The 72089-nt window shown below is 39.1% G+C and overlaps 1 protein-coding gene across 3 annotated transcripts; it reads left to right on the top strand.

Moving 5' to 3' along the window:
* The first annotated feature begins 13082 nt into the window (after positions 1 to 13082).
* TSC22D2 (TSC22 domain family member 2) lies at positions 13083 to 68028 on the top strand. 3 transcript variants are annotated; one of them, XM_036755857.1, is made up of 5 exons: positions 13083 to 15115; positions 22054 to 22085; positions 23150 to 23215; positions 27681 to 27752; positions 63099 to 63150. In XM_036755857.1, exons 1-4 carry the CDS (start codon positions 13374 to 13376, stop codon positions 27716 to 27718), a joined length of 1878 nt encoding a protein of 625 aa, XP_036611752.1. In that variant the 5' UTR covers positions 13083 to 13373; the 3' UTR covers positions 27719 to 27752; positions 63099 to 63150. The 3 variants fall into 3 exon arrangements, with proteins under 3 accessions (XP_036611752.1, XP_036611750.1, XP_036611751.1); XM_036755855.1 differs by lacking the exons at positions 22054 to 22085; positions 23150 to 23215 and adding an exon at positions 64535 to 68028 and having other exon boundaries at positions 13087 to 15115; XM_036755856.1 differs by lacking the exons at positions 22054 to 22085; positions 23150 to 23215; positions 27681 to 27752 and adding an exon at positions 64535 to 68028 and having other exon boundaries at positions 13087 to 15115.
* The last annotated feature ends 4061 nt before the right edge of the window (positions 68029 to 72089 follow it).

Raw genomic sequence — 72089 nt, 5'->3', positions numbered from 1 at the left:
ACAACTTGTTTAGCTATTCCCCAGTTGATGGGCATCCCTTTGATTTCCAATTCTTTGCTACCACAAAAAGAGCTGCTATAAATATTTTTGTACATACAAGTTCCTTTCCCCCTTGTGTGATCTCTTTGGGATACAGCCCTAGAAGTGGTATTTCTGGGTCAAAGGGTATGCACTTTTTATAGCCCTTTGGGCATAGTTCCAAATTGCTCTCCAGAATGACTGGGTCTGTTCACAACTCCACCAACAATGTAACAATGTTCTAATTTTCCCACATCCTCTCCAGCATTTATCATTTTCCTGTTTTGTCATGTTAGCCCATCTGACAGGAGAGATGTAGTACCTAAGAGTTGTTTTGATTTGCATTTCTTATAATCAATAGTGATTTAGAGCATTTTTTCACATGCCTATAGATATCTTCAATTTCTTCCTCTGAAAACTGCCTGTTCATATCCTTTGACCATTTCTCAATTGGGGAATGACTCGTATTCCTATATATTTGGCTCAATTCCCTGTATATTTTAGAGATGAAGCCTTTATCAGAGACACTGGTTGTAAAGATTTTCTCAGTTTTCTGCTTCCCTCCTAATCTTTGTTGCACTGGCTTTGTTTAAACAAAACTTTTCAATTTAACATAAGCAAAATTATCCATTTTGCATTTTGTAATGCTCTCTATCTCTTGTTGGGTCATGAATTCTTCCCTTTCCCATAAATCTGACAGGTAAACTATTCCTTGCTCTCCCAAATTGCTTATAGTATCACTTTCTGTAGCTTTTGACTAAGCTGACTTCCCCTCTCTTGATCCTCTCTCCTTTGTCTTCTGGGACACAGTTTTCCTGGCTCTTCTCCCAGTCTGGACACTGTTTCTACTTTGCTGGTTCATTTACCACCTCTTAAACAACCCTGCTCTCCACCTAAGGCTGTGACCTGGTCCCCTTTCTCTTCTCTCTATGCTCGGTGATTGTCTCAACTCCTATAGGTTCAGTTATCATCCTAGATGACTCGTAAGTCTATACATCCAACCTTAATTCCCCCAAAGAGAGGTGACATGGCATGGTAGAAAGTATGCCAGCTTCAGAGTCAGAAAGACGGGTTCAAATCTCACCTCCAACACATATTTAGTTGAGTGACTGTAAGCAAATTACCTGAGTCCTTAGATAAATCTATAAAACTATAAAATGCAAAATAGATGCTCTGCATTGATACAGGGCGTTTCCTCACTGGGGGTACCCTACACTTGTGAAATCACAGGTTGAGACCAAAACTATTTTTTTCAGTTTTAATCCATTTTTTTAATGGTAGAAATTTTTAGTACATTATGCCTCAGAATTTATGAGAGATGAGAGACAGAGTATTGTAGTGTAATGGATAGAATGCTGGGCTTGGAATGAAATGTGGCTTCAAATCCTGCCTCAGCAACTCTGGGAGAATCACTTAATTTCCCTCTGCCTTGGTTCTTAATCTCTAAAATGGGGATAATGATAGCGCCAGCTTCAAATGTTTGCCGTGAGGATCAAACAAAACAAAACAAAATGCATAAGATGTTTTGTAAACCTCAAAGGTCAAGTATGAATTCTTAATTTTTAAGATATATTTTTCTTGAGATAGGGATTCATGGAGTTTCATTGGTCTTAGGGTCTCTGTATCCCACAATGTTTGTCTTTCAGATAGGGTGGACAATTAACACCACGGTCTTCTCACAATAAAAAAGATACCCATGTAATTCTAGTTCAAGAATGGAAAAACCCAGAAAACCATAGTCATAAATCCATTTGTAGTTGTTTAGACAACTGATATTTATTTCTGTCAAATGCTTTCTGGCACCCTACAATTATTCTCCATTTTATCTTGTTATAACAATTCAGTGATACTCACACAGAAAATAAACAGCAGCTATTTAGGGACTGCCAGGAAAATGCACAGGCTGTGGCACAGACTGTCCAATGCCCGATTCAGCACTTCCTCCACATAGTGGGTGCTCCCAAGATGGTGAGGGCTGCCTGAAAGCATTAGCTCTTCAAATTTACTTTCCTGTAGGGATGAATTCCTCCAGCTCTTATTCTTTGAAACTGCTCAATCTTGAAAATATGCTTTCAAATTTTCTTTTTTCCCCCGATCATCCTGTCTTCCAATTAGTTTATCACCCTTATTTTAAAAATGCAAAAAAAAAAAATTTTTTTAAGTGTGTTTTTTTTTCTGTTGGTTTCTGCAGATCACATTCCAAGATCTCAGGAATGTGGAGCAATCTACCATCTGGTACCGATGCTGCTAGATAATAAAGTAACAGAATTTGGGGATAGAATGCCTCAGGATGATGAATGGATGATGATTCAATAGATTTTTCCATCACCGGGAATAATCCTGAGTTGCCACGGGCTCTTTTTTTTTTTTCCATCTCTCTACTTAAAGTCTCTATATTGGAAGTACTTAAATTACAGACGGTGAGGTTGATGCCAAGTCTTCAAAATGCAGGCCAGCTTGGGCTGTGGGAGTTGGAATCAGGCATTTCCACAATCTCTACCTATTGCTTCTGAGTAGAGGTAGGTTTGGGGCTGAGATCTCTCCTAAAGCTAGAGTAGGGTTAGAACTCTCGTGATCCGGTGCTCCTGGACCAACCAAGGAGCTCTCATGGGATATCCAGTGACTCAGGGGACACAACTGTACAGTACTATATCGCACAATGCCTGGTACGCAGTAAGTGCCTAATGAGTGCTTCCCGATTGATAATAATTCCATATCAACTCTGAGTACACAGAGTAAATAGATTTATATGTCCCCATTTGGTCTAGAATTTTTCATGGTACTGTTTTTTTAAGGGCAAATTTACACATGAAGCAAATACTTTTAAGTGATAGAAAACATAACTTTTGTGCAAACTACTTTTTTTTTAAGGCATATCTCCCCACTCTTCTCCCCTCCCCAAACCCCATAGCATTCCAATGGGAATATTACAGTTACTTTCATTTGATCTTTCCCCTTTCTAACATACTCTCTAAAACATCTTAAATCTGATCCTTAACAGAAACACGGTTTCTTTGGCCTAGAGAAGACTCAGGAGGAACATGATAGCCCTTTTCAAGCATAAGAAGGTCTGGCATATGGAAAAGAGATTTGATTTATTCTGTTTGGCCTCTAAGAACAGAGCTAGGAGCAGTGTGGGGAAGATGCAGAGAGACAAACTTTAGTTTCATGCCAGCAAGCATTTCCTAACAATTAGAACTCTCCAGCAGGGGACATTACCTCTGGAGGTAATAGGTGCCCCTTCTTCATACAGAAGGATGACTCCTCGTGGGGGATAATAGAGAAAGGACTATTTCTTTACAGGTAAGGGATGAATCAGATTGTCACTGAGGTCCCTTCCAACCCTGAATGTCTGTGATTCTATGATTCTTTTGGATCACTTCTAGGTCGCCTGTTTTTGGAATCATCTTCATCTTTACATCATGTAAAGTTCCTGTTTCTTTTAATGTGAAATCCAGTGTTGCTAACCAGAAGCCTTACTTTCTTTTACTTTTTCTTTTAGTGATATTTTTTTCCCATTAATATCATCATGTGATCACAATAACATTGAAGACTTTCCCGTTAACAGGCAACTGTATTTATTAAGCACAATGAACAAAACTGAATCCACAAGATAAACTCCACCCACAACATGCAACATCCGCCCTTAATGAGCCAGTCAGCCAATCCAAGATCAATGTAACAGCATACAAGGGATATAACTACAAAATTGAGTCAATTCTTACATTCGAGGAGAGTATCTTCTAATAGTGGGGTACATAACTTGTTTATAGGTAAGTAAATACAGGATGTGTACAAAATACAAATTGATTTTTTTTTGATGGGGAGATGCTAACAGCAGGAGGAATCAAGAAAGAGTGAAACAATTAAACCTTGAAGGGAGTTAGGGGATCCCAGAGGATGAGGTCAGGAAAGAGCATTTTAAAGATCAAGGATAACTTGGACAGAGACACACAGGCAAGAGATGGACTGTTGTGTGCGAGGAGTGGTGTGGACTGGAGGCCAGTTTGTCTGGAACAAATGGGAAAACTGAGAAGTCAGAAAACCTTCTCAAAGTTTACCTCAAACTATAGCTACATTAGCAGTATATTCTAGATTTAGCCAATTCATTTATTTTGTTTCCTCACCCTAATTTGATTTTTTGGAAGAGTGCACAGCATTCACCTTTGCCAATAAAAGTACAGCTAGGTGGTGAAGTGGATAGAGTGGAGGGCCTGGAGCCAGGAAGCCTCATCTTCCTGAGTTCAAATCTGACCTCAGGCACTTACTAGTTGAGTGACCCTGGACAAGTCACTTAAACCTGCTTGCCTCAGTTTCCTCATCTGTAAAATGAGCTGGAGAAGGAAATGGCAAATCACTGCAGTACCTTTACCATGAAAATGGAGCCACAAACTGGGATCACGAAGAGTCCAACACAACTGAAACAACCCAATGACAAAAGCAATTTACCAATAAAAACAGCTGACATTTTTATGGGACTTTAAAGTTTGTAAAAAGCTTGACATATATTATTATTATTATTTGGTCCTCAAAAACAACACTCTGAGGTGTTAGATCTCTATAGAAAAGGAGATTGATGTTTGGGGAGGTTTAAAGCCGTACCTGCAGTTACATGGCTAGGAAGTATCAGGGCTACAATTCAAATCCTGGTCTGATTACCATAAAGTTGTTAGGACAGGCTGAGATCAAGTTCACCACACATTTACTAAGAGCCTACAATATGCTAGGCACTGTACCATGCAGGAAGGACAGGGAAACAAAAACAAAAGGGTCCTTGCCCTCAAGGAGTTTATAATCTATGGAACAGTGGACTTGGTGGTAGCACACAGCTGAATGCAAAGGATGCACAAAGTAATGCCTGATAATTTGCAGAGGTAGATAATGAGAGGAGGGAGTGAATTCCAAATTTGTAACAAAATCTCAAGAACTTTCATAATGGCCAACTATTTGTTGAATTGGTAGAGATCTCAGAGACAATCGAGTCCAAATCCTGTAATGAAGTGACTTTCCAAAGGGCACTCAGCTAGTTAGTAGCCTACTTGCTCATTTTTATTCATATCTAATTCGGAACACTTTAGCAGATGACCAAATTTGAGTCAGATATAAAAAAAATACAGTCCATCGTGCCTTATACTTATGTAGAGTCAACTGACAGAGGAGCTGCAGTAAATGAAAGATGGATGACTGTCACCATCTGATAATTATTATTGATTCGGTCCCCTAGGAGAAGAAGGAAAGAAATAAGCATTTATTTTTAAGTGCCTACTATGTGGTAGGCACTGTGCTTGCTATTTGTTGCTGTTGAGCTGTTCCAGGGGTGTCTGACTCTTCATGAGCCAATATCATGACCCCATTTTCTTGGCAAAGATACTAGAGTGGTTTGTCATTTCCTTCCCTAGGTCATTTTTCAAATGAGGAAACTGAGGCAAATGGGGTTAACTGACTTGCCCAGGGTTATACAGCTGGTAAGTGTCTGAGGCTTGTTTGAACTCAGAAAGATGAGTCTTCCTGACTTCAGACCTAGGGCTCTATGCACTATGGTGCAGCCTAGCTCTCTACTTTACAAATATTATTCCTGAGTGCAATCCTGGATCATCTCCAGTCATCCTGATGAATATCTGGTTATTGGATGCAGATGGCTCTGGAGGAGAAAGTGAGGCTGGTGACCTTGCACAGCCTTCCCTAACTCAAATCAAAGTCAACTGCAAGTCATGTCACCAATTCCTTGATGCCATGGTCCTCTTCGAAAACAAGGACAAACACAACGACAATGATTATTCCTGGGACTAAGGCACTGTAGGAAACTACTGATATTTATGTGAGCAAATATGGATAATTAATTTAACTAATTTGAATTCTAACTAATTTGATCATTTGGGGAATTTCATTTTTTTTTCCCACGTAAAACACCTGTGACATAGTCTGGGACAAGAACAAACTACAGACTTGAAGAGACCCTGGAGAAAGTAGCTTCTTACATCTATGCCTCCGGGGGCCTCTGGTCTCCTGACTCAAGTCACAAGACCTCCAAGGTAATTAAAGACCAAGCTCTAGTCTCTGAAATTCCTCTTGGAACCAGTTTTAAGGAGATAATCTCACCAAGAGTTTTCATCACATGGTTTTTTAACTCAACCTATGAAACCATGGAATTTTAGACCTAGAAGGACCACTAGAAGGTAGGGGTCAGCTAATCTAAGTCATAGGGTCATAGATTTATGGCTTAAAGAGATCTTAGAGGTCCTCTAATCCAACACGTTTATTTTATAGATGAGAAAACTGAGATTTACAGAGATTAAATAGTCTGACCAAAGTCATACTGGGATTTAAGGCTGGGATTTAGATCTCTGGCACTGGATTTCACTGTACCTTGTTGAACCTGGCAAAAGGTTCATTCCTAGCCCTGCCAGCAACTCACTTACATTTCTAGTCTTTACAATGTCTAGTTTGTTTTTTTCACACTTCAAAAGACATGTTAATAGAAATTACCAATAGGTTAGAGAGGTACCTACAAGCCAGGGTGTGTCACTCCAGATACCTAATGCTCCTCCACGTTGATGATGGACAGGGTCATTTTCTATCATGATTATGATGCTGAGAAAAGCCTGGTTCAAACCAGCAGTCTTGAGGCGCCATACTATTGCCTCTTTTGTGTATCAATAACTGAGGAGCTCACAGTCTAATGGGGGAATTAGTGGTTGTATCTGTAGAATACAAAACTACTGAGTTTGGGGGCAAAGAAAAGGAAGTACTATGGAACTCAGTATGTGAGCTTACGGAATTCATAAGGTAACCCATGCTGTCAATTTAAGTAGGTTCAAAAAGATGACTGATTCATAATAGATTATTGAAAAGAGTTAGAGATGTGGCAGAACCTTTAAAGTTGACCTCAGGAACAGGTCACCAAGTATGGTCTCCCATGAGACATCAAATGACACAATAATGTATGTTGCATGTACCACTTTGAGATTAGATATTGAAGTGGACAGACCATCAGACTCACTCAATGCAGTGTTTCTTATGTTACTAATTAAGCCATAGCTTACTTCTTTTAAGTTCCAACTAAAATCTCATCTCCTACAGGAATTTTTTCTCAATCCCTCCTGATTCTAGTGCCTTCCCTCAGGAATTATTTCCTATTTATCCTGTATCTATTTGTTTGCATCTTGTCTCAACCATTAGATTGTTAGCTCCTTGAAGGCAGGGATTATCTTGTGTTTCCTTTTGCATGGCCTGTGTTTCCTAACAGTGCTTGCCACATGGTAGGCACTTAATTCTTTTAACGTTTCATCCAAATGTGGTCTTTGTGGCTGTTCTATTTCCACAACCCCCACCCTAATACACAACATTTGTTCAGATTACTCTACTTACCCTCCTTAATCAACCTTCTGCATCTTTTCCCTTCCAAGTCCTCCCTTACATCTGCTGGATCCTCTAAGCTTCCATATACACAAATCTAAAGACATCAATCCTTTGCTCAAAGCTCTTCAAGAGCTTCCCATTCATTTCATTGCCTTTAGAATCAATCAATCTGAGCTCTTTAGCCTGGCCTTTAGGGTCTACTTGGGCCCCTCTTCAATTTTCCAAACTTGCCTTTGGGGAAAAAAAAAAAAAAGCTTTTATTGATATACAACCTGCATTTCTGAAGTATTTCCCTACTAGAGAGCTATCTCTTATAACAAAAAAATAAGAAAGATTTCTTTTCAAAATCCACCAAAACTAATCAACGCACAGCCTAAATCTGCTGTTATATACACCCATAGGAAGGACGTCCATTCTCCTCTGTCTCCCTCAGGGCCAAGCCTGGTCACTATACTTACATGCATTAAGTTTCATCGTTTTTGTTCTTCACACTGACCCTGCGTTAGTCACAGGGAATACTGTTTTCCTGGTCCTACTTCACTTTGTATCAGCTCCTGCTTTCCCAGGCTTCTCTGTTCTCATCAAATTCTTTACTTCTTAAGCACGGCAATATTTAATCATCTTCATGTTTTCCAACCTTTATATTACTCCTTTTCACCCAAGCTGTGTTTTGGCCTAACTCATACCAATCAACACTTATTAAGTGCCTACCAAGACAGTTCCTGCCCTCAAGAAGCTTACGGTCTAATGGGGAGGGGGATAGGAGCCAACTCACAAGGAGAGGCTGAAAAGAGGGTGGGGGAAATGGCCAGGGGAAGGGAAACTGAGCACCCTCTTTAAGCGGAGGTTTTGTAGTTAAGTTCCTGGCTCTTCCCTATATTCAGGGGCTTAGAGGGTGGGGATGAGGTGGAGTCCAAGGCTGATGGGATCTGGCAGGATGATGAGGTTTTCCCAATAATGAGCCTCCTGGGGCAGGGCGGGCGAAGTCCCACAGCGCCAGGTGAGAAATGCAGAGCTCTCTCCTGAAATGGAGCTTTCCCTCCTGAGTGTTTTCCTGCTTCCACGGCAGTCCTGAATACTGTTTTCTCATGTGCAAGATAAGTATTTTACTTAGGATTCCCATCCCTCATGTCTACCTGTTGACTTTTTACCCATCCCTGAAGATTTTCTTGGGCATGGGTCTAATCATGTCACCCCCATGTCAAGAATCTTAAGAGGCTTCCAACTGCCTCTAGGAGATAATTCAAACTTCTTAGCTTGGCATTTTCAAAATCTGGCCACAGACTACTTTTCCACCCCTTGGTTCAATGACTTAGAGAAGGAAGGAATTTTTAATCCAACTCTTAATTTTTACAGATGAAGAAATTAAAGCTCAGAGAAGTTCCACGAATGCCTGAGATCATAAAGGTAGTAAATGTCAGGACTCATACTTAGGTGTCCTCTGTCTTTTTTGGGGGGAGGCACCTGCACAGGAGCCAATAGAATACCCCAGGCTTGTGTATAATTAATCCCCTTTCCTTTAGCTTTACACCCAGTGAAGAATAGGAGGGTAGGGGTCTTCATCACCACTACCTTCTTCCTAGACTCATGGGACACCTCTATGAAGCTCAATGTGAGAGATCTGGGGGCAGAAGACAGAAGGGCTGAGAGATGGAGCCAAAGGATGGTCTGAGCCTTGAGCTATAGTAGTTGAGACTTAGAAGTAAAGTGGCCTGCCTTGTCACATTTTTATAAGTATTTATTAGGCATCTACTATGTGCCAGGTGCTGTGCTATGGGAAGAAGGATCAGAGGAGATATTTAGGAGCTGTTTTCTGAGAATATAACTGCTTTGAAAGGATTGTTTGGGGAGGCATGGTCAGAAGACAATAGTAACTATTTTAGCATCACCCAAGGAAAGGGGACTCAGGTGGATTTGTGATCTCATTCATTTGGAAGTTCCCTGTGACAATGCAGATCACAACCTATCCATGCTGGCCTATCCTGTGTTGCTTTCAGCCAGGCCCTTTCCTAAGCTTGCCCATAAAACAAAGGAAAGGGTCCTAGGATTAAATGCCTTCCCCCATCCAGGCAGTGGGAAAATAGGAAGGAATTTTACTGAGTTTGCTTTCTTTAATAATCCACAGAGTGGGCTAGCACAGGGAATTCGCAGTTATTAAAGGCTCTCTCCCTTTGAGAATTACGGGGACTAGTGGTGTGATTCAGGAGAATTAGGGTGCAGGTTGACCCGCCCATGGGGAAATCTGCTGTCTTATTCAACACTATTGAATGGCCCCAAATCATCCACATGAATTAACACTAATGACCCTCTCTTCCTGCGGTAGATCTGCTTCTCCACTCCTCCCTTCTGATTAAAGTTAGAAGCAAGTCGAACTGGTTTATCCCAAGGAGGAGGATCCATCTCTGGTCTCTATTCCTTTGCATAGGCTGTGCCCCATGCCTGGAATGCCCTCCCTCCACACCTCCAACTAGCAGCGCTCCATAGCATCTTTCAAAACACGTTTCAAGATCCACCTCCTAAGGAGACCTTTTCCATTTCCTCCTCCTGTGCCTTGGTGACAGGGACCCCCCTGAAGGCCTCCCCCTTCTCCTCTGCCTCTTAGAATTCCAATCTCTGTTCACGTGCTATCCTTAACAGGAAGCCTTTCTGACTCCCTAGTTGTTTGGGACTGTGTCCTCAACCCATCCTGAATTGATCCATTTACCTGGATAGACCAGGAGAGTGTAAGCTCCTTGTATTAGCAAGGCAATAATAAATCTAAATTGTTATTGCACTCCTGCAGGGCAAGGTTTTTCTTTTTGTCTTTGTATCACTATACCTAATACACACACGCGCGCGCGCGCACACACACACACACACACACACACACACACACAGACAGTCTTACACATTCTGGCCTGCTTTAAAATGCTTATTAAATGGAATCTAATTGAATCGTCCCAGTTCTAAATTCCCTTTTTGCTAGGTGGTGGGGTGGATGGAAATTGGGCTTAGAGTCCACAAGATCTGAGTTCAAATTTGGCCTCAGTCACTTATTTACTGTGTGTTGCCTAATCTGTAAAATGAGGTTAATAATAGCACCTACACCTGCAGAATTGTTATGAGGATCGAATTAGGTAATAATTGTAAAGCATGCAGTACTGCACAGGGCACATCTGAGGCTACATAAAGGTTAGCTATTATTACTATACTATATAGCATATACTATATGTACTATATATTAACCATTACTATATAAATGCTAGCTATTAGCTATAATTGTGAGTTCCTTAAGGAAAGGGACTGTCTTTTGCTTCTTTTGTATCCCCAGCCTGGGACACTTAATAAATTTTGATAGATTGTTCCTTTGTTGCAAAGTTATTGTCTCCTAGAGATGGTATTCGTTATTAACCATCTTTGCTTCTCCCTCTTCCCAGATACCCCACCCTCAACAAATAACTCACAGTCATCACACCCCTACTCCTCCCCCCACCACACACACACACACACACACACACACACACACACACACACTCCCTTGAGGTGATTCACTGCTCTTAGAGAGTTGCCTGGGGCAGTGACAGGTAGGGACACTTGCCCAGGGCCATGCAGGGCTTGTGTAACTAAGATCACCAATCTAGAGCTGGGACCTCTGCTTACACCTAGTCCAATTGCCTCTTTTCACAGTGAAGGAAACTGAGGCCTACAGAATCAACATTCACATGTGGAATTTGAATTGAAATGGTCTGGAGGCTTCTCCAGTATATTCTGAAAGTCTAAAGAGGAGGGATGACCCTGTCTAACCAAGCTTTGGAATGCAGTCCTTGGAAAACTTGGAAGGAAAACAGCTTTACAAGACTTTTAAAACAAAATCTAAAAATTTTAAAGATAATGCTCCCTCTCCCTTTTTTTACTGAAGATAAAGAAGCATTAAATGGATGCCATGCAGGTTTTGGGGGCGTGTTTTTAATATACGGTGGGTCTAATTCTAACATGAATTTTGAGGAACTTCAGTGTTAAACTGAACAGGGGACTCCCAGAACTGCTCCTCCCTTTCTACTGAACTAGCTCCTGGAACCCAAGACTTCCTGATTTTCAGTTATTCAATAAATAAGCAATTATTAAGCATCAGGCACATGTGCCAGGCACTTTGCTAAAAATGAGAAATTCATAAATATTGTTGCAAACCTTAAAGTGCTAAAATGTATGTATGTGTGTATACATATGTGTGTGTATATGTACATACATATACACATCTACATATACATGAAATAGTCTATTTCCTTGATCAACATTTGTAACCAGTTGGTCCCTCCAGCTGGCCAAATTTCTTACCCCTATGATTTCTCCTCTTCTCTTACGCCTTCAGTGTCATCTGGTGACTGTGAGTGGGTGACATGGGCGCTGCTCCCCCCCCCATCGCTTCCTGTCCCCTACACCTTTAGTGTTACCTGGTGACTGTGAGTGGGTGACACGGGCACTGCCCCCCCCCTTGCTCCCTGTCCCCTACACCTTTAGTATTATCTGGTGACTGTGAGTGGGTGACATGGGTGCTGCCCCCCTCCCCGGTTGCTCCCTGTCCCCTACACCTTTAGTGTTATCTGGTGACTGAGTGGGTGACATGGGCGCTGCCCCCCGGTTGCTCCCGTAGCCTATAATATTATCTGGTGACTATTAAAGGGTGACTTCGGCTGCTGCACATGACTCAGATCCTCGGAGCTGGAAGGTGACCTCATAGGTCATCCAGCCTAGACAAATGCGCGAACCGGACGAGACAGTTTCTGTGGTCCCCTGGCTCACGACGTCCCAAACGTCCGCGAACCTGGGCTCCCCTCGGGTCTACGAAGCCCGGGGTCCACACCCTCTCCCCTAGGAAGACTAGTGACAGCAAGATCTGCTGGCCAAATCGCGCAGAAAGGCGGCCGCCGCAGGTTCGGTCCGCGGGCGCCGCCGGAGGAGAGCCCCGCCGCGGCAGAGCCCCGCCGCGGCGTACGCATGTGCGTACACGTCTTCTTTCGCTGAGGCGCCCGAGGGTCGCGCTCTGCGGGGCCGGACCAGACCGCGCAGGGATGTCCGAAGGGACCGAGGCAGGGGCGTCCTCCCCTCCCTCGCGCCCGCCCCGCCTCCCCGCCCTCCGGCCCCGCCTCCTCCCCGGCCGCACGCCGGCCCCGCCCACTTCTGGTCACCGCGAGCTCCACGCGAAGCCCTGTCCCAGCGCCGCAGGAAGCCGGCCGGGGCGGGGCGGTGACGTCACGACGCCTGCGCGTCACGGGGCAGCGGCGGCGACGGCCGGAGTAGCAGCGGCACGGCGGTGTCAGCGGCAGCAGCGGCAGGAGCGGCGGCGGTGGCAGCATCCTCCTCGTCCTCGTCCCTCGTCCTCGTCCTGCTGCTTTTCTCCTCGCGGGCGGCAGCGACTGCGGGCCCGGGCACGGCGGCGCTGCAGCTCCTCCTCCCAGCATCCCTGGCGCGGCCGTTCCGGCCCCATCTTGGCCGAGGGGAGGGAGCTGCCGCCGCCAGAGCAGCAGCCCCAGCAGTTTGAATTTGAGTTCCGGCCGAGCGCCGCGCCGCCCCGCCAGCCCAGCCCGGGGCACCGGGCCCGTGCCCCCGAGCGCCAGCCGAGCGGGGCCTCCGCCGGGGCAGCAGCCTCCCGCCTGGGCTGCGGGCCTGCGGGCCGGCATGGCCCTGCGGGGCTCCAGCTAGAACCTCGAGCGGCCTGACGAGAGGCGAGCCCGGCGCCGCCCCTTCCTCCGCCCGCGCCCCGGGGCCTGCGGACCGGCCCGGAGCTTCGGCGGCTGCTCGGAGCGGGGCGGGGGGGTAGCCCGCAGCCCCGGGAGCGCCCGATCGGCCCCGGGGGGAGGGGGACGGCGCGGCGCGGCAGGGAGGAGCAGGAGGGGGATGTGTCCGACCCCCGGCCGGGCCCGGCTCTGACCCTGACGCGCTCGGCTCGGGTTTCAGACCCTCCCCCAGACTAGGGCCCTCGGCGTTGGCGGGATCCGGGTGCCCCCGGAGCCCCCACCATGTCCAAGATGCCGGCCAAGAAGAAGAGCTGCTTCCAGATCACCAGTGTTACCACGGCGCAGGTGGCGAGCAGCATCACCGAGGACACGGAGAGCCTGGACGACCCGGACGAGTCCCACACCGAGGACGTCTCGTCCGAGATCTTCGACGTCTCCCGAGCCACGGATTACGGCCCGGAGGAGGTGTGCGAGCGCAGCTCGTCGGAAGAGACCCTCAACAACGTGGGCGACGCCGAGACCCCCGGCACCGTGTCGCCCAACCTCCTTCTGGACGGGCAGTTGGCCGCGGCGGCGGCGGGGGGGGCCCCCTCCAACGGGGGCGGGGCTGTTAACCCCCGGAACGCAGCCGCCCCCCCGGCCCCCCATGCGTCCGCCTCGGCCGCGGGGCTGGTCAGCGGGGCTGCGGCCCAGACAACCGCCACCTGTGGTTCCCGCTTTCGGGTCATCAAGCTGGACCACGGCTCGGGGGAGCCGTACAGACGCGGGCGATGGACGTGTATGGAGTACTATGACCGCGACTCGGACAGCGCCGTGCTCTCCAGGAGCGGGGACTGCATTCGGCACAGCACCACCTTCGAGCCCAGCGCGGACAGGGACAGCGGCCTGGGCGCCACTGGCGGCTCCGTGGTGGTGGTCTCGGCCGTGCCGGCCACGCAGGGCTCCGACCCTGGCGGCGACGGCTCTTCCACCGCCGTGTCCGAGAAGGCGCACCCCCCGCCCGCGCCCCCGTCGCAGCATTTCGTTGTGGGGCAGCAGCAGCCGCCGCCGCCCGTAGGTGGGGCTGTGCCCCCGAGCCCGGCCCAGCAGCTCTACTCCGGCCCGGCCGCCGTGGGGGCCCCGCAGCAGAGCCCGTCCCCTGGGACTGCTCCCGCCGCCGTGTCGGTGGGACACAACGGCAAAGGCCCGCAGCAGGTGCAGCCCGCCGGGGCGCCGGGGACCCCGCCTCAGCCGTTTGCCGCCTATCCTCCGCCTCCCGTGGCCGCCGGGCATCTGCTACCAGCCCAGCCTTCTGGCCAGACCGACTACATGCAGCAGCACATGGCGGCGATTCAGTCCCAGGGAACTGTTCAGCCCGCTAGCACGGCCTCCGTGAGCGGCGCCGGGACGGCCAGTCTTCCTGGGGTCCAGGGCAGCGGCCAGAACCCCCCCTCGGCGGGAGCGCACTTGGTGGGAGGACCCACCCAGGCTGCAGAAGCCAGCGTCCCGGCTGCCGTCCCGCAGCCCGGGGCCGGGGCGCCCTCCAAATCCGTGACTCAGCTTCCAGTGGGCGGCGGCAGCCAAGGGGCGGCGGTGCCTAGTGGCCAGGTCGCCATGGTCCCTGGAGGGGCGAGCGTGCCCGCGGCCGTGCCGGGTCCCACCGTGCCTAGTGTGTCTACTACTTCTGTTACTATGCCAAATGTCCCTGTTACTCTAGTCCAGTCCCAGCTGAGCGGCGGCAGAAGTTCCAGCGGACTTCCCTTAATGCCAGGCACGTCCAGTGTTCCAGCAAGTCTGCCACAGGCCAATCTAAGCCAGTTTCAGACTCAGACACAACCTTTAGCCGGACAGGTTGATGAGACTAGAAGGAAATCAGAACCCCTACCTCAACCACCACTTTCTCTCATTGCTGAAAATAAACCTCTGGTGAAGCCTCCCATTCAGGATGCCCTTGCAAACCCCCTTTTGCCCGCAACGACTCCTATGAACAGTCTGGCCAGCTCTGTCTTCGGAATTTCCATTCCTGTCGATGGCGATGAAGATAGGTATGGAAATTTTGTTTTAAACATTTAAAATGTTAGTACTGCATCAATTATTTTTATTTTGGGGGTTTCTGATTTCTTTTTTAAAGTCTTCTGGGGCACTGAGCAGAATGTCATTTAAATATGCTTGCTGTGGATTTACAGAGACACGAAGAGTTCATTTTAGATCATTTAAAAGCCCAACCTAAAACTACAGCAAATGACTTGGTCAAGCCACAACTTTCAAAGTCTGTATATGAATAACGGAAGTTTCAGGCTAGCCACCACAATTCTATTTGATAGCACAGTTTGAAATAGTTGTTTTCCATTGGTAGTTCATTATAATGTATCCTACTTGTCAACTTATGGGAAAAAAATGAGCTTCCATAATGTCAGTTTCAAGGTTTATTTTTTTTAAATCATTTAAACAGGAAAAGTTATACAGGTGGCTGGAATGGACACCTAGTGGGAAAAAAAGAGCAATTATTAGGCGGCTTCCCCAGGGTATTTGTCCAGGGAGCAGGGCTGGTGGGGTCAGATAGAACTGCAGGAACTCATTCCTTTAGAACTTCTGGAAGGGAAAAAAGCTTCACCTGACTTTTTAAATGAAATGTTACATTAAAAGAGAAAGAGGCTCCCCTCCTCCCTCTGTCTTTCTGCTGTTGGGGGAAAAGGCATGAAATAGGTGGTTGAGGTTTTGGGTTTTTTTTTTTTAAGCTGTGTGTCTGATTCTGAATTTAGAGGAACTTAATGTTAAATTGTAAAGGTTGTTAGCTTCCGCCCTCCCCCTTGCCCTTTTAAGGGAAGCTTTTAAAAGAGGCTAACTGAAAATCAATGAATACTATCACATTAATTGTTTAATAGCTGCCTTTTGGTTGAATATTAAATATTTTTAGTGAGTTTAGAGGGTATTCAAAATGAAAATTGAATATGTTATCTTTCTATACAAATTACTTTTTCAAAAATTGGATTATGGTTACAAACTGTACAAAAATATGCTGTTAATTCACACAGAAAATTGCAGGTAATTTAGAGGATCAGAAAAGACATGAAAGCACTCTTTGGTTTTTAAGAGGTTAATTTTATAAGTGTTCTCAGACACTTGCATCATTTCCAAAGGATTTCTCTAGGATATTTTAGTGTGTAGAGGAACACGATTTTGCGCTTTATTTTTTAAAGCTTTCTTTCTCTGTGTTTCCTCTCTTAGCACCTTCCCATCTTCTCTCCATTTCCATCTATACAATTAGTATGTCTTCAATTTCCTCTGCTAACACAGCAGTTTTATTAAGTATGAACAGTTTTCCTGAAATCCATTCATTTCTAAGATCAACTTTATATTCCAAATATTTTTGAAAATGACTTGTAGTAGCTGTTCAAAAATTCTCCATTTCAGAGTTAGGGACTATTATTATCTGCCTCTAAGTTAGCTATATTACTCAGTATATTTATAAAATCTGAATATAAAGTAGTGGGACTGATTCATTAAGCCATAGGAACATCAGTAACATTACTTTTTATCATCACACAGGTCAGAAATGCAGGTTTGGGTACTCAGTTTCATCCAACAGTTGGTACTGTGTAACAGGCATCGTTCCTTTTGGGTTGCCACCACCCAGTCATTTCTTTGTGAGAGATGCAGGATCATTTTGGCACCTGTCTGCTTCTGCTCACATCCCACTGATCAGCTCAAGAGGAGACAGGTGGATTAATCACATTTTTTTAGTACCTAACTGGAAAAAAGTTCTCATTTTTGCTCTGCCCTGCTCCCCCTTTGATTTAGCAGGCTTTATAATGATACTCTTGAATTTAGTTTTATGAATGATTATGAGTCAGTAAGCAAAGGAACACATGAATAAGACAACTCCAGAATTTATTCATTAGTAGAGTATATGGTCTGAGTCTATTTCTCTCACCTATCCCCCCTCTCTCCTTAAAATATCTTTCATCAGGCACTTTTAAAAAATCTCATCAAGCATAAAGATAAATTGAATACTTATAAAACTTTAAAGTGTTGCAAAAATAATCTCCTTAGGTGTATCTGGATTGTACATGATAGCAGTAGTATTAGTGTCACTCACTATCATTTAAACAAATATAGGTGTTTCTAATTTATATACACAGGAAGCCCCCATAATTTTAATACATGTGTATTTTAAAATACACAGTTGGCACTTTTCCCCACTAATAAGCTTTTCACTTAGCATTCCTTGGAACAATTATGGATTATATGCATTCCAAATTTCAGGCCATTATTTTTAGTCTCTGAGTTTTAAATTCACTGTAGTAATGAAAAAAATTAAGTAAAATTGTAATCTAACACATTTGAATATTTTCTCATTGTACCAACACATTTAACCTGGTGAAGGAATAAATCCATTAAGTAGGTTCAATACTGACTCCTCCCCCTCCAGTGTAGAGGAGTGGGGGTGGTTTATAAAATAAGTTTGCAAGTTTAATTTTTGGTATAATGTTTTTGAGAAATTTTATGACATCTATATGTGGGATTTACGATTTTAAAATTGCAAAGAATATAGTTTGTAATTTATATCAAAAATGGAATAAATGTAGGGAAAGGTGAATAATTATGGCTTTTTGAATTCAGTAGACATTTACAATAGAATCTTAATTTTTTGTGGCTTTATAACGTTCAAGTTACCTAAAATCTTGAGGGCATATGGGAAATGTGTTTGATAATAGTAAGGATTTTAAGGGCGGAGAAATAGATAAAATGATTTGGGCCTTTACCTAAAACAGCTTTACCTAAAACAAACTTCATATGAAGTCCTACTACAAAATGTTGCCATTAAACACAGTTTACTATATTTTCTTATTGTTGTGGGGTACTCCTGGTGTGGAAACTCCCTCCCCTGTTGCAATTTGATAACTCACCTACAATTTACATAGTCTTGGAGAGATGCCTGTGGGCACTGAGAGGTTAGGTGATTTGCCAGTGGTCACATAGCTAATATAGGTTGTCCTGAGTCCAAGGCCTGACCTTTTTGCACTGTACCACACTACCTCAGAGAAACTTGAGTGGCTGAGATAATAAAACGGTTGCATACCAGTATATCCTGGGAGGTCTTTAAAGTTCATCAAAATTAGCATCATTTGTTAACTGTGAAGTGGATACAGTACATATGCTGCAATATAGGGGGTTCTGGTAGTTTTGGTAAGACATAGACATGCTTGAATTGGTTGATTTGTCTAAAATTTAAGAAGTCATTTTGGTAAAAACTTGAAATGTAGAATGCTATATAATGGTGGCTTGAAGTAGGTCTTATAAACATTTACGAACAGGGCTGAATGGATGTTGCTAGCAGAGTTTGCTTAAACTTCCTAATGTTTGAAAGACTCCTTTTTCTTTCTTTTTTTGGGGGATGCGGGGGAAAGGGGAGGTGCAAAATCTTAAACTGACCTATTGGAAAAGGAGCAGAGTACAGATCTTTTTCTGGAGATAGCTGACCAATGTGAACTCTTCAAGCCACATTCCAGGAACTCTAATGAAAGACTGCAATTGTGAACTGTCAACTGCAGCAGCAAGACTGTTGAAAACCTGATTGTAAGGAAACCTTCATGGCACATATCCCTGAATTCTGTTAAATGATTTTATTTATAGAGAGCTAATAACCATTGACCAGGTATTACGAATTGTAGGACTGAGGGGTTAGATCTTGGCACATATCAAAAGGACTTAAATTATGCTTAGTGATGTTAATATTTTGATTTAGGTCTCCACTGCTTAGTGCCATATTCTGTTCCTTTTATTGAAATGTAAAAACAAAGTTTCTGCAAAGTAGAATTGAGATTGTGTAGTTATTTGTTTGGAAGTCTGCAGGAACTTCTGTAGCTGAAGTGAACAGAAATCTTAGTGGATTTACTCATTCGAAAGGAGAAAGAGAAACTGCATGTTTAAATCTCTTGGTATTTTGGGAGCATAGCTCATGCATAGCTTGTTTGTATTAGCTCACTTATAACTTTGACCTTGAATTATAGCTGATGCTATTAAGCACTAAAGATGCCTCCACCCCTTCGGATTTCTTGGAGGGACTGCTAGTTTACTGCTCATGAATAATTAGCCACACTTCAGTTTGCATAGAATTTCGCATAGTTTTGTGTCCTCCCCCTTAAAAAGAAACCTCTGTGCTTACTTGTGCATTCTGCCACCACCACTAGCACTAACTGAAATGGTTACTGATGGTTGGACCAAGACTGCTTCTAGAATTAATAGATAAAAACAGTGCCAGGAAGCAGCAGCAGTGGGCACACCTCCTTTGCTTAATAGGTTTCTACACATTCAGTGGGACTTGGGAGCCTAAATGGGCAGAACACTAAGGGAAGAAGTTAAAACCAAAGTATGTGTGCACGTTTATACAAAGGGATTTTGTTGTTGAATAGTCTTCATAGCAAATCATTTGCATGTATTGTCCTGAGATTTAAAGGTGATGGTAAGTCTAGTATTTGGGGTAGGGATCATCTGAAAATAATGATACTCAACCAGAGTGGATTTAGTGAGTCTGAGACTTGTTCCTTTGGAATGAAGTCTAGCCTGCTTTTTGCTGAACCAGAAGATTGGGAATAGTTAAGCAGCCTGCTCATGGTAAATGACTGCTTTATGTCAGTGTTCAGTGACAGAGGGCCACAGATAGGAATGGATGCCAAGATGAATTGCTTTCCTTTTTTTTGTTTGTTTTTGGAGGGGGAAAGGCAGGGCAGTTGGGGTTAAGTGACTTGCCCAAGGTCACACAGCTAGTGAGTGTGTCAAGTATCTGAGGCCACATTTGAACTCAGGTCCTCCTGACTCCAGGGCTGGTGCTCTACTCACTGAGCCACCTAGCTGCCCCAATGAATTGCTTTCCTAACAGAGGGAATGATTGGTGAATCTTTACTTAACAGAAGAAAAGATGTTGAATTAAAGAAATATGGTTTGTAGTCACAAAAAGGGTATTTCGTATTTCTCAGCAATACAGCGACTTTGTAGCTTTGGTCATATTTGGTTTAGTCATAGGCTTTTCACTGAGGCTGGTTACTGCTTGCATTTACTATGCCAGTAGATCAGTTTATGAACTTGGAACTGAATAATGTTGGTTCCATACAACTTTTTGTTGCTGCTTTATAAATGATTTAGTGGAAGAGCACATTTTTTACTTTGAAGAAATCATATGAAAATAATTATAGCTTTTGTCTAGTTCCTTAGAAGCTTGAATTGTGATAGTGTTTTCAGCCTTGGGGGAAGGGGAAGAATTTGCCTATCAAAACTGCCCAATTTGCACATCTTCACATTTTCAAGATTGTATAATTCAGACAAGCCCAGCTTGATTAAAAATTTAAATCTTTAAGTTGCCTTATTAATAAAGATATAATAAATTGAATTGCACATAATATTAACTTGATATTCCTTGAGTGGCTTGCTGTTTCTAGCCTTGCCTAAGGCAAAAGTTATCATTGCCACCTTCCAAAGTATACCGCTTCTATTGCCTATTAAGCTGCATTCCCCAAAACTTTCATGGTGTGCTTTATTGTACACGCTTCAGATTTGTAATGATTCCTCAGGTAATAACAGACACTGTCCGCATCAGGACAACTGCTCACCAAAGTCATTTTTTCGAAATTAATTCTTCGGTGGCTGAGGTGTGAGTATGTCATGCCCAGCTGCTGTCTCCAGCTGTCCTCAGGTTAAAATCCTGCCTCTATTCTGTGTGGTTGGACCTATTTTTAAAAGTTTCTCAAAGAGCATGCCTGAACTTCTTAACTTGCCATTTAATACGTGAGACCACTTTCGTGTTTCTCCTTTCTATGTAGTACATTCTTGGGCTTTCCCTGTTCTTCTGGAAATTACAATTTACATCTACCTGATGGATTGAAGTATTGCAGTAATTATTTCTCTGCCATAGCTTTTAAGTAGTAGTTATATTTTTGTATGGAGAGTTGTGAGCCTCCCAACCACCCTGAGAAATAGGTATAAACTACTCATTTTACAGATGGTTAATGAGGCCTCAAGAAGACACGTGATCTGCCCTTGTTGGTAACCCAGTAAAAAGTGACAGAATCTGAATGTACAGCCCAAGGCTTCCTCCTGACTGAACTCATAGTGCGTTTTAACAATCCCTTGCTTCCCAAACCAGACTCAGATTCTACTGAGATTATGGAAATTTGTGGTCTTAAGCAACATTAAGTTAAAAATATTTGCATATTGCTCCATTTGTAAAATTTGAAGCCAAGTCTTGGAGCTATGTTTAACATTTATTTTAAAAGAATGAATTCATCTTCTAGCTTATTCTGCCTTCTGGTTGATGCCAATTTGGTTAGATTAAATAAAAATTTCTAATTACATTAATAACATTGATAAAATCTTAATTCCATCAATAACCAATAAGGCTATTTTAATCTTCTTATTTTAGAAAACAATTTTAATAGGACAGTTTTATCGATCTTAAGTGTGTAGAATAAATAAAACTAAATATTGTAGAAAAGTCCTAAGAAAGACCATCTCCTTTATACATGGAGGTTATTTGTAATTCGTCTTAAAGTATTTTTAAACATTTCCTCAAGTCTTACACTTCATACGTATTCTGTGTCTTGTGAAGAAAGGGATTTCTTAATGAAAGACTAAGCTAAACAACTTCCTGAGTTGGGGATATTAATTAACTTACCAAAACTCCTATAGAAGGCCCAGCTTCCTTTTGAAATAAATAGTAAATTTGTCCTCTCAAGTTGGAGGTTCTCATGTGTTTGGTTTTTTTTTTAAAAAACCATTGATAACTGTTCAGTATAATTGATTCCTTTGTAATCTTAATGTATTTTATTCATTGAAAAACATTCTGAGAAATGGTCTAACCAGACTAAAAAAAGGGTTGATAACTAACAAAGGTTAAGAACCTGTTTTGAAAGGGATATTGTTTATAGTTATTTTGGTTATTTCAGCTCCTGTTGGTCTCCTGTTGACTTTTCAATATCTTTTTCAGCTCACTCACCAGTTATGAAATACTTGTTTTGTGTAAGTACTCTTCAGGATATAAAAGTATGTGGCATGCTTCCTGCCCGCATGGAGCTTATTTTGTTAGGACAAGACACATGAAGCAATTAGAGAATGAGACAAGACAAGGTAAAAGCCAAAATGTGTTGTACAGTTATTATCTGGAGCCAGAAAATAGAGAATAATTGGGTTAAAGAGGCTCTATGGAAAAGTTGAGTATTCTCCCTTTGACTTGTCACTAGACCATTTCATGACTACTGTCAAAATGCATATTGGTTTATAAATATTCTAGGCTACACTTATTGTAGATGCCTTGTAGAAACTTGTCAACCTCTTGGAAACAGTTTTTCTTCTGTGGGTATATTAAAATGCTTCTGGGAGCATTAAATCTTACACAGTACCTTGTAATTTTTATAGTGCTTTTTCCAGTAGTAATTTAATTGGCAGCCTCATCGTGAACACATTGTGGTAAGTAGGGACCAGGGAAGAGTTAAGTCTTCCTAGGGTCAGGACAAAAAAACCCTAGCTCTTTTTAAAAACCCATACGAGACTAGGTTGTGTTAGTATTGATTAAGGTAGAAGAGTACCTTGCTCTGAACAAATCTGTGATAAAATAGTAATGGGAGTGGGGCAGAGAATGAGTTACTTTTTGCCAAACAAAAGGACTGACAATAGGCACTAATTGATTTCTTCGGTATCAGAATGTGTACACGCTATTACTTCAGGGAAGTACAATTATGCAGAAACACTGCATTTTATTCTAAGCGAATTCAGAATAAATGTTTCTTAAAATATGGTTAAAAAAGGAATGACAGTCTGTTATAGTATCAGTTTTACTCACTGTATATAGTCTTTTTTCTTTTTGGAGGGGGGAAGGCAGGGCAATTGGGGTTAAGTGACTTGCCCAAGGTCACACAGCTAGTAAGTGTGGCAAGTATCTGAGGCTAGATTTGAACTCAGGTCCTACTGACTCTAGGGCTCACTGCACCACCTAGCTGCCCCTCACTATATGTAGTCTTGATCTTCCCCTGTCGCTATAATAGCTTTTTATGTTTGGTTATGTTTTTGTTTGTTAATTTTTCCAGCCTCCTTCCTGACTTTGGACATTATGATAGTATTGAACTCGGCTCACCTGGGGGGAGAGGCACCAGGTATGTGTGGCCTGAGCCCCTGTTTTTTGTGTCCTGCTATTTTCACAGCTTAGTCAGGGGCCTCTTTTTTGGTCCTTCCAGAGCAATGTGATCCTGGGAGAGGCCTGTTCACTGCCCTTCTGACCTGAGTTTGGTCTGTTAACTTGTGTGTGGTTGAGTTTCCAGAGACTGTTGATGGTCTCTTAGTGTTAGCCCTCTGGGATTTTCCGCTGTATCCCTGAACTTAAAAATAGAAATAAACCTAATTGGTGGGCAAGTAAGTTCACCCCAAATGAGCTGCTGTGGGGAAATGGAAGAAAGAAAAAGTGAAGTCATTAGCTTCTCTTAGGTATAGGGACTAGCCCTTTCAGAAGGGAGCAATTTAAGAAATTATCTGGCGCATGTTGGTAGCAGTATTTGCCTCAGGCATTCAGAAATGCATTTATTTTCAGGGCTGATAATTTTTCCTAGTTTGTAATCCAGGAAGAACCTTTTAAATTAGTGCAGAGACATAGGCATAAGCTTTTGAGAAAGAAGTTATGTGGATAGTTTCTCTAACCAACCTCTTTATTTGATTCATGGTTCCTTTATCTCATTTTAAGTTTCCGGGGTTTTTTCTTTTCTTCCCCTTTTTATACAGTTGAGGTTTTCTTTTTCTCCCTGTATCATAGCTACTTTTCCAACAAAGATTCTCTTGCTAAAGAAAAGGTGGATATGTTATCTGGGCTTTGAGTCACTTCCTGCTGTGCCACTTTCAGGGGCCTGGAAATGGCATGAATCCAGTATTTGGTATGTGTGCAGGGAGTAGTCAGCAGGTACAGCAGAAATGTCTGCAAGCGGTCTGTAGGAAAATAACCATTTTTGATCAGATGACAATTAAATGTAGATAATAAAAATAAGCAATACTTTGGTTTTCTAAAGAGTTTTACTGAATATTTAAATTGACAGCCTTTATTGACACTTTGAAGAAAATTGAACAGAAGCTTTTGATGGTAAAGGCTGATATAGGTTGTTGCAAAACTGGTTTCAAACCCTCTTGCAGGAGGAGAATTTGTGAACAAAGCTACCCCAAATCCAAAATTCCTTTCCAATAGGTTTTCTTAACAGGTCACCTGTTCGTGTCTTTATCTTTGGCAGGCTGTTTATAGCCTTGAAATGCTTGCTGGTAATACCATTTCCCCCCTATTTTATTTTATTTTTTAAACTTTGTCACTCTGAAACAAAATAGTCTTTGATGTTCAGACCTTTCAGCATTTATAAATAGCTATCATTTCCCCTTTCTCCCTGCAATTCTTGTTTAGCTAGGCTTCACAGAGATAACGACTTTAATCTCTTTTATATAAATCAATTTTTGAGACAATTGTTTCTATTCTTATCCCTGTAAGGAATGTAAGCCCTTCAACTTAGGTGTTATTCTAATTGAAAGTTCAAAAAAAGTATCGCATAGGTTTGTGCTTCTGTCACAAAAGAAGATTGACTCCATCTTTGTGATGCTGCTTTTCCTGTTTTTTCCTCTTAAATCTGCCATACCACATAGAAGATTCACACCCACATAGCTAGCATTATGGCTTGGTTTCTTCAGTATGACTATATAACATTTCCCCAAATTAAATGTGCTTGTGTTCTGAAGTCTTTATTTCTATGTATAGTATTGAATATCTCAGGTGCTTACTACACCTCTAAATACGGTTTTAATTTAAGAACCTGCCTACCTTTTTCAAATATTTTGAAATATAGAAATCCATATGTGCAAAAACTGAGCTTTTGAAATGTCGTGATTTAAAATGAACATTTGGTAAGATTTTATTTCTATGAAGTTAAGACTTAAATTTTTAAATTTCTTTAAGAGAAAATGTTGTGATGTTTTTCCCCCATTTGAATTAAAAAAGAGCCCACTTATGTGAGGTGCTAGGAATATTAGAAATACAACAAACAAGTTCTTACCTTCAAGGAGATCACGTCCTATTTTTCAAGTATATTACTTAGCACTCCATTTTGGTGAATTTGGGCTTTTCAGATTTAATAACTTGAGGGTTGATTTAGTAGTTTTGTATTTTTATAATTTTCTTTGACAGACTTAGCACCATAGACCTAAATCTTCCAAAGAGCCTTTAAGGTAGGAAACTGATCCTTCTGTGATTCAGAGATGTCTAGGAACACCATATTAAAACCAAATAGACTCTTCCTTCCTACCAGTTATTTTTAAAAGTTCTGTTAGCTAGAAGATTCAGTGAGAAGACTAGACCAGGTTTTTAATAGCAGGAGTAGCTGCTAATGTTACATCTGGTGAATAAGAGGTTCTTTCACATCTTTTTGTCTTGGGTTAAGTAGCTTCTTTTCCCTTGGGTGCTATTAACAAGATTCAGGAGAGGCTGCCACTTAAATTGGACCAGAAATGGCCACTTTTCATGTTACAGCCACGGCATGGCATTTATTCTGCACCCAGTGCTGCGGCCAGCCATCAGGCCAAGCTCTAAGAAGAGAGAATGACTCTTGTAAGGAATGGTTAAAGCCCACAAAGTAATGGATCAGAGCATCATTTTAGGGGTCTTTGGTTCCAGATGAGGACACTTGGGCTTGGCCCAGTTCAGTGACTTATGTTACATACACAGCTAGTAAATGTTTAAGTTTGAGGTAGGGTTTGAATTCAGATCTTCCAGACTTTTAATTAAGACCAGCCCTTGATTTACTATTACTATCAGCAAAGACTCCAAGTGACTCTTCATCTTTTAAAAGTCAGCTAGCCTGATAAGAAAGGGAAGTAAGTTTTATATAAAATGACTTGGCATGACAGCATAGAGGTAGGGACGGGAGGCCACGCTGATTTCCTTTAGTATTAAACTAGGTAGAATCTCATTTTTAATGAACTTTGAATTCTGGGTGTGTGACCTTAGGCCAGTTAGTTAACTTGTCAGTGCCCCTGGTAACCTTGAAGTTGCAGAGCAGGCTTCAATCTCCAAGGGTACATGGAGTTTCCTCATCAGCAGTTCCCTATATCAGTGGGAAAAAACCATAAACCTCAACACACCATGACCTCAGTATATTGTATCTAAACCAGATTTAAATAAAAACCCAGCCATGCTGGGAGGCAGGGTTTCCAACAGATTTCTTGAAACGTCAGCTCTTTATTCCCTATGTGAGGGAAAGATAGAAGTGTTTCTCATAGAGGGCAGGGATTAGGATGGAAAATACTATTGGGTCAACCATATAAGAAGCTATCTTGGGTTTCTTTTAAAGGGTATGATACTTCAATCTGTAAGGTGAATCCCACACATGTATCTATAGAATTAAATAAAAAAGAGTACTGGAATTAATTGCCACCCACACCCCCATTGTGCATTTGTGCACTTTTTCTGTCTACAAATCACTTTGTGTACCACCTTTGACCTGCATGTCAGGTCACCGAACCCTGTGCTGTACTGTACAGAAAGACTATGTTGTTTATCTTATTTGTGTACATGAAGTGAATGTTTGTAAACATTTGTAAACAACAAATGGAAAGGACAGGTGATAAAAAAAGATGTCTTAAGCATTGGTTTTGGTGCCTAGAAGTATGTCATGATTCATAATACTTTTATGCACAGTATCATTTTATTCATTTTTCATTGTAATATTACTGTTTGAGATACAAGATGTTCTTGGCCAAATTTGACAGTTTTCAGGGTGCTTTTTTGAACTAGGAGAGGTTGGGAGAATGTGTGGTTGTGTACAAACTTGTTTCCCAATGATGGCTTGTGCTTGAGCCACCCTCACACCTGGATTCAATGTATTTAAGGATGAATCTTGGGGATTCACAGTCAGAGTAGGTTAGTAGAAAGTAGGGTAGGCAGGAGGAGGGTGACAGTGGTAGATGAACACTATGAACAGTCCTGAGAGTGCATCGTTCAGGCATTTGGATAGATTCTGAAGATAGGCATCTTATAATCACCAGCTCGCACACATTAACCATCAGGAAATACTTTTAACAAAGAAAAGAAATAGCCTAAAAAAGCAAACAAGATATTTTGAAATAGATTTTACTTAGAATATTTAACATATAGGTTTTGATACGTAGACCATAATGGGACACTTGTCACTTTGCCAAATGGGTGTGGATTTGGGAAATACCCGTGATATTCATAATGTCTTATTCAACCCAATTTTCTTCAAATCAGCAAGAACCAACTGGTTAATGCAGACTGTTAACTAGAATGTGAATTGGTTTCTATATGCTTCTAACTAGGTAATACAATAATTTTCAGTTAGGATTCTATCTCATAGTTGTTTATTGGTGAAATAATAATCTTGCACAGCTGTTACTGGTGAAGAGCCAGGTTAAAGTTAGCTAGTTTTTATTTCAGATTTCACACCCATGTTTTTAAACAAGCAGCCTTTGTTTAAAAAAAAATGAAAGCAATTACATGCCTAAATTCCTTCATCTTTATGTTTTAAAAATGATTTTTGTACTTTCTCAACATCATTTACATTTGATTCTTGGATCTCGCAGGAATCCTTCAACTGCTTTCTACCAAGCGTTCCATTTGAACAAGTTACAGGAATCAAAGACCCTCTGGGATAGGTATGAATGCTTAAGTATGGAATGCATACATGCAAAATTGTATGCATGAACTGCTTTGCACTCTGCTAGTTTCTCGTCATTATATATGGTCTTAATTATGAAATTTATTTGAACCGGGAGGGAGCTTGATTACTTACATGGTGGTTAGAATGGCAGAGAGGGCATCAAAACAAAATTAAATCATTTAAATAAAATTTATTTTTTTTTAATCGTCAAATTATATACAATGTAAATCCGATTTATGCTCAGGAGTTTTCTCTTCCACTGCATTAAACTGAATTTGCAAATTAATCTGTTAATTCATGTCTTGGAAAATCAACACATTTTAATATTATTTCGTAAAGGCATCCTACACCAAATATACAGAGTTAATCTAAAAGCTTGTTTCTCTTTTGTATCAGTTTATTGCACTAAAGTCTTGTCATAAGGTGGTTTACTGCAAAACATTTCAAATTGAGAAATTTGAGATGGAACAAGACAAGGGTATCAAAGTAGTCAGAGCTATTTATGGCGAGAAACTCTTAACATTGTCCAATGTGATTGCTGAAAATCACTAGAACTGCATTACTAATTTGTAAACTGCAGCCAGCCGCTTTCTCACAGGAATGTGACAGGTTTTGATTTTCTTTTTTTTTTTTTTTTTTGTTTTTTTTTTTGTTTTTGTTTTTAATGTGGAATGAAGTAGTGAATTTCTTTTATGGCAAAAGGTGCTTGTCTTTGTATCTCTCTGCTTTAACACACAGGGCGGGGTGGGGGGGTGGGGGGGGTTTACGCTGTGTTTGTTGCTGAATATTGATTAGCTTTACATCGATCTTGTGTTTAATTACCAGAGGTTGAGGGCAAATGGTCTTTTCAAAACTTGCACAAAGCTTTAATGAATTCTTTAAGGTGTGCCTGGCAACAAGCACATTTGTGTGCATACTGGTGTAATTTGGATTCAGCACCATCTCTTTCATCATACAAGACCCTAGATGAGTGTGTGTGCCCATCGCATTAAGATGTGGTATTTGCTGCCTAGAAAATATGACAATAGCATTTTGTCATCTTGGTTTCAATTATTTGGCTTGATTTGCTTGTGTTTGTGTGTTTCTCATGTCTTGCTTTTTTAGAAGACCTGTGTAGTATTTTTTTAAGTCTTCTTTGTGTGTAAAACTGGTAAATTAAATAACATGATGTTAGGACTGGAAAGAACATTACTCAGTGATAAATAGAATCCTTTGTTTTAGTGATTGATTCTTATAGCATATTATGTTTGAAATGTAAATTAGGAAGGAGCTCTCTATTTAATATTACTGCATTTTTTGCCAACCTTTTCATCTTTTTAGTCCCAGATTTAATGAAATATTAAACATGGATCAGATTTTGGGAGGTGGGGAGTTATTAGTAATCCTAAAAAGTTAGTGTTTTTAAAATTTCATTAAGTACTATTACTTATTGACCATGTAACCTTGGGCAAGTTAGTTGGGCCTTAGTTTCCCCAGCTTTGTAATGAAAGTCTAGACTAGATTTCTGAGGTCCCATCTTGCTCTAAATTTCAGTGATTTTAAATGTGGTAACAATTTAATTAATTGGTAAGTCAGTATTATTAGTAAAAATCAGCATAGGTGACTGATTTTTTTTTTAACATTCCATTTGTAAAAAGTTTTGAGTCTTATTTTTTTAACAGAACTTTGGGTCTAATAACAATAAGATTTCATTTCTTTAAGTAGATTAGTTTATATAGGTTATTATTCCTGATTGGCCTTCCAATTCTTGATTCTACATATGTCACTTTTCTTTGTTCCTCTATGGTTTTGATTTTTCATCTTGTCATACCCAAATTTTTATTCCCCTTAACACACACTAAGTGCCTACTATGTGCTGGCTAAGTGGAGGAGATGCAAAGTTTAGGTAAAGAGGATCCCTGCTTTATTTGGAGCCAACACTCTTAACATTTTTAAACAACTCAAACTACTTTTTATCACATTTTTAATATTTGAAATCTTAATGAACTTTTAACGTGTTCTGTGGTATTAGGAAGAAGTGTTCCATTAGGTAAATACAAAATTACAGAAGAAATATGATTGTTCTCTTTACCCCATAATGAGCTGGAATAAATTTAGTGAGGAATGAATTTTTTCTCCAGATTCTCTCCTGTCACGTTTACATATTAACATTGAGATAGGACTATGATCTTATAAAATGACTTTTTATTTGTTATTACGTCTAAGCAGCCAAACAGTGCTTAAGCTGTTTGGATGGGAGCACCTTTTTTAAAGCAAACTTTACTCTATTGGCATTTCACCTTCAATAACTCAAAAGACAAGTTACCAAAACTAAATCTTCCCTTCCCACCCACCACCAGATGCACCTTTTTGACATTTTTCTGGTGGCTTCCTATGGTAGTTTTGTGTTAAAAACACACCTAGAATGCTCAAGTTGAGAGGCTTTCTTCTTGTGGTCTGCTTCTGTTGGCTACCTCCTGTATCTCTCCATCTACTGCTCTTCAACAGCCTTCCAAAACTATGCTGTCATCCATTTTCCAGGGTGCTAAGAAAGTGGCTTTTAAACGATTGTACCTTTATACCTTTCTGTTTCTACAGAGCCTCTCATTTTCATCTGTTAAGTTTGTTCTTTTCCCCTTAATTCAAATACTTGGAAAGGCCCTTCACCTTAAGAAAGACTTAAGTGAGGTTGTTAGTCAAATAAAAACTGCTAAAGAGTTTGATGTTTGAGTCATTTTCCATTTGGGATTTTCTTGGCAAAGATGTTGGAGTGGTTTGCCTTTTCCTTCTCCAGCTCATTTTACAGATGAGGAAACTGAGGCAAACAAGGTTAAGTGACTTGCCCAGGGACACAACTAGTAAGTGTCTGAGGCTGGATTTGAATTCAGGAAGATGAGTCTTCCTGACTCCAGGCCCCAGGACTCTTTGTATCACAGCGATTTCTTATCTGGGAGCCCTTAGCCGGTAAAACTCAATGTAAGGTTGTATTGCAAATCAGAAGAAACTTGGTTTGTAGAATTAAAGATGAAAAGATCATAGTTAAACTGTAAGAATACTTCAGGTACATTAGGATTATTTAGCCTCATTCACAAAGAGTTGTTGATGCTTTTCTGAGGAATGTTCATCAGTGAAATTCAAAAATAACAGGTAGCAGGTTGCTTGTGCAAATGTTTAAAGAGAAGCAGACAGGGATAGTGGTATACCTTAAACTTTAATAATCGTGCCTGTATTTCTACTGTACTTCCTTGCTGACAGATCACAACTTTGCCATAGTGAGTTGTTGTGCCTGAAAAATTTATCATATTTTAAAGATTAACTTGTGTCAACTGGTATAGGCTACTTATATCAAAATGAAGCATCCGAACAAGACTTTAATGGATAGATTATAAATTTTGGATTAAAAAATCTGTTAAAATAAACCTTAATTTTGTAAAATTCAATTGGTATCCATCACAGTGTTAATGGTGGGTTTTGTTTGGCTTATATTTATTACTTTAGATGTTATTACATAAATGTATTCTAGGTAAATTGAAACATGTTACTAAATATTAGAGTATTCTTTCAACATTAACTATGAAATAATCTGCTGGCTATTCTCCATATGTTAGAATACCTGATTCTTTTACATCAAGCAGGGATAGGCAATTTGTGTTATGAGTGCCAGCTGCTTGAACTTGCCTTTGGCACTCACCAGCATACATTAAGCCCACTGGTGTAGTAATCAAGGGCTTAGTCATCTGTTGTACATGTGCATGTGCATCATATATCCCAGTTGAAGCGATTGCTGTTAGAAAGAAATATTACCTTTAATTGACCCTGTTGTTATTGGCTAAGGGGGCCAAAATATTAGGTAGTTATGAGTAAAAGTGAGAATTAGACCTTGTATTGTTATCTAATTTTTCAAAATATTTAAATACACTCCCCATCTGGATTGCAAATTTCTTAAGGCAGGAGAATTCTTGCTTACATACTAAATTTTGCCCACAGTGCTTAGTACCTTGCACACTGTAGGCACTTAACCCCAGTATCCAATCATTTTTGCTGCTCTTGAAATTAAGGGAAAGGAATAATGGTTCACATTAAGCCACATACCAGGCTAGTCTTATGGGATATCAACTTTTGGAACATCTTCTCAACATAGTTTTTCTAAAGATACCATTATTGGTGGTAGTTTTGGTGATGTGAACACCAATCTTTTAGGACCTGGATGTTAGATAAAACTCACTGGAGATTGTAGTTGTTTGGCTCAGATAGCAAAATATTGTTTAAGATTATGGGCATTTTAACAGCCAAAATTGAATTCAAATCAATATCTTTTTAAAGATATTTTCAGTATAAGACTTTCCTATCAGAGCTTAATGTTTTGATCTAATTGTGAGCCATAATCTCTGTACATACATACAGCATAGTATATGCAGCCAAGTGCCTCTCAATTACTTTAGTTTCCTTACAACTATATAAAATTTCACATATAAAATGAGTAATTTTCTAAGCTCCAGGAGCTCAGTATATGCTGAAATCAAGGATAGGAAAGGTGTATTGAGCTGAAATTTGAATCCACATTCGTTGAGAAAGGGTTTCTGTATAAGAAGATAGGACCAGCTATTATGCTAGGGAATCCTCTTAGTGCTGGGGATAGTGAACATCAGGCATTCACTGGGGCATAGATGAATCCACTGCAGGAAAGATGTGATTTTTATGGATCTAGAAGCAGGCATCTTTTCTGAGCTCAAATGAATATAGACATGAAACCTAAAATGTTTACCAGAAGGTAATAAGAAAGGAGTGAAAGTGCAAATGATTAGAACCTGCTTGAGAGGTAAGCAGTTGATAGGATGGAGCCATAAAACTATGGGATCCATAGACTATACTTAGGCTTAGGGTATTTCTTCATACTAGAAGCCAAACTAGAAGGCTTAGATCAAGTCAGTGTTAAGTACTTTGTTTAGGCAGTGGTTTGATGTTACTTTTAGTATCTCTGAAAAAGCCCTCCCTGCCCCAAATAAATTCTAAGTTACCTTCTGCTCTAACAGTTGTTGGCCTGACATTTGGGAGGGAATTTTGTGTATTTTTTGTATTTTTATTTCAGTAGTTAAATGCCTACCTGCCTGTGAAGAAGCTTAAATAAAAATCCCTGACCTCAGGGAGCTTCAATCCTTAGGAGGGTGATAAAGCAAACACAAGTCGAAGTTATGCCTGGGGTAAAGGCTGTTAAATACCTGGAGGGGAGAAATCAACATGGAAATTTCTTTTTCTTGAATAGGTGGGGATTAGAGCTGGATTTTAAAGGAAGGTAACATTTATCAGCAACATGGGGCAGGGATGTTTGAGGAACATAGTGAACACCTTGAGCAAAGGAAGGAAATTTCACAGGATATTTGAGGGAAAGAAAATTTTATTTTAGCCAGAGTGTAGGGAGCATAAGTGTTGGACCTTAAAGCTCATCTAGTCCAACCCATTTGGTTCACAAATGAGGAAAATGAGCCCCAGAGAAGTTGTGACAATAAGTTAATAGTATATAGTATCTTGTGTTGAGGCAGGAGACATAGGATGAAGGACCTTGATCACCAGCAAAGAATTTCATAATTGTGTAAAGATTGGTCTGTCATCTGAAGGTATTTTTTAAGGCCTGATATTTTGAGGGGAAATAATTTTAAAGAGATTTGTCAGGATTTTTTTTTTTTAGTCTAAAAGGTCATCCCACCATTGTAATTTTTTATTTAAAGAAATTCGGTAACTAACTTTACCCACTACTGTGTGAGGCTGCAAACAGGTTAAAGAAAGTTCGCTGGGAATTGGTAACCCAAAATAAAAGCTTCTCCCTTCGAACAGCCATATAAAGTTTTAATGAAACATGTTTAATGAAGCACCAAAGATTCTTTTTTATTTTTGTTTTTTAAACTTTGATAATAACCCAACCCTGTCATTGGAGGCTGGCCCTCATATGAGAGGATATTGGACTCCCAGTGTGTAATCAGCTAGTCAGATTGTCATCTGGGAATCTTTTTCCTCTACTGTCAAGCTCTTATTTTCATCACTAGTTGACATTTTTTAAAATTTGAGTATTTCTTCAGTTCTGAATTTTGTCCCTTCTCCTCGCCTATGGCAAAGGCCAGAACAAAACAACTCATTGACAATATGTATAATCATGTAAAACAGATTCCTGCATTAACCTTCCCCCCCCCCCAAAAAAAAACATTTTCTGTCTGCAGGTGAGTACCATGTTTCATCATGCATTCTTTGGAATTTGGTCATTGTGTTTGATCAAAGTTGCTAAGTCTTTCACAGTTGATCTTTAAAATATTGCTGTCACTCTGCATCATACAAATCTTCCCATTCATCGTTTATTCTGTCACAATCATAAGCCATTTTCCAGTTGATGGGCATCCCCTTAGATCTTAATTTTTTGCCAGCACAAAAAGAGCTGCTAGAAATGTTTTTGTACATATGGGGACCTTTTCCTCTTTCTTTGCTCAACTAGTAGTAGTGTTACTAGTTACTATGGTTAACCGTATGGCATAATTTAGTAGATTTTGGGGGGTGGGGTGGTGCACAGTTCTAAATTCTAGAGTGGCTGGACCAGTTCACCGCTCCACCAAAAAGCAGGTAGAGGTAGCAAAAGGAACCTGGAACAGAAGGGTTGTGTCAACCAGGATTGACCCAACCTCTATATTTGGTTGTTTTTAAGACCTGACATTAGTGTTAAATAATTGAATTTCTAAAAGTAGTAGTAAGGTAATTTAAGACCCAGAAAGACTTGAGTAGATTAAACATCATGGGAAGGGAAAAGCTTACTCTTTGAAGTCTGAGGACTCTGGTTCACATCACTAGTGGTCGCCACTTTGATTAGACAAATGACTTCTCCTTCTGCCTGTTTATCTGTAAATGAGGACCTTAGGTTTAAATGGTCTGAGAGGTACCTTGCAGTTCTAAATAGAGAACACTGCTGAATCTTAAAATGATGGTCACTTGATGGAAGTGATAGGCTTTTAGGCAAATCCATAGATGATAAAACAGATAATGTAACTTTTTTTCCCCACAATATTATCTTTGTCTTCTTTTCAGTTAAATGACTGCCACCCTAATTCAGACCTCCACCAGCTTATGTTCACCTCATTAAGATTTGATGACCCCTACCACCCCCAACACATATCTTTACAATTGTTTGATTACCCACGACATTTCCACAGTCTTACCTTGTTCGCTACTTTGGGAAGCTCTGCCTCTACAGAAGTCCATAATATCAGAGCCAACGACCACTATATGGTACCTACCATATTGTTATGGAACCAGTAATATGAAGCAAGGTATTCTGCATTTCAGTGCTTTGTATAGTGATTTCTATCTGCCTAGGACTAAAGATTTATGGACGGCTTGTTGTAGATTTGCTACTGTAACACTTTGCTTTAAAAAGTCATTCTTTTGCTTTTAAGATCCTAAGGAGAACTGTATAAAGTTTCATGGATAGCCGTGCCGCACTGAAGTTAGGTTTCTGACATCTTTAATTGCTTTTTCTTATCCTTCCTGTGTAGCCAGCATAGTTGAGGCAGTTCGGTGGCACAGTGGATAAATCTCTAGGCCTGAAATCAAGAAGACCCGAATTTAGATCTATCCCTCAGACACTTACAAGCTGTGTGACCCTGGGCAGATCACTTAGCCTTTGTTTGTCTCAGTTTCCTCAACTGTAAAATGGGGATAATATCCCCTACATCCTATGATTTTTGTAAGAATCAATTGAGATTATTTGTAAAGCACTTAACACAGTGGGTGTTGTAGAGGCTTAATCTCCCTCCTCCTCCACAATCCTCTCAGTCTTATTGGCATTGTAGTGACCCTATTGACAATTCACACTTGAAGAGGGAAGAGACAACCAGGAACGCTTGTATTTGTGTCCTGCATCTGACATAAACTGGCTGTTGTGACTCTGTCTCTAAAAGACTGTCAAAGAGAATGCAGACTTGCATTGGGAGAGGGAGTTGGCTCGTGTGGGTGGTCCATGCCAAAGAAAAGCAGAAGCTACTCTACTTGCCCATTAAATAAGTGGGCGTGAGGGCTGGCAGGTATGCTCTGGCCAATCCATTGTGTTTTATGGCCAGCATAATTTCTCCAGTTATAATAATTAGCATTCTTCCACAGATTTGAGTCTAGCTGAAAAGGTGTGGACCAGTTGATAGTCTTAAAACAGGGATTTGAACAAAGCAGTGAACCAGAAAGTGAGTACACACTGAACTCTATCTGTGCCACAGTCTCGATTTCAGGGATGTGTGTTTTTTACACTAACGTTGGAACTGAACCGAACCTTATGTTGAGTTTTAAGAATATTTAATATGGGGGGGAAACACGAACTGTAATGAACAGAAAACAAAAAACCAGACCCAAATCCTGAATGTGCCAGTTCAGGACTAGGATGAAATTTATATTTACTAAAACCAGCTGAAATATCACAAATATTCTCACCCTCATGTTCTAGTCCCATAATTTGAAGATCACACTTCTTCTCAAGGCCACTGCTGATGAAAATCAGTACCATAGAAAACATTTGGAAAGGAAGAAGATCCGTTGTCTCATTAGGCTCTGGGTTTTGGGGGGTGGGGAATGGGGGAAGGTTGGGGACCAGGAGTGGGAATTAAATAAAAATGGTAAATGCTGACTTGCAATGATTGAAGGTCTTAACAAACCTTCTCATTTTCTGAATATTTGTCCAGTACTTGGAATCCTGCAAACCAAGTTGCAATTGATTTTGTGATCAGTGCAGGACTTAAGTGACCCAAACCGCATGGCTTAGTTTTTAATTATCTATTGGCTACATGTAAACCATTTTAAATGCTTGATGCCAGTAAACTGACATCAGTGATTGTGGAATTTAGATAACCTCAAGAAACAAGCAGTTTATATCATACCAGTTTGGTTTCCAACTGCTAAAAGTTTTCAACACTTAAAAGATCTTTTGTAATAATAAGTTACCTAGAAAGACAACTGCCTCAAGAATTTATTTTATTTTTGGCACAGGTAAAAATAGTTATTGAAATTCTATAATAAGGGATTAAAGGATGTGAGTCTTAAGTTACTTAGAAACAGTGAGTGATTTTTTTCTGTGTCCACAAATGGTAGGAAGAGTTGACCAAGTCCCTGGTTACAGGGTGATTTTTCTTCAATCTTAAACATCTATGCTAACACCAGGGCTTCAAGCCATTTGGAGAATGAAATATACCCAGTACTCACCAGTTAAGTATTTCCTTTTACAATAACCGTTTCTATTCTGTCCAAAAATATTGATAAGTGTGCTTTATATTTTAAAAATTAAATCTTATTGTGTATTGTGTTTGACTGTTAGCTAAGCAACACTTCCAGATTACCTTTTGTAAGGGTCCTTATTAAGGTCACTATCAGTAAAGTTCATTATGTTGTTTTTTGTTTTTTTGTTTTTTTTGGCTAACAGTCCTCCAGCACAGGTTGATGGTGGTCTACTTCATCCCACCTGCCTGGCATCTTAAAATCAAAGATCTCAGTCCATTTTCTTATACACATGTCTGTGTGTATGTGCATTTCTTTTAATTGCTTGCCCCTATTAATATTCTATGTGTATTTGAACTGGAGAAATGTTTTTACATAAATTGAAACTTTTAGTGTTTCAGTTTTTCAACTGACATGTCTGAAAAAACCAATTCATTATCAAAAGCTTGTTTGGGAGCTTGGGAGTTCTTTATCATTTTTCTATATCTATGTACTGGAGAGTATTATGAGTAAATCAAATGAAGGGGAAGAATGTGGCAGTCCTTTCTTGTACCGGCACAGTTAACCTCACTCCTTCAAATTAAAGACAAGTTAAATTATAGAATTTATATAGAAACTTTTAAGTTATAAAAAATTTTAAAACACTTATATTTGATCGTAAATTAGCAGATTCCCCAAGAAATACCAAGAATTTGCACAAATGGGGATGTATTCTGTTGTGGGGAAGCAGGGGGACAGGACAGGACAATTAGGTGGGTCAGTGGATAGAGTGCCAGGCCTGGAGTCTGGAAGACTTTTTTTTTGAGTTCAAATGTGGCCTTAGACACTTATTAGTTGTGTGACCCTGGGCAAGTCACTCAACCCAGTTTGCCTCAGTTTCCTCATCTGCAAAATGAGCTGGAGAAGGAAATGGCAAACCACTCCAGTATCTTTGCCAAGAAAAATCCCAAATTGGGGTTATGAAGAGCCAGAGACAACTGAAAAACTACTGAACAACTTGTGATATCTATTGTTTTATTTTAATGGTAGCTGAGAAATTCTGTAAGTTTTAAATCTTTTCCTGAAATAGTCCTTCAGGTAATTTATATTGATCACCCTTTTATTAATTATGAAGAAGTTAGCTAAGTAAAGGTAATCTCATCCTCTCTTTATCATGAAACCTTGGTTAATAGGACCCCACCTGCACAAACAGTAAATGTAACAGTTAATATCTTTGCTCTCACCCTCTGTGGTATTCACTAGCCTTTGAGAAGGAACCCTACCCCCCCCTTTTTAAATACATTAGTGAAATCATATCTCGAAATCTAAAACAGATACTAGAACCAATCTATTTTCTTTGTTTCACCATTAAGCTTTCTAAAAAAGCCGGCTGTGGTGTGCCCATATAAACAAAATGAACTGTGATATATAGTAATAAAGTATTCCTTTTGCCTAGCTTTATAGTCAATGTGAATTGATACACAAGTAAAAATAATTTCCAGACTATATTCTGATAATGTCCTTTGTAAAACTGCAATATCTTGATCTTGGGATATTGAAAGAAAAGCTATTCTTAGTGAAAATTTTTCTAAATTATGAGGGTTGAACTAAAAACGGTTCTTTAGTTAATTTTCAGTTAAATATAATGCTCCATTCTCAAGCACTTAAAAGTTTCATTCTCAACTTCCAAAGTGATGAGATCTTACTCTATTTGGTAAAAATCCTTAGAATTATTGTTAAAAAAGAATCTTGAATATGATACACATATAGAAACTAATTTCAAAGTACACACTGGGAAAAGATTTTCAAATAACTATGTACATGTAACTTAAAGAATTTAATTTTAATCTAGACACATGCAAGGCCCATTGCACTGGTGTACTAGGATTTTCCCCTCATACACAGAACCACTGAATTTGCTTTACAAGGCTATTCTGTTCTGTTTGCCTTCCAAAGGCTTCCTAAGCATTTACCAAAACAATGCTTTTCTTTGTTGAGAGGCCTTTTAGCAAAGGGTCAGCCAGTCTGCCCTTTTTAGATGACCAGTTCATCAAAGCCCTGCTGACTAGCAGATTACCAACCTTAAACATATTTCAGGATGTGTGAGTTCACCTTTGTGAATATGGCTGGGTTTTGTACCTCATGGGATTTGTTCCACATAGGAGTAGATTAAAATAAGCCTTTTTCTCAAGGATATAATTTTGGTTTGTAGCAAACAGACTTTGAACTAGTCTCTTTTCGGGCACATGGGAGAAGGTTGGTACCACAACACTGACCTCCACAGAAAATTTTATTTACATCAGGTTATGGATTTTTGCCTTCACCAGGTGACCACATTACTTGACTTTGCTTTGTTAGAGGGCAGAGTAAAGTTGTATACTTGTATAAATTTATTCATTGAACTCAGATGTGTTATGAGATTACATTGAGAAAAGCTATTTTTAGGTGGTAAAATAAACTCCTGCTTGTCAAAGCTTTCTCTGAGGACAGATTTAATAGAAGAAGAATCCAGTTCCAAGTTAAAATCTACATAATACAAGCCCTGATCACTTCTAATATTTCAGATCCCTGAGATGACTACAAAGTCTCCTTTCATAATAGTCATTAAGTGGTTATTGCTTTATATCCAAATTCAGTAATTCTTGCATTACCTTTTAAAAGTGCTTTCTCTTCCCCTGCCCCTACCCCTTTGTTCCCTACCCCCCATATTAGAGCACTCTTTGGTCTATTATTAGAATTGAATTACTGACGCCATCTTTTTCAACCTAGATTATAAAAGCCTGCAAATTTTAATGGATTTTCTATACACATGGATTATTTGCCACCAAAATTGAATGTGACTTGATGAGAAATTTATTAATGGATCCTTCAAGGATTGTGGAGAAAATGCCCTGTTGAAGATAAGATGTTTTTATAAAATAACTTATAAAAATTAAGATGTTTCACCTAAATTAATTCCCCTCATTAAAGTATCTCTAAAACACCTCACTTGGTAATGACACTACCTAATACTCAGTGTAAATGTGTGCCTATAGCGACAAGATTTTAAATTATGTAAATGATGAGATATGCATTAAAGCATTTAATGGTGTTTTTTTATATTCCTCATATAAAGACCCCTCTCCTAAAGGCCTCCTGTAATTCATCATAGCATGGAGGTGACTGAAATCTTCAAGGCTATGCTAATGGAAGAGTGCCCTTTGGCAGGTCCTACCAAGATAGAGAATGGCATCAGGTACAAGTCCGTTGATGGTCTGACCTGAACATAGAGCCTTACTTACTTTATTCTGGCTTATCACCAGAATATTGGCCACTAGGTGATAGATATTATGTTTTAGCCAGTATATGCTTCAACAAGCCCATTTAAAGCTAAGAAGGCTTGTGAGCTACCATAGTGAAGTGTACTTATACCAATGAAATCACAGTGTAAAATCTAAAACATAAATACCAGAACCAAATAGATCTATGTTCTTTGTCTCACCATTAAGCTTTCTTTTTTAAAAAGCTAGCTGTGGTGTGCTCATGTAAACAGAATGGTCTATAATAGAGTTCACATAGTACTCATGTTGCCCATCTTAATGATTAGTCTGCATTGAAGTACAAGTCATTTGTGCTGTAGTCCAGTTCACCCATTATATACCTCATGTGCCTTTTTTTACTGGACTATAGAGCTGGCTATGGCCAATTAACAGCATTGCATCTAATAAATATCAGAATCATGAATCTAGAACTTTTGGAACAGTTCGGTTTCTACTTGCATATCTACTAACTAGTGTTCTAGGTCCATGTTGAAATTCTGAATTGTTTCCAGGTCAAATATGAAATTATTTTACATTTTAAAAAATAAGTTTAAAAATGTCAGTTGTGTAACCATGTTAAAAACATAAAACCATTGCTATATAAAATTATTTTAAAGCTATTTGATTAAAACATTTATTTACTTAAACTCTTTGCTAGAATTTTTTTTAGAGTTCAGCATCGGAGGAGGAATGTGACATAATAATGATCGAAAGCCGAAAGTTTAAAAGTTGTGATGCCCTCACATGGTTGGAGGGTTATTCTAGCTTCTAAGGACTGAATGTTGTCCACAAGAGTGTCTCATCAGGTCATAAAATTGGTAAGACATAATGGATTAGATTTTATGTATTATACCTGATGTTATTGTATTGAGATGACTTTTTATGAACAAACTGAACCTACGGTATAATTAAGATTATAGTATTAGATTTAAATTAACACAAACTTCTGGAAAATAATTTAAGTATTTGGGGTATTTGATCCTTTGTTTTATGGGACTGAAGACAGTATTTTTATTTGGAGCGTTATGCTAATGTGCATCAAAGGTAAAAATAAGTGAAACCCTGTATTAGCACCTGGTTTTTAAAATGTCACTATCACATTCACTGTAGGTAGGAATTTGCTATCCACAGTACAAACTTAGACATAACTTGAAACACAGTGAAACATCCCCAGATGATTGACTTCGTCTAGGAACCCTATTTAGAAAAAATATTTTTTAAAGCAAACAAAGCTTTTTATAAAGCGCTTTGTATATGATTCCATTTTCTTCATTAGGTCTACTTTAAGTTCCTTTGTTACTATGTGATCTCAGGGTTGCTTTTTTTTTCCTTCCAATGAATAAGTATTTCAGGTCTGAAATGAAGAAAGCCCAGTGGATTTTCTTAAGTTGAGAACCCCTGAGGTGCTTCATATTGCTAGGAAATGACAGTGGATAGTAGGAGACTTAAAGGAATCTTGCTTATTTGTTCTCTTCCCTCAGTTTATGAGATCTTTTACATAGTGTTTTAGAAATAAAGGAGGGGCAGCTAAGTGGTGCAGTGAGTAGAGCACTGGCTCTGGAGTCAGGAGGACCAGAGTTCAAATCTGGCCTCAGACACTTGACACACTTACTAGCTGTGACCTTGGGCAAGTCACTTAACCCCAGTTGCCTTCCCTTCTCCCCTCCAAAAAAATAAAAAAACAAAAAGAGAAAGACATTTAGAAATCCCCCCAAAATAATAAGTAATTTTCATTTTCCCCCAAAAGATAATCTTGTCATATGAAAATAATGTTTCATCTTGTATTTTGGTGTGAAACTCCCAGAACTACAGAATTCAGACCTAGAGTTCTAAAATAGTTTTCTGGAACCTGGATGCTAGAGACACAAAGTGAATAATATGGATTCTGTTAGTATTTTTGTGCTACTAATTCTTCTGAAATACTGAATGTGAAATTATGTATCAAATATTTTATTAACTTTCAGTATGAAAATTTAGTTAACTTCTATTTTGCAATAAAAATTTTTTAACCTTCCTTTGTTCTGGGAATATTCCATATGCATTATTCCATATCTTCCCACCAAGTATACCAAGGTATTTAAAACCCAGACTGTTATATAAGCAGATTAGTTTGGAAATGCTGATTTTGTCTAACCTCTCTTCATTTTTGAAAGTGAAAAAGGTGGCCCTAGGATCACATAACTAGTAACAGAATAGGAACCAAAAGTCAAGTCTCTGACTGTTTTCTGTATCATAGCCAAAATCTTTAAAAAATGAAATGAAACTTTCCAAGGCACTTCAGTTTTTCTTTAGGAAAAAATGTCAAAAGGATGAGACAATTATAAGTAAACATTTAATCATTTAGTAGCAATTAAGCTAATATAGCACTTATTTTTAGCTGAGGAAATTGACTTTTCCTGCCTTTAGAGTAATCTGTATTCTCTTTATATTATTCCATGGCTTTGTATTTTCTAAAAGCAAATTTTAATGGGCTTCTTTAATGCATTGTGATACAGTGCTTAATAGAAAGAAAAGTGCCCTCACTTTTATAGCTTTATTTTTATTTTATTAAGATAAGAGTATCTTATCTTTTTGTGACCATTATTATCTTTAACATCTTTTTGGTTTATTTTTAATTGTTGTATCTTCCTTGGTGTTTGAAAAATGTATTAAAAACTGAAGGTTACCAATAAAATATTTGAACATTTTCAATTAGGACTTTAAATATTTTCCCCTCATAAGATGTGGTTAACCAGGGATAAGTCAAGTTTAACAAATATCTATCTAGTGATATATGCAGGGTGGTCCTTCATAGTGTTGTAAAATTTACAATATAAATAGGCATACTCCTACCATATCTCCAGTTTGAATTTTTATCTTTAAAAAAAATTGAACATAGAGACCTAAATTCCTACACACATACAAAATCATCAGTCATGTGATTGTTATGGAGTTTACCTCTACAGGGTAAACTGTCTAGAAAATTACATTGCAAATCTGTAAAATTAGGACATTCTGACAATTGGTTGTTTTGAGGAAAACCACTTTTATGAATTGAAACACTGTATAAATGTAAGCTCTAGTTTTGAATGAAAGTTTTAAAAAAAAAGCTTCAATTTACTAGTATAAAACTTTTCCTATATACTTGTACTGAGTATAGCACCATGGGATTTAATCCTTCATGAGAAGGAGGCATTTATAAATGTTAGCTACAAAGTGTAGAAAAAGCAGTTGATAGATAATTTTGAAATCTAGAACATGTTGGAAGAAATTAAGTAGAAAGGACCCCTCTTCACTAGATGTAGTCAAATATTTCCCCACTTCTACTTAAATACCTCATTTTTCAGAGTCTTCTCTAAAATGATGCCTTCTTAATATTCATTATTCAATGACTATTATTTGGGTGTTATGTGTGAGTCCTTATGGTATTTTAACCAAATTATGGACCCTTACAACTAATTGTACCCTAAAATGAATAGCTCTTTTAGCAGGGAGCTAGCATGTACTATATGATGTCATTGAACTTATATGTGATACTAATGTAAGAAAATTTGAGATTGTATAACAATGAAATGTAAATTCAGCTGAACTGAAAAATTAGGAATGTTAACTCAGAAATGGTTCAATGAAATTGAATCTGCTCAGAATTCCTGTTTTACTAAGCACTACTTGATCCTTTTCATTGGAGAGCTTTATCTTGTAACTTTGTAAAATTCAGTTTTCACAGTCCCAGATCATCTTAAAATTATGTAAGACTACTATATAGCAGATGCTGTTTTTCTTTATTGATCGTTTTAGTTTAGGGATTGAATTATTTTATAGAAAATGCCTGAGAACCAAAAAATGTCTTTTTTCGCCATAAGTGTATGCATAGTATGATAGTAAGTAGGACTATGGATATATAGCTAAACAAGGAATGTTAGAAGTCATTTATTTCAACTCCCATCATTTTACAGAAGTAAGTAGGACTATGGATATATAGCTAAACAAGGAATGTTAGAAGTCATTTATTCCAACTCCCATCATTTTACAGATAAAAGAATCTAAGGCCCAGAGACTTAAGTGACTTTTTTCCATCAAGTTTTAGTTGAATAGAAGACATGATAAAAAAAAAATAAGACTAATTACAACTACATGAAATTTTTTCAGAAGTGCTGGGGTTAGTTCAAAGATCTTCAGAAGGATCCCCTATTAGATCATAGAAGTTTGCAAAGCACTACTCTTTCAACATCCCCATAGAGTAGTATGGTTGCGTACATTTCACAGCAAGTAAACTGAAGGCCAGAAGGGTGATTTGCAGATAGCAAATTGTGGACCTGGCACTCAAATTGTCATTTTCTGATAGCTTTATTTCAGCTGCAGAGTTCATCAGTTGCTACTCCACAAGGATACAGTACTGCTCTTGTTACAGGGAGACTGCTCCAGGGTCTAGATTAGCCCTATGGAAATCAAGTCATCATGTAAGCCAAGAATCAATCTAAGCTAAAAGTTACATAAATTATGTACCAAGGACTGTCATTCGACACACCTAAATCATAACATCATCTCCTTGAGGAATATTCAAAGAACTAGAATATAATAATAAACAATAGCAACTAGCATTTACATAGCACTTTCCAAGTCTCTCATTGAATCCTCACAACAATTCTAGTAGATAGGTGCCATGAGTCCCTCCGTTTTCCAGAGCAGGAGCCTAAGACACACAGCTAGGGAGTGTCTGAGGTCAGATTTGTCCTCCAGGTCTGCAGCTCTATCTGGCACCTGGCTGCCTCCAATCTAAATGGCTTTTCATTGTTAGATGGAGCAGAAAAGTTTCCCCAACTGTGGTTGGTTGTCACTGAAATGAGCTTGGTCTTTTTATGTACAAGAAGAAAACCTTTTTACCCTTTAACAGTTGTGGTTATTATTATATTATTGGTATCTTAGCCTTTTTTTTTCCTGACCATTTAGAGCCCCATTTAAAGGTTTTGTGAAATTATCTAAGATTACTATGTTGAACTCCAGCTTTTGGTAATGGTTTTTTGTGGGCTTGCCTTGCTGAACCATTCTTGAAGGATACATATTAAAAACTGAAAATTTGAGATCCTCTTAGTGCTCCCCTTGGGATGATCTAAATGTGATATCATTGGAATTTCTATTTTACTTTATATTAACATATGTATTTTAAATATTCCTACCTCATATATTAGAAAATGAGGTACAAGGAATCAAATGGTATTATGGCCTCACTTATATAATTATAAAGGATAAAATAAATTATAAAGGATAATTATATTATAAAGGATAAAATAAAGGAATTTAGTTTTTAACCTTAGTCATAGGTAGGTTAAGTTGCTTTTGTCACCACCATTTTTATACTAAAATATTCAAAGTATTACTTAAAAATCGTTTCATTTTGAATTAGAAAATAAGCAGGAAGGGGTTAAGAAGGAATGCCTTTTTGTTTAGGATGGGGCTAAAATATTACATTGTGTGTCCCTAGCATGAAACAAGGGTCAGAAGTTGAGTAGGGTGGGACCCAAAGGGCAAGTTGGACTACTTTCCAGATCTTTTGACATACTATTTGAAGTAGTAATTAAAGAGCAATTTATAATTAAAGAGTACTCTGCATCTGTTATCTCATTGGATCCTTATAATTGATTTCCTTTCATTAGATGCAGAAACATACCCCTAAAGCCAAGTATGAGTGATTTTAGATTTAAACACTTTTTAATTATCTCACTATTCTTATCTATTAGAATGGCTAACCAAGAATTGGGTTCATTGCTATTCTCAAAGTATCATAAAAAAAATCTGTACAAAGAGAAGTAAAAGAGACCCAAGTTAAAAACTCAGTCTATACTTATAAATATTGCAAGTATTGTTTACTGTGTGAATTCTAGATGCTTTTAGTGCATGTTTCTGAAACGCGTAAAATACTTTATGTAACCCTTAGTGGTACAATTCTCAAATCATAGCTCTATCTTCTGTAGCAGAAACTTCAGGAGTCATCTAGACCATGATTTGCTGAAGGGCAAAGACCCTTTGACTATAAATCTGGTGCTTTTTTCCCTTACTATACCATGGTGTTTCTAAGCAGAGCGTTTTCTACATACTATCTTTTTAGAGTATCACAAGTATTTACAACCCCCTTTTTACAGATGAGGAAACAGATTAAGTGACTTGTGCATGGATGGTCCCGCAGAGGTGGTGTTTGAACCTAGTTCTTGCTGACTTTTAAGTCCAGCATGCCATCTCCTATGCTGAAGCTTAACTTTGGAGCAACAAGAGAGGTAAAGGTGTGTAGAGAGGTGGCATCTTATATTAAGATGGCATGCTTACGTGAAGAAGTTAAGAAACCAAAAGCAGGGCTAAGCATGGTAGAAAACATTTCATTGGTGACCAGTGAAGGGAGAAACGTGAGTTTACTTCAGCCCCTCAACAGAAAAGAAATAGAGAATGAGTTGTGTAAACTGTATAGTGGAGGCATGAAAGAGACTTCACTTATCCAGACTTCTTCTGTAATTCACTCTCTTCAAAGAGCAGAAGAGTTTAATAACATCTTTCAAAAGGTGGAGAAACACAAGGGAGTATTCTCTCTTGGATCTGGGGTGGAAATGATGATGCCTTCATGGTAATTGAGGAAGAATCCACCCCTTGTAGAGTTTGTGAAAGAGGAAGAAACGGGGCCCAGTCTGGCGCCATGGATGAAGTTAGTGAATATGGAAGAGAAGCTATGAAGAAGACACAAAAAGTCCCTGTCCTGGGTGCTCTGGTGACCGGAAGAGGAGCAGAACACATGGGGGTGGTGCACCAGATGCAAAAGTTAAATAAATGGTCAGAAAGCACAAGTCCTCTGCTTGGGCTGACTGAACATTCCATATTAAAGAAAGCTGCCCACTGCTTACTTTGCTTCTGTTTCCCTCTACCACAGGGAATTTTAGCAACAGAGATTTTGACAGTGGTTTAACAGGGAATTAATACCCCAGACAGATAAAGGGCAACAGGTTGCTCTTACTGAATTGAAGACACGTGGTCCTGATGAACTACATCCTTGGGTACAGAAAGGAACTAGAATATATGGTTGTTGTCACACAATTTTGTTGATGATGTTTGGAAGATCATGGAACATGAGGATGGTACCTCAAGATAGCCCAGTTTTCAAATTACAGGCAAGTGAGCTTGACTTCAATTTCTGGGAAAATTCTAGAGTCATTAAAGGAGACTAGTGAACTTCGGAAAGGGAAATTGTGATTACAGAGCTTCAGGATGGCTTCATCAAGAACTACTCCTGCCAGACTAGCTTTGACTTTTTTGACAAGGTTACTAAACTGGTAGAGGAGGGGGATGATAGATATAATTTACTTAAACAAAGCTGTTGGTAAAATTTATAATTCTATTAGTCTATTTATAATTCTCTTATCTGGATGATCTGATAATAAAATAATAAAATTAGATGGTTCCAGAAATTGTTCAATGGCCAAACTCAGTGTTATTAGTGAGTAGCTCAGATAATAGTACTTGGTTTTCCTGTACTATTTAACATTTAGTCATCAAACATGCAGATTTTCTAGAAGGTAAAGCTTTACACATTGGAGAACAGCATGGATCCTGACAGACTAGAGTATTGAGCTACATCTAATAAATTGAAATTCAATTTGGAAGAGGAACATAAGTCTTAAAATTGGTCACCAAAAACCACCTTCAAAAGTCTGAGATTAGGGAAGCTTAGCTAGGTATTGTTTTATCTGAAAATGATCTGGTGGTGTTAGTGGATTGCAAGCTGAATTTAAATCAGCACTGTGAGATTTAGCAATAGAAAAACCACAGAGTCTTGGCCTAGTTGTTTTCAGTCATGTCCAACTCTTTGTGGTGCGTTTTAGGGCTTTCTTGACAAAGATACTAGGGTGGCTTGTCATTTCCTTCTCCAGCTCAGTTTACAGATGAGGAAGCTGAGGCAAACAGGACTAAGTGACTTGCTCTGCCTCACACAGAGAGGAAGTGTCTGAGGCTGGATTTGAGCTCAGGTCTTCCTAACTCTAGGCCTAGCACTCTTACTCACTGTGCCACCTAACTTGTCCCTCTTGGCCTAGAGGTGGTAATAAATAATACTCTGCATGTTCAGTTCAATATCAATGAAGAACATTGATATTGATAACCTAGAGACCATCCAGAGGACAGAGGATACCTTTGCTTTCACCTTGCAGTGAAGATGGCTAGCCTGGTGAAGAGGAGTTTCTGGGCCTCCTTTGTTCTTGGTGGTGGTGGGCCTTTGTTTTTGAAGAGGACCACTGATGGGGTGTCTTGATTTGTGCATGAATTTAAGTGAGGCAGAGTTGTACAAAACCTTACTCTCTTCCAGGGTCAGGAGTCAAGATGACCAGTGACTGCACCAGGATGCAGTGAAAGACCTTGGTATCTTCAGTGTTTGACCAAGCTCTAAGTGTTCCTCAGCAGCTGCTTACAGCCACCTTCATGGTTGTTGAAACAAATTATTCTCATTCACACATTCCACCAGAGGAAGTCTTCACATGCTTGGGATAGACACCCCCCTAACTCACTTAAGGGTTGGAGGCCTACCCTCAACCTTGCTTAGCCCATCTGCAGAGATGGTTTACCAAGGTGTAGCTGCCGCACATACTACCATTTCTTTGAGCCAAAGATGAGAATGGAGTGTGAAGTGGACACAAAGGAGGGTGAGCAGCCCTTAAAAGAACTTGGCAAGCTCACACACCCAAGGTACTGGTCATCCTCCTTTTCTGTGAATGTTCTATACGCCATCCAAAGCCAGAACCAGGATAGATGGGTGGCTGTTGCAAAGAGGCAAATAGAGACTTGATATTGGGGGGGGGGAGGGGGAATGTATAGAGGTGGAATGACGGGCCTCAAAAGACTTTGTGTTCCCTGCCTTGCGTCTTTTAAGCAAAAACCCAAGGACCTCTTCTCGTATGCTTAGGGTGAAGATTCCTTTCATGTCAGGAGTAGACAGATGGACACTGGTTCCTTCCATTTCTCAATTTTTAAGATTCATTTAACTTGTGTCTTGAAGAAACATGCAAGTACTTATGTATAGTAATTTAAAGTCTTAGTAAAATCCTGTATCAGTAATTAAGGTGGAACTTTTTTACTGTTTTTTCTTTTGGAGCACTTATTTAATCAAGTGCCCTTGATGAGTCCAGCCTTTGTTTCTTTGATTAAATCAGGAGTCTTTGACCTCCTTACCTCAAGGGAAAGCCTAGTTTACATGGGTTTGAGTTGCACGTTGTGGCACCCTGTGACCCTGAACAGGGTATATAAACTTAGAGGTTAGCGGTTTTCCTTGGGGGCTCATTCACGGAAGGAGTGTTGAGACTCTGGGCAAGCTATTCTGGCTGCCCCCCGGCTTTGCTTACCCATATGTTGGTTTGTATTTGCTTTGTTTATATAATGTATGTTTGTAATTTGTATTTGCGCAGAAGTTCAGGGTGTTGGCTTTTCCTCCTGAACTAAGTGATTTATATATGTATGTTTGATTAAAGTGAGATTGCTCACCCCTTAAAGTTACTTTCCTTAGTAAAGCAAATCAAAGAACCTGTGCTGGCAGCTCTTGTTGCTGGTCTTGTTGGGTCTTACACCTCAACAGCTGTTGCTAGCCAAATTGTTGATACAAATGCTTACTGAGTGTGATTTTTAGATGACTTGGCTCACTTTGAAATTTTTATTAGGGGCTTTAATATATGTGGTTTATAAGAATTGCGTTGTCCTGCTGGGCGAAATCTCATTCTCCTTATTAATTTTTACCATAGTATTAGAAGGTGTGTTTTGTTTTTTTAAAATTTTTTACATTATCTAGCATGTTGCACGTATTTTCTAAAGGCATTTTTAAAATTGTAAAATTATGGTGTATAACATTAATTTTACTTAGACCTTTATAAGGAAATTTTCCCCAAAACTCTTAAATGTTATTGATCTCAACGGAAGAAATTGTTGTTAAACTTATTTCTTTCCTTGAGACTTTTTTTTTTTTAAATCTCTACCCTATTTCCTTGCTGAAGTATTTTGAACTCATTCTAGGTGTTTTGCTTTAAGAATTCCTTAAGACTATTTTGTCTCTCACCTTCATTTATCTTTAAAAAAAAAGACAACTACTTTCTAGATACTTGATTATGATGGTCTGAGATAGAGAAAAATTTAAGCCTCCTTTATCCTGTTACATTATCATAGGTAAATTTGTGGTTGAATGGCAGATTTTCTGATAAAAGGATTATAAAGTTTAGGAAAGCCTAGTTGACTGGTAGATTGTTCTCCCACCCACCCCCAAATCTAGGATTTTAAAGCTTAATACTATTGAGAAAATATGCACCTTTTTACCAAAAAAAAAAAAACAATTAAGTTACTCAAATAATTAAAATTGCTAAATGACTGAAAATAGTAAATGTACTATCCTGTAATTTCCTCTGACAAGCTTATTTCTTTGAGATATAATTAATATAGTGGAATGATATTTTGTTAATCTCTTTAAAAATTAATTCTGCCACTGTTTTTAATGGAAGCAATTACAACGCAAATTTAGCTAATGCCTAGAGGATACCAAAGCCATATTCCCAAATCACTATGCTCTGATAATTCCTATTAGTAATTAGAAGGATTTTAGATACCATACTTCCCCATGTACAAGACGTTCCCATGTATAAGACACACCTTAATTTTGGGGCCCGAAATTTGAAAAAAAGTATTACATAAAGTTATTGAACTAAAGTTTTATTCATCATAAAATTCATACAATAATACAATGAAATTCAAGGACCTACTGTTCATAGCTTTCAGACATCTTTTGGGCAAGTCTGGTGCGTGTATGCATGCTTAGGCCATTCATGAACCTGAAGCACCAATTGTGTCCTCCTTTGAAATCAGTAACTTCTTACTCATCAGCATTTCTTCTTGCTTCATGCTGAACCATCTTTGTGACACAGCAATTCCAACTGCCCTTTGCTCTTCAATCCGTATCTTCAGTTCCCTCTCTAAATCAGGCCATTTGGCTGACTTGCCTCTCATGGCCTTCTTCGGCCCTGGTGTTCTCTGTAGGGTTTCTTCTTCCCGCGGCCAGTCTCAGATTGTTTTCTCAGTTGGAGGAAGACCAAACTTACGTGCAGCAGCACAATTTACATTCAGTTTTGCAAACTGAATCACTTTTAACTTGAATTCAGCACTGTACGAAAATCATTTCTGAGCCATTTCTGGGCAGAACGTGGCAAAACGTAACCTAATATACCGGTAACAAATGCAAAACAATGAGCGCAAAGACAATAAGTGAGAAAAAGCGGGAAATACAAGTAAAAAAAAATCTACAACCACTGTATAAGATGCAACCAGTTTTTAGCCCCCAAGTATTTTGGAAAAGGGTGCGTCTTACACGTGGGGAAATGAGGGTAGTAGTAACTGATACTAAATGTAGCAAGTCAGGATTTACATAGCACTTTACGTGCCCTCTTCTTTGTGGACTCACAGTGTTCCACCGGGACAGAATAAAAGTATTTCCCCGTTTTTCGGATAAGGAAATAAAAACAAAAAATTTGACTTAAGAAAGAGAAAGATTTGGAATTTGAGCCCAGGTTTCAAAATCCACTGTTCTTTCTTCTTTACTGTGGCTTTTTTTTTTTTTTTTTTTTTGGTGTCCCAGGAGTAGGGAACCTGTGGCCTTCTAGGTCTTTGGGTATGGCCTTTTAACTGAGTCCAAGATTAAGGGGTTTGGATTTAGTCAAGGGCCATACTTGAGGACCTAGCGAGCCACATGTGGCCTTGAGGCCCCAGGTTCCCCACCCCCGGGGTTTAGCCTGTATCCCAGAGGTTTGGTTTTGTTTTGTTTTTCAGTAGGACCAACCAACTGTTACTCATATGTAATGGCATTCTTTCAAATTAAGGTTTGGAAATCACGTATTAAAAATGTTCTTGGCTCCAATTAGACCTAGCTTCCTGAGGTAGAACTATTTTAGGAATGCTCTAAACACTGTCAATGCCTTACAGTATCGGAGAGTTCATTGAGGATCAGTAACTAAGGTTTCCTGTCCTGATTATAAGAACCCACTACCCCCATGCTGTCTCAGCTGTTACCTCTATCCCTGTAGTAAGAGTAGTTGGACCACTGGATTATCTTCTGACAGATCCTTAATAGTTGTATATACCATAGGTAAGAGCCTTCACAAATCCATGTTTCCTCATCTGTAAATTGGACATCAAAAAATTCTAGAAGATTCTTTTAATAAGATGGATGCCAATGTAAACTAGACCAGGCCTTCATTTCAGACTATCTTGCCACTGTCCAGATTGGTCTTTGAATAATTCATAGCTGGCTTGTCAACATCTATCCAGCACAGTCTCAAGAAGTAAACTAAAAAAGTTTAAATAGATATTAACTAATATTTCGGGATTAGAATCTTAACAGGTGTTAGTACTTTTTAGAGCTGGAAATATGTCACCAAAATTTCATGCCCTCTTGGTTGTTGATATAAGCATGGGTGGAAAGACTGAATTAAATACCGGTATGTATCTAGTACGTAAGAAAGACCTTAAATCAGTCTCCCGGAAGTATTATGAGAATGCAAGCCACAAAATGTCATTTAATTTGGGGCCTGATAGAGAACACTTAGAGAACTGACCTTCTTTATTTTGTTGCTCAGTCATTTTTCAGCCGTATCCTACTCTTAAGTGACCCCATTTGGGAATTTTCTTGCCAAAGATACTAAATGGTTTGCCATTTCCTTTTCCAGCTCATTTTACAGATGAGGAAACTGAGGCAGATATGGTAACTGACTTGTCTAGAGACACGACTAATAAGTGTCTGAAGATGAGTTTTCCTGGCTCTGGGCCTAGCACTTTATCACTTTATCCTATATATAGGTCACCTAGGTATTGCTATAGTGATTACCATTTAAATGTCATCAGATTTAACTTTCAAATTATATTTCTAATGTTGAAGTAGAATTCCTCCAATATTATTAATATTAAGTGCTTCCCTCCTACCCCTTTCTCACACTTTACTTACACGTTTCAGTCTGACTCAGAGGAAGGAAATATCTATTCATCCTGTCCAACATCATTCTGCGTTAGGTTACCAACATTCTCAAAAAACAACTGATGAGCTGTATGGTGTTTCCTTGTATTCCATAACGAGCAGCAGACTTTATTAATTTGATTAGAATTGATAGCAGTAGGTTTTGGTTTTAACGGTAGAATTTTGCCATTGTGCTTATGTCACAATCCAGTACTGTAGTTTTCCTAATTTCCTAAAACCACGCTCACTATAGATACTAAGTTTCAGTGTTAAATTTCCTTGTTTGCTTCCCAGCTTAAAATATGGTTATAAAAATTCTTGACTGTCAAGTACAATAATATCAAAATAATCATCACTAGGAAGTATGAGCTACCTGGCTGATAGTGCAGAAGCAGTGCTGGAGTGGGCGGGTACCTCCTGTAGGGGATGCGCCCCACCTCCCAGGCAGGTTAGCCAACTTTGCCTCTTTAGGTGGGTTAGCGTGAGGAAGAAATGGGGTGTTCCAGACAATCTAGGCATTTTCATAGCTTACTATTTTTATATTTTTTACTTTTTCCCCTTAATCTGTTACCATCTGTTGATTCTGGTTAAATACAACATTTTAGTACACAAAATTGCATGTGTCACGACACTACATTTTGAGTGGTAAAGAAAATAAAGATAATCTAGTTCAGTTCCCTCATTTTACAGATGAGCAAATTAAAACTTAAGTTGGGAAAGTGACTGGCCAACGCCCACAGCTATGGGTTTCAAACCCAGGTCTTTTGACTCCAAATACATATCATGCTGGCTAATTACATGGAATTACTTAGAGAAAGTTACCTTTTAATGTGCAATACCTATGCTTGAAGTATAACTAGTCATGTAAGGGGAGTAAAATTTATTAATCCTATAATTCTTTTAAACTCACTCATCTGGGATTATTAGATTTCAATATAGGAGGAATTTTTTCCTTCATCTTTTCCTGATTTTTTTTTCCCTTCCTTTTACTTTGTTTACTTTAAGTGAATACAGAAAAATTAATCCCACTTTGTTAGTCTCTTTTTTTTTCAGGAGAGTCACCAGAGTTTAAAATAATAATTGGGAACATAGAAGAAAATTTAGAGCTCATTTTTATTACAATCAATATCCAGATAAGGAAAAAGAGGCTCAGAGGTATGTCTTGAGAACCTTGGCCTAAATATTGAAGATTACCATCTTAATTTCAGTGTTTTCCCATTCAGTCTGTGGTAAGATTTGAGTTTCCGACAGAATGTAGTTTCATTACAACTAGATATATTAATAAATGAATAATCTTTTCTTGCCACATCTTAAAATGATCATTGTTGACAACGATAATTTTCTCTGATTTTCATTGTAATTCTTATTTGACTCTTGCTTTCTAGGGGCTCACAGATGAGTGGGGATAATATCAGCAGGATGATGTAGTATAGTGGGGTCAAATCCCTATGGGCAGCATCAATAGAAAGCCACAAACTAACATTATGTGGTATTATATTCGTGTTTTGCTAAATATTTCCTAGTTATATATCAATCTGGCTCAGGCATGATTTGAGGTAGCGTGTGCGCTGTAGATCATGGAGTAAGTGGCAGGCTTGAATTGGAGAGAATCTGGGTTCAGATCTGCCACTGACAGTAACCATATTTGGGCAAGTCTCATTAAGAGGAAAGGATTATACTTAACCTCACCAGGGCTCTTGTGAGGCCCCAATGAAATCATGTGTGTTAAATGCTCTGCAGACATTGAAAGATAGTCAATACTTCTATTGTAATGCAGTACCACTGCAGTTCAGTGCTAATACAATTGTATGTAGTTGTGTACTTGGCTTATTTTGTGTCATAGTATTTTTGAGGCTCTGAGGCTAACGTAAAAATTCTTCACATAGTTTGTGGTATTCATAAGATGGAGAACAGCAAGGAATAGCTTTACAAGTAGCTATTCTTTCTAGGTACTTGGGACAAAAATGAATCTAGAAAAGGGAACTGCTCTTACTTCATCTCACCAATACTGTCTGTCAATGACATCTATCAAAGGATTTCACAATTTTTATACTTTTTTACAAGGATGATGAGAAACATCTCTATAGAGATGTTCTTTGTGGGGAGCAAAGCACTATGATACATTTTTTTAAAAATTGAGTTGCTGGGTTAATTTGGAAATTAGCAAATTCTAAGTTCACCTTCTTGGCCATATATTATATGGAAGATATGCAAATGCATTTTATGTTATTTAATCTAGTTATATGATATTGATGATAGAGTTCACTTGAGAATATGTAACATTCTTCCTAGTTATACACGATTAGGATTGGCCATGCTTTATCACTGTTGCCCTGTGGTGTTTGTAGCACTTTGAAATTGTGGGGCCTAATACTAACCATGTACACATATGGCGGGAGGAAGAGGGGCAAGAAAACTGCTAACACTTGAATTTGAAATTCCTGTTCAATCAATAGTTGGTGTTAATCATTGGAAGTGTTTCACACTTCCCTTGTCTTTCTCAAATGCTTTGTTTTTTTTACTCTATGGGTCATGGAAAGGGCTAAGTTGCTTGTCCATCTACAATTTGTCAAGTTCAGATTTATCAACTCCTTTGATTTTGAGTTTTTTAGTCTAGCAAACCTTAGAATTTTCAGAAATTGTCTTGTTCTGACTCACTGTATTGATGAGAAAACTTAGTTGCTCTCACAAAGTTGGAATTTAGAGCCAGAACGTGACCCTGTATCTCTCAGCTTCCACAATCCAAATGTGTATGAAGCAAGGTCATTAAGAAAGATTAAAGTTGCTATTTCTCATAAAAACAATTTGGTCTTACCTAACTTACTGAATGTTGGTTAGGTAAATTATCTTAGATTTCTGCTCTCAGGCTTATGATGTCTTCAACTTTCTAACATCTGTCATTAAGTGTTAATATTTTTGCTGGCTACATAAAGATCATTGAGTAGAAAGCCTCTTCCAGGAAGTGTCCTCCCTTATTCTCAGAGCTGAACCTTCTGGGAATATACAAGATAAGATAAATGACAAGGAAAAAAAATTAGTTATATTGATATTTGAATCCATGCACTTGTGTAACCAGACCACTAGCACATGGTGCTTAATTGGATGTAACAAAGCATTCTTCCTCCTAAACCTTGATGGTTGTGGAATTGTGTAGTTCAGGCTTACTTAGGCTCTTTAGAACTGTTCATAGTCATTGTCGTTCACAGTAGAGCTGGGCAGTTCTGGGAGAGGTTTGATGGATAAAAGATTTACATGGTTTAAAACTGCACACAGACTTTATTTAACCATGCTGTCCTTTAAATCTGAGTGCTGATGATCATAGAGGCAGTACGGTACAGTGGAAAGAACCCTGGCTCTTAGCTCGGGGTGACTTTGAATCAAAGTTGTGTGCAGATTCTGGTATAAAATTTTAAAATCCTTTATCCAGAACGTAAGTGGCTGAATCCCACACTTTTGATCACCGGGAGGAAAACCTTTGTAAAAACAACATAGAAACAATTCAGTATGCTCAAGTAGCCCAGAAGAAACTTGGAGAACTTATCCAAGTGAAGGCTTTGAGGAATCTTGATCTGGGTTTTGTTGGAAAAGCAAAATTTTGATGATGAGAAAGCACGGAGAATGACCTTCATCACTAATACCTGGAGGAGAGGAGTATAAGACAAGATTGGTGAGCAAGTAGACTTCAATTTGTCTGAAACTTAGAAGGCATAAAAGGGAATGGTGTGAAATAAATGTGGCCTGTCTTAAATCCCAGGCTAAGAAGTTTGCATTTTAGTCTATGGGCAGTAGGAAGCTGTAAAAGTTTTTAAGAGTCAGATCCATGCCTAGGAAGATTATTTTGGCAGCTGTATGAAGTATGGCTTGGAGAAGTTAGACAGGCAATAGGGAGACCAGTAGAAAGTGATTGTGGTGATTTCTATACAAGAAATTATGGGGCACCTGAGGTAGGGTAATGTGAAGGGTAGAATTGCTGATTCTTGACAGCTGTGTTGATATTGTTTGAGAGGAACCAAGCAGGCTTTCCCAGGCTTTGCATGTGTGAAGATTATAAAGAAAATGCAGATCAGAAATGGGAAAGATATTTGGAAGGTGAGTGGCTAATAAGACATAGGCTAATTAAGTAGTACATAGATACGCCAGGAGCTTAAGAGAGAGGTAAGAGCTGTATAGTATGTAACTTTGAGTCAACCTGGCTGAATGAATGATATTGTAAGGGAGAAGGTAGATAGAGAGAAGAGGATGAAGGATATGGGTGAATAATGAACTCATTGAAAGAATAGGAAAAACATCCATATATGGAGGAGGAAGTAGCCAGCAAGGTTGGCTTGATTACAAGTTTCAGATGTTTCAGACAACTTGAGCTGAAAAGAGACCATTAAATTTGGTTTTTCTGGCACCATTGGTGACCTTAGAGTGATTTCAGAAGAGGATTTGCAGAAGAAGCCAAGACTGCAAGAGGGAGGCAGCTAGTGTGGTTAGTGCATAGTGAAGAATTTCAGGGTGACTTTGAAGAGATGGCAGATAAAGGACAGGGTTTTAAGAATGGAGTCAATAGATGGGGATAGGTCAGACAGAGACTGGAGGGTAAACTCGATTTGGGACCATCACCTTAAGAGAACTAATGTTGTGAATGATCATCTGGGAGCAAGAATAGTTGGATTTGGAATTAGAATAATGAGAATAATTTGTGTTCTACACCTGCCACTTGTGTCTCGGTTTTATCTAGAGGGTGGATGGTGTCTTCATTTGTAAAACGGTGTAAAGAGGGGAAAAAAGTTTTGTAGACCTTATAAGTGGATGCAATCCAATATGATAATTTTTCCCTCCCCCTGCCACCCATCCCAAATGACTGTTTATTAAATATTTAGAGAGGCAGACTAGGAACAGGCTTGGAGACAAGAAGACCTGAGTTCAAGCCTTGACTTGGAGTAGCTGTGTCAGATGGGCAATTCCCCTTAATTCTTCCCTCCAGGCTATTTCTGCAAGGGAAATCTTCCACACTGGGAATCCTCTCGTCCAGAGGTTCCCAAACTTATTTGGCCTACCATCCCCTTCAAAAACAAAATTACTCAGCAACCCCCTGGAAATCTACTTTTTTTAACCCTTTAATTTTTAAAAAATTTGTGTCATTTCAAGAAAATAGAAAAAAAATTTTAAAAAAACACATCTTAAATTTATTTATTGTAAGCTTGTGGGTTTTTTCCTGCATTGAAATTTTCATAATGCAATATTTCAGCATGTAACCATATAGTATAGTATTATAAACAAGTTATTACATGCACATATTCCTGCTGATGCATAACCCTAAATGTGTGACCTGCTCACCTGCCAATACTTCCTTGTTAAGACTTTGCATTTTGCGTGTTTATTTGGAAAATAATGTCACTGTGACTTTTATGCAACAGATAAAACATGTATAAACGGTTTTTCAAAATTTTCTTCTTTCCTTATGCTTCTAGCGCCCCTTTATTTTGATTCAGTGTCTCCTCCAATTGCACCCAAAGCTTCCAGCCCACCCCCCAACTCCCAGGGCGATATCGCCCACTTTGGGAAATTCTGCTTTAGACCAATGAAATCACATGGCCAGATCCAAACATTTTCTATCACTTATTTCATTTTCATCTTTGTGTCCTTCTTGCCCAGACTATAATAGGTGCTTGTTGACTTGAATCCAGGTTGTCCCCAGTGGTTCCTCTACTTTGACCTCTTCAGATCTCCAGCTTTTTTTCTTGGTCTGCGCCATACTTCCCAACACATCCATACCACCTGTAGAATGTTCGTCTTTGGGTCCTCAATGCCAGGCACAATATCTGGCAGGTAGAAATACTCATTAATTGATTGGCCGTAACCCTTTACAGCTACATGTAGTACTTTTCATAGCCATTTCGTTGTTTAGCATCATAACAGCTTTGTAAGGCCAATCATTTATTAATCCTCATGTTAGGGAGAAGGAAACTGAAGTCCAGAAGGATTAACCAAGTTGTCCAGATTCATTCCATAGAAAGTGGCAGCCGAACCCAGCTCTTCTGGCCTCTGCTTTCTATTCATGCCAATAAATTTCCCAAGTTTGCCAATTAAATTAATCACGGGTTTGCTTTTATATCTTTGAAGGATTATATTCAAGGCTATTTGGAGACCTTGAATCAGGTATTCATGTTCATCTTAAAATATCATTCATTTAATCCAGCAAAACCAAGTTCTCCATTTGGTGCTAGAGAGAATTTAAGCAAGAGGAAGTACCATTAAAACATCATTTGACTCTTAGGGTTGAAGTCAAGAAGTCCTGTAATTTTTGTGATGAAAGTTGTAAATTCAGAACCAAAAGTTCCATCTTGAAGGGACAAATGAATTTTTTTTTTGATTTGGACAAATGAGTCTTTAAAGATACTATGTGATTTGATTGGATATAAGGATGAGACAAGAGCATAGTAGATGTCATGTGGCCAGTTGTACTTGGAGAGAATAAGCCCCGTCTGACCCCCCTCTCACCCGTAAAATGAAGCACATCACTTTTGATCACTCAGCAGGTCCTTTTTCTAGTTATTGATCAGTAGCATTTTTTTAACCTAATAGAAAATAAAGACTGCTTTGTCTAAAAGACTATTTGGGAAGGAATTATCTAGCTCTTATGGAATATCTCTAGTGCTATCAAGAGGCTAACAATATTTTTTACATCATATCCTCACCCTTCTAGCAAATATTAAGTACATATTATGTGCAAAACACTGTGCTGGTAATGCAAGGACATCAGTGAAACCACTTGTGCCCAGTAAAGAGCTTACAGTCTGCCAAAGAGAATGCAACATGCATACAAATATAGTGCAAGAAAGTATGAAGGCTGGAGCACTTGGTAAAAAGGGGCTCAGGGTATGCTTTGGGGGAGGGGGAGCACTGACATGGAGAAGTGACTAAGATGCAGAGATTGGGCATATTGACTGTGGAGGTGAAAGATGGGGTGATTAATTCTTGGAGCAGCCGGAAGTCTACTCTGGCAGAATCGTAAAGTGGGATTTATTTATTTAGTTTTTAGTTTATTTTCATGGTAAGTTCAAGTTCATTTTCCCCCCCTCTTTTGGAGCTTGCCTTAGGCAAGAGTAGAAGATTCTACTGTGTAGAAGTTAATACAGGGCATCAGAACTATTAGTGCAGTTTTAAGCTATAGTAGCACTAAATTAACTTGAATTTTTGTATCTAAAATTGTTGACTATTTTTTGATTTTCCTTTAAGGGAGAGCTTATGTGAAGCCCTACTTTCTTCAGCTGTATTTATCAGTTCATGGTTTTATAGTGAGAGTTGCAATGTAGGCGAGTTTGGATTCTATTCCTAAATTAGATAGATAGATGGATCTCTTGATAGGAATGCAGGTCAAGGCATATGCAAGACCTAGAATTAAGCCTTCCTTGCCTCTAACTGTTAAATGTGATACCAGGGATAAATAATTTAACCTCTTAGTAAATTGAGGAGTCATCTTTGTAAAAAGTAATCCTTGCATTTAGAAAGGTGGGTTTTGACCGAATGGGGAAGCTGGTCAAATGTTGAATGTCATTTTCAGGAAAATAGTGAGTTCCCCATCATTATTGTTCTTCGGGGGTTATTCTGTAGAGACACTGCTGGTATGGGTTGGAGAAGATAAATTTTGGATGTCCTTTCCAACCCTTTTTATGAAGAAGATTGCCAAAGGAGAGGGAGGGAGAAGGGGTGGGGTCAAACACAGATATCTAAGTAGCTCCTTGGAAAGAAAAAGAAGGGCCAGGGCCTGGGCAGTAATGGATATATGGTAGGTAAAGCTGAGGGCAGCAGCGTCTGGGGACTGGAGGATTGAGAACCAATGACCTACTGGCCACTTGTCTGGAACAGAATCCAGTTGCAAGGCAGTAGAAAAGATTCTGATTGGTCTATGGAGTTGCATGATTTCCTTGCTTGTTGTGGTAATGCACAAAAACTCAGCCCTGTAAAATGAGAGTTCTTCAGGGACACACTGTAAATGTCAAAGCAGAGAAGTAGAGGTAATGTCAAAGGGCCCATGGCGCTGGCCCTCCCTCTCTCCCTGGATCTGAGGACACTGTCTTCCTTCACAAGTCACTCCACCCCCTGACTGCTGGCAGATTTCACACCTTCCCCCGAGTGGGCATTGTCTCCCATATCTCTGCTTCCTGGCTTTCTTCAGGTCTCAGCTAGAATCCCAACTTCTCTAAGAAGCTTTTCCCATTCTCCTCAATGCTGTCCCTTCATCCCATTAGGCTATGAACTAACGCCTTGAGAGCAGGAACCGTTTTGCCTTTCTCTATTTCCCTCCAACGTAGCTTATGCCCGGCACATAGTAGGATAGTTGACTACTTTGCAAATAGGAGTTGTTTGATTTTGCCTTTTTTTAAAATTTTACTTGCTCAAGTTTATACTCTTATTAAATAGCCATTTAAAGATAACATTTAACATAAATGTTTGGCTAATTGGGAATTAACTGGAGTTTCAAGTCATAAAATTCCTTAGAAATGGTTTCAGTCTTGACATGTGGAAATTTAAAAATAGAAAAATAAGGAAGGTGTTCTGACCTAGAGTTCTGCGGCATACTTTGAATTTAAATGCTTCTTGTATTGTACACTTCGCTTTGGAATCTGATAAAATGTGGCCCCAGTCATTTTCATTAACACTTTTAGAAAATTTTCACAATGTAACTGGCAGTGAATCTTGAACTAAAGTATGTCATTAACATTCTGTTTTGTATGTCTTTTTTTTTTTTAGCCCTTTATATATGAAAAGGGCAGCATGATGTAATAGATAGATAACTGGTATGGGTTCAAGCCCCACTTCTCCCACATATGCCAGGTGACTGTAGTCACTTAACCCCAACCTCTCAAGTGCCCTTGGCCACTCCTCATCCTGGAGTAGGCCATTTCCTGTCTTTCATTTGGTGTATATCAGGGCTGTCCAAAATGTGGCCCGCCTACAAGCACAGAAACTTACATAAATGCTTTAGTAAAGGAAGCCAAGCTACCGCAGAGCTCTCACTAAAACGGCAAATCAAAATATATTGTCTCTTGTTTCAATAAAAACTTAAGGTTGGACAGCCCTGGAATATATCAAGAATTCAGCCTGATAAGGGTATCCGTTTATACAGAAAGTATACATTTTTTTGGTTATGTGGTTCATGTGCTAAGTGTTTTTAATCATTTCAAGGAAAAACTAACCTAATAGGATAGCATGTTTGTTAGGCATTTCAGCCTCGAAGGCCTTGACTTGCAGGCTCCAGAACACTAATCTCTTATATAACTTGCTGTAGAGTTTTCTGAATCTTTCTGATGGTTTGAGAAGCAGATATTAAAATAAGAAAATTATGATGTGATTCCCCCCCCCTTACACAGTTAAGTGATAATTGGAATTTCTACATTAAAAAGCATAAAAATAACTATCTTTTCTTAAGGTTTTGGTGTCTAGGACACTTTTATAAAAGCAGAACGTCTGGCTTTTAGCAAAACTAGTAGAGAAGTATGCTGATTTTTGAAACACGGAATGGCTTCTTAGCTGGAACAACATGTCTTTTAGTGTCAGAAAGGGAATTGTACTACAATGTTAAGAGAGACCTTCGCTATCTAATTGAGCCCTTTTATCTTACAGATGAGGAAACTGAATACCTACAGTTACAAAAACCCCGAAATGGATTAATTGTGATAATTTCAAATAACTAGTATGTTTTAGGTAAAACGTGATAAGTACTTATTAACAATTTGTCATATTGTTTTAGACAGTAGAAGAGGGTGGGCTAAATTCAATGCCTTGAATTCAATGCCTCGGACATAGTAGGCACTTAATAAATGTTACTAAATTGCCATTTGCTAAAATGTTTTAATTTTTTTTCTTCCAGTGCATCTGGGGCAAGTGTTGTAGCCATCGACAACAAAATAGAGCAGGCTATGGTAAGTAGAATTCTCAGCAAATTTGAACAGTACTTAAGCATTACCCAGAAAGTATTGGCTGTGTTGGTAAGTGGGTGTTTCTTTGCCAAAAATTAGTTTGGTTAATTTCTCATTAAAATGCATTCTTTTGATTGCTTATTTGTTATGGGGACTATTTTATTCAGCTATCTAGATGCCCCTAGATTGGCAGCTAAGTGGTCCAGTGAATAGAACGCTGGGCTTGGAATCGGGAAGACTCATGTTGCTGAAATCTGGCCTCAAACACTTAGTAGCTATGTGACCCTGGGCAAGTCACTCAATGCGGTTTGCTTCAGTTTTCTCATTTGTAAAATGATCTGGAGAAGGAAATGTCAAACCACTCCAGTATCTTTGCTAAGAAAACCCCAAATGGGGTCACAAAGAGTCGGATATGACTGAAGCAACAACTAGACCCCGTGTGGCCTCAAGGCCTGAACTAGATGCACGGTTTCGTGATTTCTACTTCTCATTCACAGAATCACAGCTCTCAATTTAGAGCTGGCAGGGACCTCAGAATTTATCTGCTCCAACCCTCTCAAGTCTTCATCATGTCAGTGAGGAAACTGAGGTACCCTAAGTGTCTCAGATTCATAGATGTAGAGCTTAAAAGGCCTACCCCTGCCCAGTGTCCTACCTTTCTGTGTGTGTCCTAGAAGTCCATGGACCCTTTCTCGGAATGTCACAAAGGAAGAGAATTATATTGAAATAAAAATGTAATTTCTTTCCTGTCCAGCTTCGGGGAGCCCTAAAATATTATCAATTATCAATGGACCCTTGGGGTTCTGTGGACTCTTAAGATTAAAATTACTTATATTCCCAGCTTTTGATATATAGCTAGGTGAAATACACATGGTTTAGTAATCTGCAATTTTTGGAGAATCGATTTAATTGTAACAATTTCAAAGATTGTTAGCAGTTGCACATTGTTAGACTTACATAGCAGACACCTCCCGCACTGCAGCCCTTTCGTTCCAGCCTCTCCTCCTCAATCTCACCTCTGCATCCACCTTTTTACTCTGCCATCACCTTTTGCTCCATTGGACAGTGACAATAAGCAAGATCTCATCATTGCTGGAATAAACAGTAGTTGTTGGTTTTAGCTTTATGGACATTGAGCAAACTACATTTTTCTTCCTATTCTAAAAAGTGCCACAAAGTACTTTAGTTGCCTCCCATTCTATTGGGAGCTTCATTTTCTTGTGCCCTCATAGAGACATTGAGAGCACACTGTAAAACATAGGTTGAAAACCAGTTTTCAGGAGTCAGTTTTTTTTTTTAAATGCTTTTCCCCAAACAACCGATTTGCTGAACTGTCTTTTATTTCATGTGAGTTGATTGTCTTTGACATTGCTAATTCTGTTTACAGGATCTGGTGAAAAGCCATTTGATGTATGCAGTAAGAGAAGAGGTGGAAGTTCTGAAGGAACAAATAAAAGAATTAGTCGAAAGAAACTCTTTACTTGAACGAGAGAATGCACTGTTAAAATCTCTTTCAAACAATGATCAATTATCCCAACTCTCAACCCAACAGGCCAATCCTAGTAGCACTTCTCAACAGCAGACAGTGATAGCACAGCCTCCGCAGCCAACGCAACCTCCTCAGCAGCCGAATGTGTCCTCAGCGTAAAGCTTTCTTGCCTCATTAAGACAAACCTGAAAGCAGTCTGTCCTCGTGTGCCACTGGTGTTCTCTCCACTTTATATGAAAGCAAGTAGCCACGTGTGTGTTTGGCCTTTTCAGTATTAGACAATCATTCTCCAAGAGCTAGTCCTCACTTTGAGATTTCATGCCGCACAGTTGATGTCCAGTTGTTTGCCATCAGGACACAAGGAAAGTCATAGATGAGGGTTATTAAAGCCAGGAAAGCCTGCCTGTGGCCTGGTGCGCATGAGCGGGCGGGGTCTTTAAGAGCTTGGGTGGCATTCAGTCTCCTATTGTCCATGGATTACCTTGAGCCTTCCTATCTTGTTATGAGTAACCATTCATCTAAAGAGCCGCCATTCTTTCAATAGAAGTAACATTTGCCTACATTAGTTTTCATTTCTTTATGTTTTATTTATTACAGGGCTGCTATTTTCATAATGTACATGAACAATGTCACAGAACTTTTTCTTAATTTTTTTAAAAAAATAAATGTAAGTATCAGTAAAGGAATTGATAGACGGGATTGCATTTACTAGATAAAACGTTTAGGCAATAATTGAACAAACGAATCCTGGCATATTTCTAACACTAATGGCAATTTACCTTTGGTATTTATTTTCAGTAGTAAAGACCCAGATTGAATGTAAATTTTGTATAGTGTAAGTATGAAGACCATAGTGCATCTGTACAGGTAGTCACCAGTTATTGTGATATAATAAATAATTGATGGGCTATTTTGATGAAGAAAACTTTGCTCATTTCTGTTTCTACTTTCTATAGAGAAATTGCCATGATTCCTCTGCTTTTCAACATTTCGTATGACTTTTTTTTTTTTGGGTGGGAATAAAAAGCTGTGAAATTGTTCAACCTACTTTGTAACCAAAGAAGCAAAGCTGTGTAATGGAGTTTTTTTTTTTACAATGCACATTCTTTATGTATTTTTATTTAGTGTTTTCTCATTCACAATTTTCTTTGCTGTCTAGCATGATCTGCATGACCTGTAATCTTTGAACCACTTTCGTACCTCATGTTTTTATCCAGCACTCTTATTGTAATATGTATTAGTCTGTGAACAATGTCAAATAAAAAGAACGAACAGCTGGTGTGGGTGGAGCTGAGCTAGTGTACTATGCACTAGGAGAAAATGAAGTGAGCCATCTTTTGTTCATTTAAAATGGTGTTTTGAATTTCGTATGCAGAAAACGTTTTGTTACATTGCAGATTTTAATGTATTTAATAAATGCAACATGCAGATTAAGTGCAGTGTATACTGAGTATTTAAATTAAAAATGTACATTTCATAAAATACAGTTTCAAGAGAAAGCATCATTTTGTGTATACTAACACATTAAGTGTATGTCAGAAATCGATGTATAAATATATATATATTTTAACACTTTTTCTGAAATTAAACTGCAGTTTTGTTGAAATATTTGACTCTACATGTGTTCAAAGTTTAATTGGACTTAACATTTCACAAAATTCAAACTCCTCCCTAATGAGGCAATAAAAATGGATATATTAGTTTAAAACCTTTTTATGTATAAAATGACTCGCAGATTGTTTCAAGGACTATGAAAAATTTTTAATCTGCCTTTTAATATTTACTTTGCTCACACTTGAATGGAAAATCCTTGTCCAACTTGACTTCAAATGACTACTTGAATTCAGGCCACCCATAGGAATAAGAACAATGGCTATATAGCAATGTTGTGTGTAATTAATTAATTTAGGAAAAATTTTATCCATTGTCCTGGGATGAGATCAATGAGACCTTCATTAGGGTCATAGATGTAGGCATTGGAAAAGCATCCAGCTCAACCACTCCCTCTTACATTTGAGGAAAGTGAGGCATGGAGAGGTTAAGACCTGCCTGAGGTCATACCAGGAGTATAATCTTCCCTTGAAAGTATTGCATTTATGACCATTTCTTCCCAGAGGTTGGTATAAAACTAAAGGTCATTCTTAGCCTTGTCCTAGGCTTAGGAAGATTTGAGTACTAAGCCAGAGGTAAATAGTCTTGATTCTTGTTATAGACAAGGAGGGAGATTGTTTTTGTACTATATGAAAGACAGTCATGCTTTTTTTATTTAATAATTGGCGCTTTAAAGTTAGGAGCAATTGTCTATCTAGCACAGTCTCTTGCAGTAATAATTCTCTATTTGTGGATTTGTTAAGAGGGTTCCTAAATAATGAGAGAAAGGAGTATTCTTTTGGAAGGATTAAAGGAACAAAATTGGTGGGGCCTGGCAAAGACCTCCTTGTGAGGATGTGAACAGAGGTTATCAGTGGAACCTAGTGAAAAGGTACCAGATAGAATTATTACTTGTTCTACAGCCCTGGCACATCACTGAAAAATTTAGTTTATAATACTGTGTTCTTTGAGGAAAAGAGAAGAAAGCCAGTAGATCTCACAGCAGTTGTCAACTTGTGGTTTTGGAAAATGACTTTCACGTAGTGTATATGTGCTAGCTTAATTAATCTCTACATTGCAGCACCCTGTAAATTTTCATGAGAAATTACTAAGGATCTTAAAAGTAAAAGCTGCTCAAAGAGAATTAACTAATACAAACAGGACCCAAACGCAGTCTGCTTGTTTCAGAATGAGGAAAAGTCTGACATTTGAGGTTTCACAGAGAATCCTTCTGGAATAAAAGTAAGGCTAAACAGAGTCCTGACTGCTGCTAGGTGAAAGTCCCCAGCACACTGCAACCCTGTTCCAGCATAGACTTGGGAGAATCTCTGTAGTCTCTAGGAAATTAGAAAATTTAGTTGAGTTTGCACTGTTAAAAAAGTTAAAAAATGAATAATCCAACAGCATTTTTATGCATGAAACAACACAGAATTTCAGGTATTCTGAACACTTCATTCCAACTTTCAACATTCAAGAAAACATTTACTGAATCTCCAATTTATATGGCACTGTACTAGGTGTTGAGGAGACAAAGTCAAAAATTCCTACCATGAAGGAGGTTGCTCTAATCCTGAACTAGAATGGAAAATGCTTGCCTTCTGTGATTTGAGATGATTTCTGCTTGACTGTACAAAGTGTGCATATGGTCCTGTGCTCACTTCTCCCTCTGGAAATGCTAACACTGTTCTAATGAAAGGGATCGATTGTCCAGCTGATCTACTTGGGACTGCACAGAACAGAACATCCAATGAGAATGTGTCTTTAAAAATGTTGTTTGTATATTAAAGAAATGTTTAAAGTGCTATACAGAAATCAGCTATTGTGTTTATCACCCACACAATAGGCACATCTTTTTTCTATGCATCTGGATTCTCAGTAATAACTTCATCACTATTTCTTCTGCATTAGGTTTGTACAGTGCTGAATATATTGACTTTCACATTCTTAAAAAGGTACCATTTTAGTACTTTGAGGCATAATGACAAGTCTTTATGCCTTTTTCCATCTTCAAAATACAAGTTTAATACTGCTCAATCTGAAGGTACTGGCAGGCTCTCAAATCAATGATAGATTTAAGTGAATTCTTTCTAGGTGTAGTTGGGCCAATCAAAACATGGCCAAAATAATACTTGAGTAGAAAATTGGATTTTAGGTCTTTTATTTGCCCTCTGTCAAAAATGGTATATTTTGCTGCAATAAAAACCAGTCATGGTGAAGTATTATTATAAATAAGATTGATAGCTTGTTTTTTACATCACCAAAATTTCCTCTATCTGCTTCCCCCTCAATCATCCTAATATAATATTTTTAAAGAAAAGTTTAGAAAGCAATGTAACTTGATTACATTGAAAAAAATTTGAAAATATATGCACCATGAAGGGGTGGACTGGGGGTGTCCTCTCTGTTCTGGTAGTGTTTGAGCTTTATAATTTTGTTACATGGGTCAATTTATTTTTGTGTATTTTGACTTATTGCCACACCAAAAGAAGCACCCACAAAAATGGTTACTTCTCAACTCTATCATGTCTACCTCCCAATTTAAAAGAAAACCTGATTTAAATGATTTGGATTTATTTGGGAGGGTCTAGGGGATTGAATAAGTAACTTAAGTAAGATGTGCATATCTTTGTAATGCACTTATAAGGTAAGACTGACTAATCTTATTTTTAAAAATCATGCATCAGTTGAATATGTTCTTGAGAAAGTATAAATATAGCAATATCTCCCTAATAACCTGTGTTTTGATATGTGGCTTGAGAACTACCAGAAAACCTGTCTTTCTGGCAGCCACTTTGTGGAATCAAATGAATGTAGAACTTAGTTGTCAAAATAAAGTCTTTTATCGCATCCTCGGCATTTTGCATTTGGCTTGGCATCCAGTAAATGCTTATTTTTAAGTTAGGAACCCATTCCCCTGATTCCTAAGAGTTCTATCCATCCTGCCACCCTAGAACACCCTCGTAAAAAAAAACTAAATTGTTGGAGGGCTGAGGAAACTGGACAATGTGAGGTGGCCCAAGATGCCACCCTTGCAGAGAGGTTGAGCCAGGCAGGCTCTGGCACATAATTAAAGGTCTGCTGGCAAGAGCAGGGGAGCCTTTTTATAGTCATTCCTGCCCTCCTAGGGGATCTTAAGGCTTGTCTTGCAGAATGTCTATCTGCTATACAGTCATAGCACAGCCTTAACCAAACCTTTCAATCCTGTTGTCCCCACTTCCTCTCTGCCCTCATTAAGCACAGGTTGGGGCCTTTCCCTCTGCCCCAAGCCTCACGTGGACATAGGCAGCTTTCTGATCCATTTTGGGTTACGACTTACATACTCTGACTCCTTTTTCGCAGTTTTCAACTCGTACAGCTGTACGAAGAATAGATTGGACGGGGAAAAGGTCTGAGGCCAGAAGAACATCTAGGAGATTCTCAGTGCATGGTCAAACACTCAAGTGTCTGTATGTCAGACACCGGTGCTAGGGGCTGTGGATACAGACAAAGGCAAAAGACAGTGCCAGCCCTCACAATCTAACGGGCATGACAGCATGCAGATAACTATAAACAAGCTAAGCTATAAACAGGGTAACCAAAAGAGGGAAAGCACTATAATTAACAGGGATTAGGAAGAACTTCTTTTAGAAAATTAGGTTTTTAGCTGGGATGTGAAGGAAGTTAGGGATGCCAGGAGGCAGAGATGAACATTCTAGGCGTGAAGAACAGAGACGATGTCCAGAGCCTGAAAGATGGACTATCTTGTTTGGGAAGATGCAAGAAGCAAGTAATTGGTGTAAGAAGACTACAAAGGCAGGAGAGGGGCTAGGTTATAGGGCTTTGAATGCCAAGAAATAGTTTCTCTTTGATCCTGGAGATGACAGGGAGCCACTGGAGTATGGGAGTAACAAAGTCAGACCTATACTTAGGGAAGATTACTTTTGTCAGTCGAGTGCAGAAAGGACCAGCCTGGGAATGACATGAGGTTAGGCAGAATCACCAGCACACTTGCTTGACTTGCTAGCCCAATAGTGTGGTGATAGGGAAGGAACCAGGGCAGTGGCAAGCAGCATCAGAAGGAAGTTGGCAGGTGTGCAAGAGACTTTGCAAGGGTAAAATAAGCTTTGGCAACATGACTATGAAAGTGAGAAATAGCGAGGAGGAAGCCTAGGTTGGGAGACTGGGGGCTTGGGAAGGTGATGATGCCCTTGACCAGGATTTGGGTGGATATGTAATTAGTTTAAATGGATATGTTGAGTTTAAGTTACCTACGGGACATCCAACTTAAGAAGTCTGATAAGCAGTTGAAGATGCAAGACTGAGGGTCAGCAGAACAGTTTACACTGGCTAGGTGGTCTTAAGAATCAAAATTGATCATAGAATAGAAATAAAATAGAATCAAAATAGAAATTGATTCAATTATAAGATCACCAAGTCTCATTAGGCTTATGTAGATGATTGAGAGAGCAGTCCACTTTAACTGGGACCTAAAGCAAGAAGAGGAATAGGAGAGACAAGATAGAGTATATGTGATCAGAGTCGGACCTTGAATGCCGGGCAAAGAGGTTTGAACTGTTTTGAGGGTTGCTAAGTAGCCCCAAAGATTTTTGCTATATATGAAACCTTCAGGGACATGGGTGTACTTGAGTTGAATGTCAAAGTCAACAGTGGATTCAAAGAGTCATCCAGAAGGAAGGAGTGCATTCCAGGCCTGGTTCAGCCAGTGTGAAGGTGAATGCCATAATGGTGGTTATTTATGAAGAACTATAAGAAAGCCAGTTTGGCTGGATTGCTGAGCACTTCCAAGATTGTGACCAGGTTGTGAAAAGTTGTTCCTAGAAGCAATTTAAAGCCTTTGGAATTGATTAAGGGAGTTATGTGGTGAGACTTGTGCTTTAAAAAAAAAAATCCCTTTGGCAGCCGTGTGAAGGATGGCTTGGAATGAAGAAAGATGCAAGACAGAGAGATCAGTGAACGGAGCGGGGCAATAATCCGAGCCGAGGGTCAGGGTCCGAACAATGTCAATGAGGTTAGAAAGGGGTCAGATGAAAGAAGCTGTGGAGGTAAAAAGAGCAAGACTGGGCCACAGGATGGGTATGTGGGGTTTCTAGGAGGGAGTATTGCTTCCTCCTAATTGTAGATAGGTGTAAAGAATTTAAGGAGAGAAAGTGAAGGCGGAAAGACTTATTAGGCAGTTATTAAGACAGTCCGGGCAGGTAAGAGTGAGGTCACGGCAGTAGGAAGAAAGAAAAGGAAACGTCCAAGAGGTTTTGTGGAAGTCAACCTAACAAGACATAGGAATTAAACACATTTATGTGTCTATATGCATACACACATGTACATATACGTACATGTATACACACACACACACACATATAATGAAGGAGAGGAGAGGATCGGACAACACTGAGGAAAGCAGGGTGGTGGTGGTGCCATCTGTAGATAATGAAGTCAGAAAATGGAGTAAGTTTTGGCGAAAGGTAGTAAGCTCAGACTCTTAGGGTTCCGCAGAGACTAGTCCAACTGAAGAATCTTCCTTGCAATGTGCTCCCCCAATGATCATCCAGGGGAACTCGGAGACCTCTCAATGAGGAACTCACTGCTTCCTGAGGATGGCCATACTACTTTGGAACAACTCGGTTACCACAGAACTAGTTGCCAATTACTAGAGCTTCTGAGTAGGCATAGACAAAAAGTGCAGTCCTCAAGATTTTCAAGAAATGGCTCATGTTCCATCTTATTTCTCCCTGCAGTGTCTGAATCTAACTTCTGAATTTAGTTCAGTTCTGGGGTACTCAACTAGCTTTTCTACTAGCCACCAAAGCTGCCAATAGTAAGTATTTTGAACACTCAAATAGATCTTCCCTCTTGCAATCCAGATCTC

This window comes from Trichosurus vulpecula, chromosome 4, assembly GCF_011100635.1.
Source record: "Trichosurus vulpecula isolate mTriVul1 chromosome 4, mTriVul1.pri, whole genome shotgun sequence".
In the NCBI taxonomy this organism is placed as follows: Eukaryota; Metazoa; Chordata; class Mammalia; order Diprotodontia; family Phalangeridae; genus Trichosurus; species Trichosurus vulpecula.
Note: the sequence above shows the minus strand (reverse complement) of the source record. Positions and strands in the feature narration are given on the sequence as shown.

Coding starts and splice junctions, on each gene's coding strand:
- TSC22D2 (XM_036755855.1), top strand. CDS start 13,374: ATGTCCAAGATGCCGGCCAAGAAGAAGAGCTGCTTCCAGATCACCAGT. Junction 27,753..63,098: donor TCAAAGACCCTCTGGGATAG/GTATGAATGCTT, acceptor TTTTTCTTCCAG/TGCATCTGGGGCAAGTGTTG. Junction 63,151..64,534: donor ACAAAATAGAGCAGGCTATG/GTAAGTAGAATT, acceptor TTCTGTTTACAG/GATCTGGTGAAAAGCCATTT.